Source organism: Dipteris shenzhenensis, chromosome 30 (assembly GCF_047967505.1).
Source record: "Dipteris shenzhenensis isolate YYH24624 ecotype China chromosome 30, Dip_SZ_1.0, whole genome shotgun sequence".
NCBI classification, from domain to species: Eukaryota; Viridiplantae; Streptophyta; class Polypodiopsida; order Gleicheniales; family Dipteridaceae; genus Dipteris; species Dipteris shenzhenensis.
The window spans coordinates 48,427,386-48,499,474 of NC_141625.1; the positions used below are offsets into that span (position 1 = coordinate 48,427,386).

General features: G+C 43.1%; 1 protein-coding gene across 2 annotated transcripts; it reads left to right on the plus strand.

Moving 5' to 3' along the window:
• The first annotated feature begins 7,689 nt into the window (after positions 1–7,689).
• Positions 7,690–54,988, plus strand: LOC147882246 (glycoside hydrolase family 2 protein). 2 transcript variants are annotated; one of them, XM_087402114.1, is made up of 11 exons: positions 7,690–7,949; positions 25,808–25,946; positions 26,116–26,343; positions 38,166–38,224; positions 41,724–41,772; positions 48,413–48,643; positions 51,695–51,864; positions 52,109–52,313; positions 52,402–53,070; positions 53,190–53,417; positions 53,760–54,988. In XM_087402114.1, the coding sequence occupies exons 1-11, from the start codon at positions 7,813–7,815 to the stop codon at positions 54,504–54,506; spliced, it is 2,862 nt and encodes a 953-aa protein (XP_087258240.1). In that variant the 5' UTR covers positions 7,690–7,812; the 3' UTR covers positions 54,507–54,988. The 2 variants fall into 2 exon arrangements, with proteins under 2 accessions (XP_087258240.1, XP_087258241.1); XM_087402115.1 differs by having other exon boundaries at positions 52,405–53,070.
• Positions 54,989–72,089: the final 17,101 nt, after the last annotated feature.

The following is a 72,089-nucleotide window of genomic DNA, read 5'->3' on the forward strand; positions in this document are numbered from 1 at the left end:
TGTGTTTTGCTTTGGGGTGTTTGTGCATGCAACCTCTGTATGCAAAGATTATCATATGCCAATGCTCAAGGCATGAAAGGACCAACTACGCCTGCCTGCTAGAACTATCTATCTAAAGAAAGCAGAGGCTATACATGCATTGGCCACAAACAGAAAGTCTCCCATTGTGATGAAAGGAAGAAGAAGCCCCTATTTCATGAAGGGAAGATACAATCCCCCTGATCAAAGGAAGAAGAAGCCCACTAAAGAAGGGAAGGACCCATCAGCAAAGAAGAAGCCCATTGATGAAGGGTTCTTCCCATCAGCTCATGGACCATTTTGATGGTTTCACAACACTTTTTGAGATGTACATGTTTTATTTTATATTTTTTGAATGAAACCACTTTGCTAGAGTTTTTATATTTTTAAGATCTTATTGACCAATTTGTAGCAATTTTGGGCACTATTTGAGTACTTTGGATACTTTTGAGCACTTTTCTAGCATTGTTTCACCAATATTTAGGACTCTCTTAGCACTATTTGCCCACATTAATTCTATGATTTACTAGATAAGCATAACTACAACTAGCACGGTGGTTTTAAGATTAACTTAATTTTAACTTTAAACATGTTGTCCCAACCACCAGGCTGGTCTTACTAATTAATATTAAACATGTCCCAACCACCAGGTTGGTCTTAACAATTAAATTTAGACACATTTCTCCAACCACTAGGCTGGTTTTAAACATTAATTTTAAACTATAACAAGTTTCAACCATCGAGCTAGTTCAACCATGGGCTTGTGGCACGCTAAGATCATAAATTATTAAGCTATTACAAAATGCAACTAACAACCATTGGATTTAAACTATTGATTACACTCTCATTTCATTAGAACAACATGATGTTCCAAGCACCAAGTTGGTGGTTTTAAACCTACCCATGGGACGCTAAGAACATAAGTTAAACTATTTAATAATGCAATTGTTTCAACCAATAGAGTTGGAAAAGCAACAAAGAACATCAATTAAACTATTAAAAAGCACATAGATGCAGAATGTTTATTTTTGGTAGACCGCGAATGATGTCATCAAACATATATGGTATGTTGATATGAACCTTACTCCTAAAGGGGACGATATTGACTTTGGCCCTATGCAAAACATAGCAGTGACATCACATGATGCAAAATATATGCAAAGTTCATAACAAGTTTGTATAATATTAACAAGTTTATATTGCAAAAAGGTGTACTGTCGATACAATAATGCAGTAGTAGGCACTATGGCTCAGATCAACAACTGCATGGTTGAGCCCACCAACTAAATTCATGCAAAAAAAATTTTGAAGCCCTTAATTTAAGGCCAATCCTAAAAATACATTAAGGGAATCCTGAAGCTTAACCGGAATTGTATCCATATAAATATCAAGAATTTTCAAATAAGACCAGTAAGTATTCACAACAAGTTTGTATATATTAACAATCTTATATTACAAAGGTGTTATGAATGTAGTATTCACAAGACCAAGATTCATAACAAGTTTGTATGTACTAACAAGCTTATATTATTAAAAGGTGTTAAGAATAAAAACCTAACAAGCTAGAGGTAGGACATAGGATTTGGTGGATCCTAAGGGTGGAGCAGGAGGTGCAACAGGAGGCAAGGGTGAGAGACAAGGGTGGAGTAGTGTAAAGTCGACAAGGGTTGTGGAGACAAGGGTAGAGCAGTTTCGGTGGTGGAGACAATGAGGGTGGAGCAATGTGAAGTCAACAAGGCTACATGGCACTTAAATAGCCAGTGCCTAGTGAGCCACCTCGACAAGCAATTGACTATTTTGATTAAATTGCTAGTCGATGAGCAATTGGCTACCTACCATCATTTTGAAGGGACACTACAAGAAAATGTTTCCAATGTGGTACTTTGTTTTGAAGGGGGGAAAGGACAAAACCCCAAACCCCCTTTGTACAGACTTCATGGTGGCTAATTTCCTCCATCAATATTATAAGTGTCCCCATCCTCTACTTAAGCCAAATTTCTCTCACAATGCTCAACCCAACACATCATGGTTACAACTAGCATGGTGGTTAAATACGAGCCACCCCCCAAATTTCATAAAATGTGAATGAAAATTAACCAGCATGATAGCAATAGACAACTAGCATAGTGGCTCCAACCACTAGCCCCTTTTTCTTTTATAGTTATTTCTCCCCTCCCTAACAAGCAACTCCCTCTCTCTCGCTTACAAGCCTCCCTAATAACCTACAACATCATGACAATCTTCCTTTGCAAACCCACACACCCAGCATGGTGGTTGAAACTAGCAACAAATGAATATTGGCTCTCCATCATGACCCTGAACTTCACAAAAAATTGCTACACCAAATTATGCATTGACCCCTAGTTATGAAAGCATACAATCTCACGTGGCTAACCAATGTTATGTAAAATTAAGATTCCTAACTAGCAACAAAAGTGCTTTGTTATTGTGCCTAGGTTAGGGGGTTTCTTTTCATGTGCTAGGATTGGGACTTTAGGCCACACTGGACACATAGCACATTCAAAGTATCAAACTTATATAGATCCCCAACTAGAACCAGCACAGTGGTTGCTATTTCAACCACTAGGCTTAGAAAAGAATACTCTCTCTCTTTCTCTCTCTCTAAAATTTCTTAAGATGAAAATGAAAATAAATCAACATAGCATTTTGTAAGGAAAAAATATAGTCAAATTTTAGCATTGCAAGTCTAGCCCCACTGACCTGCGCTATGTCAAGCATGTGTATGATGTGTTCCTCATGCTGCTTGTGTCCCCTTTGCAGCCTACAAACATCATTCTTGTTTGAAGAAACTCGTGTTATTGTGCCAGAACAATGTCACTGCAATGATGATTTTCTCACTTCTTCTTTGAGTAGCTAGCTCTAATCTAAGCTATGCACCCCTTTAACATTGTTGAGGCCATCCTTCAAGTTAGAGAGTATGATCTCTTGGCATAAAACTCCTAGGGAATTGGAATAGTGGACACTTGATGAATGAGCCTGCTAATCCCCCAAATGATATGATGTTGCTACCTCGAAACCACAACTTTTGTTCTTTGTTTTGATGTCATTGGTCGAATGGGTGCTAGCTTCTTAGTAAGGAGGCACTTTCCAAATTTTGATATAAGACTAGATTAGATAATTTGGGAAAATCCCAAATCCCTAAATGGCAATTTGGGGAGAAATTATAGCCTTTCTCCATTAAAATTAGAGAAATAGGTAATATATATTACATTCTCATTTAAAAATGTATGAAATATCAATTACATTCTCAATCAATGAATATAATATCAATGCATAAACTACATTATCATTCACAAAAGTATCAACCTCCAAATTCATTTGAGTGAGAATCATCTCGTCATCCTTGGTGGAGGGGTGGAGAAATGCGTAGTTGTAGAGAAGGTGACGTTAGGGGTTAGCACATTATTCTCTAGGAGTTTGTCTTTTAGAGAAGAGTGCAAGTGTTGGGGTGGTTCACTCGGTAGTACCAAATGGCCTTCGATACTACCAATGAGTACTACCAATGAGTTGGTTGACATTGTTTCAAGCTTTGGGGTAAAGTTGATTGGTCAATTGTTAGTTGCTTCGCTGTGTTGGAATAGTTGAAGTTGGCATCTACTAGAGTTAGAATATATATAGGGCTTTGCTTGAGATGGTGGATGCTTGTTTCAAGCGATCTTGAAGCTGCCATTATGTGTAGTCTATTGTGTGTTCCGTTTCTGGGGGTGGTGCTTATTAACAGAGCAGGAAAATATGAGCAGTAGAGTAGGCAAATGGAGTTGATGGGGGAGTTTATATAACCGAGATAGTGGGTCAGGAGTCGCGGGGTGCCATAAACGAGGAGAATTAGGATACGTATAATCGGGGTTAATTAGGGAGTCGAGAGCAAGGTTTGGGTGGGGGTTGAGAGTTCAGTTAGGGGAACAATGCTAAGGGGGGTTGTTTAGGAGTGCAAATAGGGAGTAAATAGGAGGAATTTAGGGAAACTTAGCAAAAAATAGTGGGAAATTTGGGAAAATAGAAAAAAAATGAAAATTAGAAGAAACATTAAAAAATTAGAAGGGATAGGGAGAACTAGAAAAAATAGGGGAAAAGATAGGAAAAACTTGGACAAATTTAAGAAATATAGGGAACAATTAGGGGAAAAAGGAAATTAGAATAAAATTAAAGAAGATTAGGGAAAAGGGGGAAAAAGGGGAGGATAGCAAGACTTAGGGAACTTTTAAAAGAAATTAGAGAAAATTGGAAGGAAATAGGGAGAAATAGGGAATTATTAGGGGTAATAGGAAATAAAGATAAAATTAAATAAAATTAGGGAAAATAGGGGGAGATGGGAGAATAACAAAACTTAGGAGAGAAATAGGGAGAGAGAGGAAAAATAGGGAGAGGAAAAGTTAGGGAGAGTATAAGTTAGGGAGCTTAGTGAACATTAAAGTGAGAGAGAGAGGAGTGATTAGTGAGAGGAGAGAAAAAAGGGAAATTAGAAAAAACTAGGGGAAATTTTAGAGAGAGAGAGATTAAGGAGAGTAAAATAGGAAAAAATAAAGAGAAATTGGAAGAACTTTGGAAAATTAGAGAGGGAGAGAGAGAGAGAGAGAGATTAGGGAGAGTAAAAATAGGAAAAAATAAAGAGAAATTGGAAGAAATATGGGAAATTAAAGAGAGAGAGAGAGAGAGAGAGAGAGAGAGAGATTAGGGAGAGTAAAAATAGGAAAAAATAAAGGGAAATTGGAAGAAATATGGGAAATGAGAGAGAGAGAGAGAGAGAGAGAGAGAGAGAAATATTAGGGAGAGCAGAAAATAGGAAAAAATAAAGAGAAATTGGAAGAAATAGGGGAAATTATAAAAGTTTGGGGAAATTAGGGACAATTTGGAAATTTTAGAAAAAAATTAAGAAATTAGAAATTAAAGAAAATGAGGAAAATTAGGGAGGGAGAATTAGGAAAAAGGGGGGTTTAAAGTAAAGACAGGGACTGCAAGAGAGGTCAGTGATAAAGTTAGTAAAAAAGCGAGGGGTTTTTTGGAGTTTTAAAGGTATAAAATTTTAATGCACTAACCCAAAAGGGTGAAAGGATAGTGTGTGCGTGCATGCGTGTGTGTGTGTGTGTGTGTGTGTGTGAGAGAGAGAGAGAGAGAGAGAGAGAGAGAGAGAGAGAGAGATATTAACATCTGTGAAAGACGTCATCAATGTATGAGACAAAGTACAAAAATCGAAAAGGGGTTTACTACATCTGGGTAACCAAAGAATTGGGGGAGCTCCTTAAGGATCTATGACACTGAAATACCCCAAATAAAATGAACTGAATGGGTGGAGCCTCTAGGGAGGAATTTGCATACAAGACAAACACAAACACAAATATAAACACTAGTACAAAATGTATGAGCCCATGGAGAGGATGGAAATTATAGTGTAGCATCACTATGGTGGTCCTACTTATGTTTTCTGAGGGACTAAGTCCACCGAATGGTTGAGGATGGAAAGAGGTCTTGGAAGAGAGAGGATATAGTGGTGAATGGGGCTATGGCAACATGACACCCATGGTAGAGCACTAATGTCCACCAGTATGTGTGGTCCACTATGGTCTCCTAGCTGTGGATCTACATGGTCTCCTAGCCAGTGTCACACTCGTCACTTGTGTCCTTGGTCTAGTGAACATGGAGGGAAGATCCCTAAGCATGATGTATGCATGTCACACTAACAGGTCTATCACTCTAGGCCTTGGCTATGCTATCTCGCTAGGGCCTATTGATTCATGCTATTTGATTGGAAAAACTTAGTGATTGCACTATGGATGGAGTCTGGCTAAGCACCTTGATCTTGTCTATGTTCCCGAAGTAGCTGGTCTCTGTGTCTATGGACTCAATGAAGGTCCCTAAATGTCACTTTATCTTTTCTTCTAGGAATGCAAATCTTTCAAGAATTCAAGTATGCTCTTCCCAAGTCTCCACAAGGAGAAAAAGATAGACTCCCTACCACGAGGAATAAGCTTTGCAAAGACCCCTCAAGAGCTCTATACTAAAGACATATCAAGATCTCTTCACTCTAATACTAAACTTTATTTGAGGGGAGGAGATGAGAATGAAAAGGTATAGAGAGAGAAACACACAACATACTAATTATATACTACAACTATTAATAAGGGAGTAAGTTTATTTATATGCAATCTTATTGGTGGTTGTTCCACCATGTAGTATTCCACATGGCAACATTACAATATCCTCTTCTATATACATCGAGTTACATGGTCATGCACATACAAGATCATACGTTGAGTTTGCATTCATCAACACAAGTTTACTGCATCAGTTCCCTAATGTAAAAATGCTTACCTACTCCATGTTTCGATTAACACTTTTTTCATGTCGTTTTGTAAAACCTAATTGTAGATGTGCATGTTTATGTGGGTGTTGTATACTTGCTCTCTTTCTTAAAAAACTATAGGTGCTTGTAAGCTAAAAGTTTGCTTAGGCTCTCATGCATGCCAACAATCCTCCTTAATCAAGGTGATTGTAATGCATGCCTCGCTTTGGGTTCCTTTAATCAAGTTTTGATTCTTAATTTGCCTATGATTTGGTGGCTTAGAAATTAATTTTATTTACATGAGAGTACCTGTAATAGAAGACGAGATGGGGGTTGGGGACTCCCTTATCTTCGCACATAGCATAATTATCCCTAACTAACTACCTTGCATATCTTTAGAATCACATCTACATCTACAATTGAACCATAATGAAATTGAAAATCAAGTGAGTGGCTAAGGATTGAACCAATATCTTATTAGTAGTGGAAAGCACTAGATTGCACAATTGGCTTAAGATCTTATAAGTAGTGCAAATTACTGGGTTAGCACAATTGGCTTAAGGAATGCATATAAAATGACTTTTGGAATTGCATACATAGGAAATTATTCGAAATTTGAAAGGAAGCTTTTCATGAGGGCACAACCACTATGTTGATCTTGGATGTCCTTGTGTATTGGGTAAAACAACTCAATCATGAAGGCACTTTGACCATTGGGCACATACATGATGCATGGACTTTTGGGTGGTGGGAGTAGTAAGGTGACTTTGATTCAACTCAAATCATCCATTGTAGTTGGGGGAAAAAAGTTCTTGTGGTATTATACATGCAAATTTGCCCATGTGAGGCATATACATTTGGTGTCTACTTGGCCATTATAGATCTTTAAAAAGGAAACAAGGTTATGTAGCAAGTGGTTTAGACATTGATGATGTTGACATGTTTTACATAGATCAGACCTTGGCTCTAGGTGAATAGCTTGGGGTGTGAAGGCTTTCTATGGGAAAAGATAGCATAGTGTGGAACTACAACCCAATGGAATGTGGGATCAAACCTTCCTTGGAAACTCATTGTTTTGGCACTTTGTGTAGGTCTAGTTTTGCGATCATTTTCCTAGGCCCAAGAGTGTCCAGGGGTCAGAAAAGTTTGATGTACTACCTAACTGAAGGGCATGCCCATGTGATACAAGTGGAGGGACTCATTATTGCACCACACTTTCTCGAGCACTGTTTTTTCTTAAGGACTCTAACTTGGTCAGTAGTGTGACTCTAACTTGGTTAAGAGTGTGATGGAAACGTTTTCCATAAGGACTCTAGTCCTAGCGATGAAGCGCTAGGATTAGATGAAATCCAATAGCATACAAAGTGACAAAGCAAGGGCCTCGTGTTCATGTAAAGGTGGGCGTGCACTCTGAGAAAGCAAGCAATGTAAACGTACTACCCACAACTACATACAAGCTTTGCTTGCTTTCGCTGCTTCCTCGCTATGCCGCAATGGGCTTCATCAAGCTCGATTCCGACTGGCTCGCCGCTCGCGTCGGCGACGTCCCATGGAATGGCGCCCAACTCAGCACCACCCATTCGCCCACTTCTTCCACTCAGCCTTGGATGGACGCTGTCGTTCCCGGAACGTACGCCTTCTCTCTTCACGTGGAATTTCTATCTTCATAACCATCAGCTAATTCCTCCTCCTCTCAATCTCTTCACTTGATCTCGATTCCCGTTGCTGACTGTGGTTGAGATCCGCTGGCATTTGGAAAAAACTCGCACCATGCGCAAGTGACTGACTGAGCTATGCATGTATTCAGCTGCCATGATCGCAAATTCTCAAATTTATCGCCAGAACAAAGCTGAGAGAGGATTCACACATACTCAATTCCCATCAAAGGGATGAAAGCATCGCGAAAACTAGTGATCGAGACATCTTGGACATTGTGCATTGAAAATTGGAAAAGTCCATTACACGGGTCAAATTTCATACGCATAACAAGACTCGTGACTCCTTCTGCGAGTTGGGCGTCTATTTGAAAAGAACAGATTAAAATCGGTTAGTGAATAGCAGTCTCACGTGCAATTCACCTTAGAAGTAAGCAATAATAAAACAGACCCGACGTCTACCTCATGCCAGCAACACTGACAGACAGCTCAAAAGGCTCAGTCAGCTGCTGTTGATAGCACTAACCCTGAGACCTTCTTTATGAGATGGCCTACATGCCATTATGAGAGGCAGTGACCTCGGAGGACATATTCTATTCAAATTTTTTACCACTGTTCTGGAACAGACTCTCCCTCACCCCCTTAATTCAAGTCTATTTCAGATGCAAGAAACACAGCCTAAGAGGAGAGTAAGAATCGGTGATGAGGACCTGATGGGTCCTTTCTGGTAGCTCCTTTAGGATCCTCCATCATGAAGATGGTTATTGATGGTGAATCCCAAAAGAAGGGTATAATTTTTTGTCATATTACTGGGTTGCTAGAGCATTCTCTACAAAGCCTGGCCGGCAATAGCACAAAAAGTACTCATGCATGTTAGAATTGATCAGGAGAGTGCTCTAGGATTCTGAATGTATGCAGGCAACATCAACGGCAAAACTGTCAACTAAAAGTGCACAAATACTGACGTAAAATGAGTATCAAGGATAGACAATATTTTCCAGAGAAAGAGAATGCATTCCTCAAGGACTTGCACTCAGCCTAGATCCCTCTACCAGAAATATGTCGATTAATTGGACAGCACTTTGGCATGTTTGGTTGTGATCCACTCCTTGTCGAGGCTTACTTCATAAGGTTCAGGCATCCCATTCGACTTTTCTTGCAACCAGACAACAATGACTAACGGCAGTTTTGTGTTGCATTTTTGTCTTCAAAATAAATCATGACTCTTACATGGTGCATCAGGGCAACATGCCATGGCATCATCAGGAGGAGCATGGTGTTGGGACATCGCGGGCGTTGTGCGACGCATGGCATCGGTTACCAAGGGGACGCTGCTAGCCGCCAGGAAACGCAGCCGATGAGCCTCCAAAGGCCTCCTTCTGATGCGAACGGATGGAGACCCCATGGGGGGGCTAGGGCTGCCGCGCGGCCTGGTATCAGTACCACTAGATGAAACAAGAGTTCGTGAAACAGCGTGACCCTTACTGAGGCAGCACGGGCTGTGAGAGACCAATGTGCCTACACGGCAGGGGGCCGGGGGGGGGAAAGGCTAGGAGCGGGGGTAGGAAGAGGGGAGCAGAAGGACGGGGAAGGAGGGGGGCGGGGGGCAAAGCAAGCAGGGATCAATTTACTCTGCCAGAAGCCTTCTGAAAATTCAGAACAACTGCTTGTGAAACTCCAAGGTCTGGTGTCTAGAAAGTGAAAGTGCTATTCAAGATACTCCTATCTTGAGCAAAGCCAGTTGGAGACCGACAGAAGATACCTTGGATAAAGTGCTTCAGGAGAGAGCAACAGAAGATACCTTGTATAAAGGGCTTCAGGAAAGACCAACAGAAGATACATTGTATGAAGGGCTTTAGTAAAGTGCTAGGGCTTTAGCCAAGATCTTGCAGCCAGTGTGGTGGGGGGGGGAGGGGTGTGTGATTGGATGAGGATGCTTGAACTGGCTAGTAAATCCTTGCCCAAGACGCAGCTAATAGCCCCTCTGAATATGCCTGAAGCAAATGAAGACCAGCAAGATCACGGAAAGTCATGAAGGACTGTTGGGTAATGGACAGCAACCTATTGATAGACCTCGCAACTGTATATGGATGGAAGGATCTCACAACTCTTTCCAATAACGCAAGTCAAAAGTGCACAAAGTAGAAACCTCAGATTTTTTAAAACAGCAGAGGATACAGAATACTTTATTAATAGAGTAGAAATAGCCCAACCAACTTTGGAAAGGCCCCACCAGCAACAGGCCTGGAACAGACTAGATCGGGTGACCAGCTCCCTGGATCCAGTGAGATCCAACCCCAGATCAGGCCACCATGAGGTCCTATATAAGGCACCTCAACCTGTCCATCTTCTTCCCATTTGGGTAGACCAAACCAGCCTTTTCAATGGGCTCCAAAACAGTCCTATGTGGACATATATGCACAGCCCTAGATGGCCATGTGCTTCCCTTGAAGGGCACGTGCTGACATGATCAAGCCTTGATGTCCTCATATGGGGACTCACAGATGGGATATTGACCTTTCTAAAAGACCCTGGGTTCAAATCCATGATGTACTACATTTTCTCTCTAGGAAGAGGCTTTGTGAGCACGCCAGAGACGTTCTCTATTGTCAGACAGTAGACCTGCTTGTCCTGAATCAGCTTCCTGATGAAGTATCATTGAACCTCCATGCGCTGCATCCAAACATGAAACACTAGGTTCTCCTATCACATTGCAACACGATCTTTAAAGTTGAATCACCTCGTGCCTCCGACAATCCATCTTAGCCAGATAGACTCATAGGCTGATGTTTATGTTGCTCTGAACTCAACTCCTATTGAAGAAATAGCGACTGTTAGTTGCTTCTTGCTAAGGTATAAGATGGCCCTTGACCCCAACAAGAAATACTATCTTGTAGTAGACCCTTCAGAATCCCAGCTCCATCGCATAATAGCCACCCAATGTGGGACCTGTCTAATGAGTGGTTACATAGCCACATTATTTTTTGAGATACCTGAATATGTCCGTGCTGCCAATCTAGTGAGATGTGTTCTCTATTGTCAGGCAGTAGACCCATCCGAACATAAAACACTAGGTTCTCCACAATCACAATGCAACACTAATTTTTCAACTTGGATCACCTCATGTCTCGACAATCCATCTTAGCCAGATAAAGTCACAGGCTGATGTTGATGTTGCTTGATGGTTAAAGAAGACTCCATTCGTTGTGCTTGGGATGAACTTCATTTTGTAGCTCAGGAGAGTTTTGAGTCCACTGACCATCATTTTTTTTCAGCCTATGGAGAGCATGCATTTTTGAAAAAGGCCTTGGAAGAGCAACCCTTATCCATTAGGATCTTTGTCTAGCTCTTACTTGTTATTTAAGTGATTTTATTTTATCATTCCTCCTAATAAAATGTTGAGATCTGGTGAAGGCATCAAGCTCATGAGGAGCAAGCTCTCAAGAACGACTCGCTACCCAAAAAACTTGCAAAGTGTGTTTTGCATCAGCCAATAAATGTCTTTGTACACTCATACAATGATGTCCGTAATCTCCCATATATACTGCAAGTGGGTCACAAAATGCTGCCATGCCATATCAGTGTCTATGATAGCATGCATTTGCCAAGGCTTAGTCATTGACCGGCCATAGAACTGAAATCATGATGTGAAAGATGGGCATTATTCACCAGCTAGAGTCTTTTGCATGGCAGTGACTGAGCACCAACAGTCATTCCAAAGAGCATATTTATACACAGTGGATAATGATATGATAGAGGGAGAGAAATCAAAGGGCATGTCACATGTAAAGGCATCAAATTGGTACTATTTGAAAAACACATCACACATGGAGCTGCTGCTCCTCCCCGTGAGCTCCCTGCTGTCCCTCGTCGTGGGCTGCTTCCCCCCCCACCCGTGGGCTCTCGTGCCCCCCACAAGGGAAAATGTCCAAGTTCAGATGGACTTACTCCCTCTTTTTCATTGTTTTTTGGGATGAGATTGGGGATCACATTCCCTTAGCCCTGCAGACATTTGGAACTCGAGTGAGATGCCTGACTCACTTACCGAGGGTCTCATTTATCTTATTCCAAAAGGGGGTTGCAAGAACTTAGTGTCTCAGTGGAGACCCATCACTCTATTGGGCACTCCGTGTAAGATTTTGGCGAAAGCAATCAGCCTACGTTTGCAGCTGCTGCTTCCAGATCTCATTCATGATTCGCAGACGGGCTTTGTACATGGCAGAAGCATCTTTGGTAGCATCTTCTCATTTTGGGAGGCTTCTGAGTGGGCCATGCACAATTGCCAAAGGATGGCCATTCTACTCCTAGACTTTGAGAAAGCCTATGACAGGGTAGATTGGGGCTTTCTGGAGGGAACCCTTCTTCGTTTTGGATTTATAGATGCTTGGATTAGAGGGGTCTCCGCTCTTTATAAATCAACCCACAGCCAGGTACTTATTGGAGGAGTCAGGGGAGACAGGTTTCAAATTTCTAGATCAGTCCGTCAGGGATTCCCTTTAGCCCCCTTTCTTTTTTTGTTTGTGGCTAAAGCTATGAGTATCTACATTAGATCTCAAGCTGATATTGTTGGAGTGAGACTTCCATGAGATAGAAAGATGAGCTATTGGACAGTGAGTTGGCAGATGATACGGCTATTTTTTTGGATGCCATGCCATAGATGCTCACTTCTTTCAGGACAGCCTTGGATTTGTTTTGCATGGCAGCAGGGGCACATATAAATTGGCACAAATCGAATGACTTTTGGATCAACGGACGACAAGGACACTCTGGATTGGGGAGCTGATATTGGTTTCACTTGGATTCAGAGGGGTGTCTTCGTCAGGTATTTGGGATGCCAAGTAGGTGTGGGCATCACTTCTACACAACAATGTTCTCTTGTGTTGGAGGGCATAAGGAGGAAACTCCTTTTTTGGTCGGCCAAACTAGACCTTGCATCTATGGTCATGGTGGTCAACCAGGTGTTACTAGCCATTGCCCGGTTTGTTTGTTCATGCTGCTGCAGTTCCAGGGATAGTATCACTCAGCTCAAGAGACCAGTTTGGAACTTTTCGTGGAGTGGGCTAGATGGCACGACAGATGTCATAGCCAGGGTGGCTTGGGAGACCCTGGTTCTCCCCAAATGGGAAGGGGGTCTCAATATCATTGAGCAAGACTTGTAGTGCAGGGCATTGCTCTGTAAGATGGTGTGAGAGGATTGATGCCTGAACAAGAGCCGTGGAAGGACTTTTTTATACGCAGCATACAGTTCTGTACACCCATCTCGGGAGGAGACTGCATGGACAACACTAGATGGATCTTCGCTTCAGCCCACCTGAAATCTCCTTCCTTCCCTCTCATGGCTGCCATTCTGAAATCTTGGGACAGCTTCAGAGGTACACTTTGGGGAGTTCCCCCCTCCTCTCGCGAAGACATTGATAGGTAGCGCGTCATATGGAATGAAAGCATAGTTGACGAGCATGGTAGACCACTAGGCATGTCGCATTATATGTACTGGTTCAGATGGGAGAGGGGCCCTGCCTCCACTATGGGGTCTTGGAAAGCTTTCAGAAATCTTCCAGAGGATTTGATAGTTTTATCAGTTAGTCATCTTAGAGGGAGTGCATGGAGGATTCAACAGATTGATGCAGCCATACCAGGTGAGTGGATGGATATAGACGATATGCCTATTACGGGTTCCGCTTGGTTGGGTGCTTTTACGAGGACGGATATTCCTCTTCAAGTTATTGTGCAGGATGCACATGAGGATGCCCTTGTATTTAATGTTTAGTCGGGAGGGAGACTACACATATCTTCAGATGATATCCTTCTAGAGGTTGCCTTCCAGCCGGTCAGATATGGAGCATGGTACAGATTTACAGTGGTACTTGGATCTCAACCCACTTCTTCTGGTCCTGGGTTCATGGAGACTTTGTCTCTATGGAGGTGTTCCCATCAGATCTTTGCAGTGGGACCTTGGGGAGTGGGAGTGGATTGATGAAGGCACCACCAGAAGAGCATCCCCTTCTTTCGTTACATGGTTAGAAATGCTAGGAGATTTCAGCTTGGTTGTAAAGGTTGGGGGCCCTCTAGATCTCCTCATTGGGACAGCTTTTAAATTTCTGCAGGGGTGCAGAAAGACTCTAGAAATCCCTCAGGAATATAAAAATCACTCTATTCTTTTGGCTTTCTATTCACGGAGGAATTGCAGTGAACTTGTGGAGATCCAAGTTTTGAGCTTACCCCACGTGTCCTTAATGCCATCCTACAATTGAGTCAGTTCAGCATTGCCTTTGGTGAGGATGATCTGGAAGGGTGTTGCCAGGATCTTATGCACGTTTCATAGATCACCCTTCTTCATGACCTGGGGTTTAGTTGCTTGGCTATCTCTTATGGGGCATCAGGTCTTCCTCGAGGGACATGGCTGAAATGGGCCTTTTTCCATTCGACGACACGTAGTAGAGTCATGTCCTCTCCAGGATGTTTCATTAGCTTCTTTTAGAGCTGCACATGCTTTAAGCAGGAAAGGTGAAGTATAAAGAGCATGTAACAAAAGGCATGGACCAATACCCACGGGCATTTATTAGTATGTTCAAAGATAAGAACATCGAGAAAAGCCCTGTGCAAGTGGAAGCATGAACCTTTAGCTTTTTAAATTGGGTCATTCTACAATTTGGTGTAAGAATTAATGCATAGAATTGCATATTGCATGGGGCCCTTTAAATAAGGTTGAAAAAAACTATATTGAAGATGATGTCCATATGCTAGCTAAGGTAGACAAACATGCTTGTACGCTAATAAAGTTGGGAATGCCTAGCTCAATGGAGCTTACAAAGTTTATCAATTGAAAGAGGGTATGTACATATTTTCAGCAAAGATCCCCTCCTCTCCACTTCTCCAAGAGATCTTCTACTCAGGAGGGAGTCTCGTTTCAACCACTAGGTCGGGTAAGGTTTGTTGGGTGGACAGCAAACTTTGGATAGGGTCCCATAGTATTGGCATGGAAATGCCAAGTCGATGATGCATGGATTGGGTGGTGAAGCAAGGGAACAATTCAGTAGGCAGCTCCTCGACGTTTCTCCCTTGGATTCTGGCGAGATCTACTCGACTATGTTTGCCGCCTGTCCATGATTGAAGTTCGTGGGCACTCCATGCGCCTTATCTACGGCACGTTGTTGTAAGCATACGCATGAAGAGTTTCCGAGATGTTCTCTCCTGTTCTATTGCAGTTGAAGTCTTCTATTGTTTTGATATCTCTCAATCCATTAGTCTTTAGTCTTCTATTATTTTATGTTTCATGCTACCAACTTCCTCTTCTCGATAAGGATTGTTAGTTGGAATATTCAGTGCCTTGGCGGTGTACCACATCGCTGCCGAAGGCAGCTAGTTTGTAATGATCTTATTACGGCGGACTCTGTGCTTCCTCACATCCAGATGGCCGAGACATCATTAGAGACGTGGGCCATTTTGAAGGATCTGTACGAGACAGATAACACATCCCAGATCTTGCTTCTTTAGCATCAACTCTACAACGTGGATATGGATGAAGGAGATTCGGTACATGACTACTTGACGAAGGTCAAGGTGGTGAGGGATCAACTAGCATCGGTTGGTTAGAAGGTGGACCCGTGCTAGTTGGCCTTGATGTTAATGAGGAGGCTACCTTGGAGTTTCAAAAGCTGCGTGACTACTGTGATAGCAAGACAAAGGACCAAGCCTCTGACTTTTGAGGAGTTGGGTGTTGGAAAGGTTTTCGAAGACGGAACGTAACTGAAGGTGGTTGTGCCAGAAGGTGCTACCAGAGATGGACCTGTGTACCAAGTCATAAAATCATCTTCCGGAGCAGCCAATCCACCAGTAGAAGGAGCAGCAGCAAGGCTATTTTTGGGCCTATGTTTAGGAGGAATAAAAGACCTTGAAGCTGCATACCTAGCTCACAGGAGGCTGCCCACCTAGGCTGTACCCAGGCAATAAGGTGGAGAAGAACATTCTGGACAGAGAGTCTCCTACGCTCGAGGTGGAGCATGCGGACTCAGGGTTCTAGAGGAGACTAGCGGATAGAGGACCTTTGGTAAGATTACAGGACCACATCATTGGTGGGACTCTGGATCTATCTCTTTTGTTGTGTCCATAGTTTTGGATGGAAATATATTGTTTTGGTGGATTCTATATCTGGCTATGTCTACTGTCTATTTCCTGATCTGCACATCTATGTGATGCACATTAAGTAAAGAAGTTTGTGATTTCACTCCCCACACACACTGTGTGAGCTCCTGGGCTATGCTATCAGTCTTTCGTTGTGCGTACCCTTTGTTGGTTGATTTCTAACATCTCCCCATGTAGACTCATGGATTATTGGAGGTGACTTCAACGTGGTGTAGTTGCCCTCAGGGGAAAGAGGAGGTGGCATTCACTCAATGGAGAGAGCGACTTGGGATGCCTTCCCATTCCAATTCAGTGGTAGAGATGTTTGGACAGATGATGCCTTTCACACTTTGCCTCTTTCGCTTCTATTCCCGTGATCGAACAAGAGCATGCCCCATCCCTACACTTATAGACAGATTTCATGTTGACGATTGGGCATTAGACAGTGGTGGCTCATTATACATTGCATCAAGAGTTTCCACCTCGGATCCCTATGCAGTGGTTATGAAATTTTTTTGCCTCCTTTGAGACACCGCTTTGCCAAGATCAGGACTCGAGATGCCTTATATGCAAAGGAGGGCCTCACAGAGGATGTTTTGCAAACTTGGGTGTCTCATTTGAGCTTATTGACTACGACGGAGTTTTACAGTCCGATCTCATGCCGTCTTACACATAGCTATAGATTTTTATGCCTCCCTTCTTTTAGCAAATCTTGACATACCTACGAAAGATGATGCTAGATATAAATTTTGGTAGGGTATTCCAACCTTGGTGAAACCAAACGTGAGAGTCTCACTTGATGCACCTTTTACCAATCTAGAATCTAGGACTGCAGTGCCCAAGCTTAGATGGGTTGACACCTCTTGTTTTATTGCTTTTGGGAACATGATTGGGGACCACACAACCCTGCAGGGTGTTTGGGACTCCGATACCATGCTTGATTCGCTTATAGAGGGTCACATTCATCCTACAGAGGTTACTATGGTACTATGCGTGATTCCGTTACAGAGGGTCTCATTCATCTTATCTCAAAGGGAGGTTGCTGAAATTTGATCTCTCAATGGAGACTTTTGGACCTTTTAGAAGATTTTGGCCAAAGCTATTTGTTTGTATTTGCAGCTCATTCTTCCAGAGCTCATCCATGATACGCAGATCGGCTTCTTGCATTGCCAAAGCATGTTTGATAATATCTTCTCATATTAGGAGACTTCATATTGGGCTATGTAGAGTGGCCAAAGGCTTGCCATTCTGCTCTTGGATTCCAAAAAAGCATATGACAAAGTAGATTGGGGATTTTTGGAGGGTACTTTTCTACGTTTTGGATTTTCAGATGCTTGAATTCGAGGGGTTTCTTCTTAAATCAGCCATCAGCCAAGTGCTTATTAGAGGGGACGGTGGAGAGAGATTTCAGAGTTCTAGTCCTGTAGGGATGCCCTTTTGTTCTTTTTTCGCATTTATTTGTGGCTGAAGCAATGAGTATCTTCTTGAGATCTCAGGCAGACTTATGACACTGCTGTTTCTATGGATGGCACTCCACAAATCTCACTTCTTTTAGGGTGAGATTCTGTGGAATAAATTCATATTAATTGGAATAACTCCAATGAATATGGATTTATTCCAATTAGTACACACATTAATTGGAATAAATCCAATGGCTTTTGGATTAGCGACGAGGACACTCCATATCAGGACCCTAATTTCGGTTTTGCTTGGATTCAGAGGGTGTTTCTGCTAGACCACCTTGGGTTGCCACGAGTGGGCATCTCTCCTTTGCAGCATCGCTCATGCATTGGAGAGTATCAAGGGGAAACCAATAGGAGGAAAAATTTTTTTTTGGAGATCTTCTAAACTCACTCTTCTTCATCTCTCCGAGTTGGGCTAAACCCCCAACCCAACCCGTATTGTACAGCCCGTATCTTCGTCCTTCATCGTTCGTACCGCAGCTCAGAGTCGTACATCCGTACCTCCCCCGTCAACACCTCTCCATACCTCCCGTCCATACCTAGTCCTAGTCCTCCCTAACCCCGAGTTGGGCTAAACCCCCAACCCAACCCGAGGGTTAGGTTAACCTAGGGGGTTCAACATACAGCCAATTATGGATTGGCCTACCCTCTCCTCCAAGTCCCCCTCAACTCCCTCAACTCCTTCAACATCCATCAGGACTCGGTACTCTACAGTTGCAGCCATGACACCCTCTCCATATGCACGGAATTACCAACAAGAAGGCTCAAAACAACCCATCCTCGGGCAAGGCAGTGAGAGAGCTACGATTGGAGCTGGCAGAAGTAAAGGCCCGACTTCACATTCTGGAAGGGCCTGGTAAGCAAGCAGTAATTGATGAGGCTGTAAAATCTCATAAGGATTCCCCCCCTACCCCGCAGCTAGTCTCTACAGTCAAAGATATTGTTCACACTAACGTACAAACTGCTAAAAAGGAAGTGATTGTGGAAGTGGACAATAAAGCAAGTCAGTCTGATATTCAAGCATAGATTAAGGAACCTGAAGCTAGATGTGATAATGCGCTGAAGATTAGAATAGGGGGACTCCCAGAAGATTGGTACAAAGAGGACACATGTAGTGAAATATTGACAAAGATCAAAGCAAGCGTGCCCAACATTGAATGGGTGAATGATGATGAGCAGGATGATGACGACTCCAGGCCAACTTCTATTTTGCACTATAGAGGTCATACAATCCTTACACTGAAGTCAAAAGACATGCGGGTCAAGCTTCTTTGACAATCTTACAAGCTGAAGGGCACCAAAGTATGGATAGCAGAGGAGCTTACACAAGCTCAACTCAAGATTAAGGCAACTAAATTAGCTAAAGTCAAGGCTGCCAGAAAGGATGGAAAATGGGCAGTTTACCGTGAAGGCGGAGTACTAATCAGAGAGTTTAAATCAAAACCAAAAGACTGTCAGTCTTAAACTGATGTATGGCTGTTTACTCTTCCAGAATATCATGGTACTTTAAAAATAATATGGGTTGCTTTTTGCACTCCTTGGGAGCTGCCATGTGCCCTCCCTAAAGCAGATGTACTAGAGGGTTTCTTGCTGTCCCATAGACCTTTTGGTCTCCAGTAGACGTTAATAGACTTTCTTTCTTTCTTGCTTGCTTCTAGGGTGATTGTGGCCAATGAGGTACTGTTGGCCACCACTGCATGGTTTGTTTGCTCTTGTTGCTGCCGTTTTAGGGATTGCATTACTCAGCTCAAAAGGCATATAAAGAATTTTCTATGGAGTGGGCTAGATGGTTCAAAAGACACTAGAGCCAAGGTGGCATGGAGACTTGATCCTCCCTATGTGAGAAGGGGTCTCAATATCATTGATCTAGACTTGTAGTGTGGGGCCTTGCTATTCAAGGTGGTGGTCAAGGGGCTTTTTCCATGAATTGTCATGATGTGACACTTGATTTCGCATTTGATTATTGATGCATTCAGCCACTGGCAGCCTACTCATTGGGATTTTCTTCTTGGCCATATTGATAGCAAGGTTAAGGGATACTCTTTTGTGACTTGCATGCTTTCTGATTAGAAGCACGTACTCTCATATGAAATGGCATGGTCAGGATGCTCTTAATGGTAACTCACGTGCAGAGACTATACATTGGTTGGAAGTTTTTGCACATCCTTTGGCAATGCAGGAGTCCAGACAAGCTTATTTTCTTTGGTCCAAAGGGATCCACTTTGTGGGAGAGATGCTTGATGCAGCAGGCGATGTGCTGTCTTCTCTTGCAGCATTTATTGGGCTTTTCTTTCAGATGATTCTGGTTGTCGTCTGTTACTACTGGCTGATATAACAATTGCTAAGTTGTACGAAGTTTTGCTGCCGCCCCCTTGGATTTCAGCTTAGCAAATCACATCTAGTCTATGACCCATAATGCTCGTGGTGGCGAAAAAGATTGCAACAACATTGAGCTTGCAAACTCCATCTATATCAATAGGTTTTGTTGTGACGGGTTATGCTTGGTGTTCTTCCATATGGCAAGATCTTGGCATGTTGATATCTTGCTCCTGCTACTTGTCATAGATGAATGGCCTCGAGAGAGTCCATGGCCCATCTCTTCTGGCATTGCCCTGTACTCGGGGCTTCTTATTTCTATTGTGGCAAGGATTTCTGGTTATTTGGGGCTCACCTGGTTAGGCTGGGCACTTTGGACTCTATGGACAAACAAAAATCATAGAGCCTTTGGTGATCCCTCTCTAGCCAAGTTTCATTTCTTCAGGGCATCCCTGCAGCAATCATCCTTCGATTGTCTGTGTGCCTATGATCTGGACTATCTCGCATATTTGTCCTATAATGCCATCTTTTGATATTGTAGTTGCAAGTTCCCTTTCTAGGGATGCTTTTTGTAATACAAATACAAATGGACTTCACCCACACAAAAAAAGTGTGCGTGTATATAATAGACATATGTATATGTATATGTACGGATGTCATGCACATGCGAGTGCACATGCATGCGTGCGCACACACGTGTGTATGTATTTGTGCGTGCTGCATTGAGATTTTTCCTTTTTTTTTTGCTAGGGGAATATTGATGTGCCTTATAAGAAGGAAATTGGATGGCAATGAGTCATCGTCAAAGTAGTGCTACAAGGTGCATCGCCAAATGGTTTCCCAATGCTGACCATGAGTTTGAGTGAAGCTGATGGAATTCGGTCACTTTTTAGTCCTCCTAACATTAGCTGAATAATGCAGGTGGCAATTGAGTGATGCATTCCCATGGATATGACTCCCCTTATGACCTCGGTACTTTGTGCTTCCCAAATGTGGCAATGTGTCAGTCTACTGAAAATCTCCCATGCTGAGTACATTTATAAGCGGACAAACTATATCTTGATACACTATGGTGGAATGCAAACTGCCCTAACTAACTCCCTCCCAGAACTAATCCACATATCTGATTCAACACGGGAAGGTTAAACACAACCTACACATATCTGATTCAACACAGGAAGGTTAAACACAACCTACACATGCCAGCTAGCTAGAAATATATGTGCTTGTACTGCAGAAGGGCAGGGAATAGTATCAGTGCCATATCTGATTCAGCACAGGAAGGTAAATAACAATATACACAATTCAACTGCCTTAAAGAATATGTTTCTACTGGTGTTCTATCTAGATCTTGGATAGAGCTTAAACATTGGTACTTGAAAATCTCTTTGCATGGAGATAGTATTGTGATAGCTTCTTGATCACGGTGTATTTTGAGCAGATCAACGCCTCTTTGTCTAGTACTTCATTTAAATCTAGTGACCTTCGTATGATCAGGTGGGGATGCGGACTTCGTTTTGCACATTTATGTGCTTAATAGGAAGGACAATTTTTTTTTAAAGCATTAAAAATTTGTAAATATTCATATAATAAAAAAGATATTACATCTGTTTCAAACAAAACCTCTCTTGAGGGCAAACCAAAAGACAGTACTGAGCTTTGCAAAATCCAGGTGACAACATGACAAGCTTCAAGATAACTCGTCAACAGTTCTGAAAGCCAAAATGCCCTCTTGACAAGCTTCAGGGCTCCTCTTCCTTGACTTGAAAGCATCCTAAGGAGCATTGACCTACAACTCTTTTTGAACAGTGTTGCAGGAGGCAAAATGTTTATCATGTTCTTTTGTTTCTTTTTCAGTTGTTCAAGAGCATCATTAAAGTTAAAAACGTCTTGGTCAAGCAGCTTCTGTGCCTGCAATGGATCAACCAGAAAACCCTACTTAGTAGACTTCAGATCACTTTTGAAGGAAAAATGAAGCAGTTCAAATATGCATCCTATGAGCTATTGATGACACCATTGAATTGCAAATTGTTTCTGGACACCCATATAGACCATAGAGCATGTGCTCTGACTTGTGACCACACTCCATGCTTGACCTTGACTGCATCACCTAGCAAAATAGCCTTCCAACATATTGGTTCTCCTGTTTGAATCTGAATTATTTTCCATACCTTCCTTGCATTAGGACAAGAAACAAAAAGATGAAAAATAATAGTAAACAGCTTTGTGTAGGATTCATACAAAGTGGGAATCTTTTCTGGTATTGCTTTATCCCATATTTGCATGCATTTTTTCTTCCATTTAAACTTGTTGTCAGAGGTTCTCCACCTTGTGTTTAGCACCCTCATTTTGTAGGAGTGGGGATGGGGTAAAGCTCAGCAGACCCTACCCAACTAAATTCTTTCCTATAGATTAGTGAGGTTACCCCTTTCCACTAGGTGCTGCCAGACCATAGGTTAATCCTGCCCACAACCAGAGCCTGCTCTTTATTAGAGAGCCTAAATTCCCACTCCCTTCTGATTTCATGCCAATTTTTCCGCCTGAAGTTTTCTCTTACCCAAAGCTGTCTCCAGCATTGGAGGCCTTTTTTAAAGTCATTGTCACTGAGGGGATTATCCTTGAAGATCACTAACACCTAGATAGAATCCATACTCATTAAAGCACCTTTGCCAGAAAAAATGATCTGACTTTCAAGGGCTTCATAAGAATTCCACAGGGACTTCAAGAGTTGGCTCCCTTCGGTAAGACAAGGTTCATGATTACATAGAGCAAAGAGTCTAGGATAGTTTTCCATTTGGTGGCCCTTACAGGTCTCACCGGAGAGTAATTTCTAGGAAGGAGCTGAGCCCAGTCCATGTTAGGGTTTAGAAATCCATGCGGCTGAAAGATTTAAAGTATTCCAACCCCCCCTTCATCCTTGGGCCTTGTGCAAAAAGTCCATTTACTTTGGATATTCTTTTTCTAGTGCTATCCCCACCTCAATATTCTTTTCTTAGTGCTATCCCCACCCCAAAGGAAGGACCTGCAGAGTTTAGTGAACTTCTCCAATTCTGCTTTGGAAGGACACCAATAAGGTAAATAGAAAGGCAACAGGGTAAGTACAGTGATTTAGAAAGGCAACAGGGTAAATACAGTGATTTAGAACCGTCCTTCTCCTTGACAAATGAGACTAGTATCCTCTCCACTTATTTATCTTTTCTTTGAATCTGTCCGGAAACCACTCCCATTTATCTTTTATAAACATCTCAAATCCCCTGAAAGTCTAAAAACAATGCCCTTGGGAATTCTATGACCCCCAGTTGTCTTAAGGCATCTTGGTCATTCTCACTAAGAGTAGAATATCCTATTTTTGACTGATTGATCACTGATCCAGAGGCTTTGAAGAATATTTATAGACATTCCAATGCTCCCTTAGCATCTTGAGTAGTGTTCCCTGGAGTGAAGTTGTTATTATGTACAAATTGCTGAGACACAAGATGTTTTCTAGACGGCAGCTCAATACACTTTATGTTACCCTACCCAATTTGATCTTGTAGTAGCCATCCTAGATTATCTACTGCAATGGCAAATAACAGAGGAGGTAAGGGGCAACCCTATGTAATGGATCTCTTAAGACTAAAAGCCTGAGTCATCTCCCCACTGACACAAACCTCCAAGGCGAGTATCACGTCCAGCTCTTGCGAAGGGAGTCACAAATAGTCCTCATTTAAATTCCTTAAGGACCCCGAGTACAGTGGCATTGCATCTCCAAAAGGCTGCTCTCTAGCTGTATTTGCCTGGGTTCCATGACGAGGTTGGGGAGGCTTGAAAGGGAGAGACGAGTAAAGCCAAGGTGACCTCAGGTCGTTTTCCTAGTCAAAGGGGGTGAAAGGAAAAAGAGGCAGAGCATCCGTCTCAGAGGAGAAAGTCACACTGAGGTGATTGGAGTTCGTGTGGCGGAACTTTGAGAAAGGACGAGCTATCCCGTCACCCTCTAAATCCGGGCCCTTACTAGAGAAACTATACGTACACTATATTTTTCTCATTCAAGGTGGGGGGGAGATGAAGAAGATGGGATCTTCCAGCTCAGTAGACCTCCATCTCCAAGAGGGGCGAGTGTACCGATAGGAAGGAACTTCAGTAGAACTTCTTCAGATCAGACTAGTCTAAGGTACATTGGAAATTATCTCTAGATCAATGCTGAGTATGATTTGAACAAATCCAATGGGAGTTGGTCCTGAACTGAAAAAAAGAGGTCTAACTACAAATATATATCTTCTTAGGCAGCTAATGTGTAGGTTGCTTTGTACCTCCCGTACAGATATATACACTATTTTCCCCTCTTGACATTTTAGATCTATTCCCTTCCCAATGTCAAATTTGCCTAGAAGGAAAATAGAAAAGGAATTGATGTGCATACTTGGGAAAGATTCAGGCCCATTCAGTTCAATGGGATCTTCCATTTTGGAGGAGAGATCACCAAACGTATAGCACTGCCTCACGCTTGGCGCCAATGGTTTTGTATGGGTCGAAAATATGCCTATGCCTCCGCCCAATTGCGGTAATAGAAAGCATGGCACTTATAAGTCTTCCATTGGCATTCACCTATCGCATCCGTCGAAGAAATTAGCTTGACCTCTACAAAGGTAATGCAGTGCCCTTCTTGAAAAAGCACGAATGTGATCTGCAAGGTTATCTGCTGAAATTGGACTGGTTTCCTATCAGCCCGAAACCCTGATGATCTTGTCCGATAGGTGTCCCATATTCTAAACTGTCTTTTCCATATCACAAAGTGAAGAAAGTGAAATGCTTTCTGTTTTTTGGGAATCCCTGGTGTAAAAGTGGAACTGTTGTGGCTAAGTTGTGGGTGAGCAGGTGCTTCAGGCTAGGCACAAATTCCTTTAAATCTTCAAATAAGTCTTTTTTAGTAACCAAAGGGAAAGATCATTGGTTTCCAGGTGGGCTGTGGATTACATCTTTTCTTCCCATCTGGATAAACCTATGTGCTTGACATTAACCCAGAAACAAATAGGGGTTTTTTCTTATGATGTCATAGTGCATATATTAACACGTAAATCACCAAATGTAGATTCAACGTTTCCCTTAACAACCTGCAGAGTTTTCTTGTCAAAGAAGTCCTGCCCCTCTCAGTCTTCAGAAACGGGATGTTTTCTTGCTCGTATAAAACAGAAATATAGCCATCAACGTCTGGTAATTAGAGCGGTATCTGGCAACTTGTAGCCTAGTGTAGTCCAGGGTATGACTCGTCCAAATCTCTGAAAGTGCCTATTTAAAATTGAAGTATTTTTCCTATTCTAAAGCAGAGCCCTAAGCCATCATGAAAGAATGTCACTGTAAACGAAGGTACTCTCATATGAATCACCTAAATAAGAAGTTTTCTTAAAGTAGATAATTTGATTAGCACAGTCCAACTCAGCAGATAAAGTTTTGCTAGTGATGGCTTATGTTATTGTTTTGACTCAAATTCAAAGCCTTATAATAGCAGAAGTAAATGTTGGCCTTTTGGAATTCAGATGTAAATTCTGCATAGGTTACTAACGTCCTTGTTTGCTGATAAGTGATAGTTCTGGGAAGCTATCCTTGTTATTAAGACAATGTTGATATGAGCATTAGCAGCCAGTTAGGTTGCTAATATAACATCAACTTCACTGATTTTTAAAGGTGATATTTGTAGTATTGCATGGTCACATTTCAGCCTCCTGTTTGCATTGTATCAATTATCACTGAATGTTGCGTTTTCTAATTATTGCTTAGATTTCCCATATCTGGTTATGTGAAGGATGTCTCAAGCATTAGTGGTTCCATTTCAGATGGCAAAGATTCCCAATATGATTTGAATAGATTCTATTTTCTCAACTTGATTACTTGGCAGGCAGATGTTGATTAGACAGTTGTGATTGGTCAAAAACTTTAAATTTTCTGTATGTGTGCAGTATTTTGGCAACTTTAGTGAAAAATAAGCAAGTTCCAGATCCATTTTTTGGCCTGGAGAATGAGAATATCATTGATATTGCCGACTCTGGACGCGAATATTACACTTTTTGGTTTTTTACAAAGTTCCACCTATCACTGGTACTTCCTTTCAACCTAGTTCATTTGTCCATTCTAGTGAGCAAATTTGAGCTTCAAATTTGACCTAAAATTTGAATGTTACTTATATTTTCCTTGAAGAAAACTCTATGTAAGATTCTATTTTTGGAAGGCTCATTCCAAATGACCATTTCAATACCTTTTGCTCTAGGGAGAACATGACCGATGCTGGCTACAATTTAGAGGGATCAACTATCAGGGAGAAGTTTTTTTGAATGGATATCAGAAGTTATTGTCAAAAGGAATGTTTCAGCGCCACATACTTGATGTCACAGAGTGGGTAAATTCAAATACCACTAATTATCTTGTTGTACGAGTACACCCGCCAGATCATCCTGGCCGAATTCCTCCTCAGGGGGGACAAGGAGGGGATCATGATGTAAGTCATTCTGACCACCTTTTGGTGTTAATAGAAGATGCAAAAGGTTTCTTTCACAGCAGCAAGGCTTACAATCTGAAGTTTTGGGAAAAGACCAATGACATTTTTTGAGGCTAGCAACGTTGGCAAAGTATAGGAGCCAATGACAAGATAGACAACATAGCTAGATCGCTACAAAGAGAAGCACATATATAGTCTTTGTCAAATGTAATCAACGATCTGATGAATTCATTAGTCTTCATTAGCCCTAAGGATCACAATTTAACAGCTTTCTCCACAAAAATGCCTAGGAGGCATAAATGGACAATGGATACAATAGGCAGGGATATTCCCGTTGTTTCTCACGTGAGATTTGGAAAATTGAGGTAAATTAGTATCTTGCGAACTTGATGTTGAGATGATGAAATGGCCTTTTCCAGATCTCTTCTCACTTATCTTATCAACTCTTGTCGTGAGGACATGAAATTTTGGGACTTTTGATTTGCGACTCCCGTGATTTGCGCATGACTGCCTTAACCCTCTGGGACGCGAGGGTCCGGCCATGGGGCAGGACCTGGGGAATTAAAATTCCTAGTGGGCCCTTGTATATAGTGAATGTGCGCTCAGTTACTAGGCAATTAATTCCTAGGGCCAAAGTGTGCAACAGGGGGGCCAAAAGAGTGGTGCAATTAAAAAACTGCTTTTAGGGGCCAAAAGAGTGGTGCAATTAAAAAACCTTGCTTTTTGGAGCCTAGGGCTTTAAAAGGGGGAGGGAGCCCTTCTTTTGGATGCAGTTGGCCAAATCAGTTTCAGAGGAGCCAGATCATCAGTTTCAAGTGTTCCAGAGCGTGCCAGGGAAATTCGTTTTTACCCAAGGGCTAGTTTCAGGTGTTCCAGAGCCTACTAGAAAAATTCGTTTTTACCTAGGGGCCAGTTTCAAGTGTTCCAGAGCTTGCCAGGGAAATTCGTTTTTACCCAGGGGCCAGTTCCAAGTGATCCAGGGCCTGCCAGAGCAAATCGCAATTGATCCAGGAGTTTGTTGTAGGTGGCGATTTCTGCCAGGGTGTCTGTTCCAATTTGCGATTTGCTTTTGGGCTCTTCCAGGCTGTTCCAGGTGCTTGCGATTGGTTCTAGGGCTGTTCCAGGATTTCTGGACCTAACCAAGCTGCTCTGGGTGAACTGCAACTTGCTTTTTTTAGGATTTTAGGCTCTGTAGGAGATTTAGACCAGATATTCTGGAGCTTTTTGGGTGTTGTGGCTGGTTTTGATATCTTTCCAGGCGTGGGTGTTCTATTCTAGGCTGCTTCTGGGCTGTGCTAGGATGGAATCAGCTTATCTCCATAGGATCTAGGGTTTTCTAGCTAGGGTGACCTTTCTTTTGTGGATTCCGGGTAGAAGAAGGCTTGTCTTTGCCTGTTTTCACCGTTCCCTGATTGGTTGCTGGCTAGTTATTGCATTTGGGTTTCTTTCCTCGCGAAGAAGGGTTGATTTATGATGTTGGGCAGTGGCCAGGGAGGCTATAGATTGAAGAAACTTGCTGGGAAGTGTTTGGTTGTTTGATTGCACCAAAGTTCAGCTGTTGAGGGCTTTGTCTTGCAGTTGTTCAGCCGTGTTTGGCTGGTTGGGCACTTGGATGTGCGATTGCAGGAGTGGTTCAGACAGTGGATGCTATTGGGGTCTCTGTTGCATACTTTGGTTGGCTAAGGATATAGGATTGTCTAGTGATTGGATGCTGTTCACCGTTTGAAGTTGGGCAAGGAATTACAGGGTGGGCTGGAATGGGAGTCTGCGGGCGTTGGTTTGCCTGTGGTGCAGCTTCCTAGAGACCTTTGTAATCAGCCGCTTGGCTTCAAGTGAATGTTAAATAAATACCGCAAGGGAGGCCAACGTTTGGGGCCAATCGGTGTCTTGTTTCTAAGTAGGAGCGCTCTAGCTCCCCTATGATTTGTTCTGCGGTGCATATTTACTTGTCTATTTACTTTGTATGCTGTATTTAAGTGGATCCTACCACCCTTTACGTTGTTCAGGCTGGTTTCAGTGGCTCCATTGCCGGGATCCACCTAACTTCTTCAAGAGGGGAGCCTACGGTTGGCTTTGTTTAAGTCTAGCAGACTAGGTGAAGAAGACAGCATACTATTCAGTAAATATGTCGCACAGGGAGAGATCCATGAGCCTTACTAAGGAGGAAGAGCAAATGTCTCAATCTCTTGGTGGTGACCAGGATGCAGGAGAGGAGACCCGGCATGTTGCAGAGCATCAGGATGATTGGACAGATGAGGAGGATGTGGAACTATTCAAGGCACAGATGCAGAGTTTCATGAGTGCTTTCACGCAGTTCACACAGGATCCTCGCTTCCAGAAGATGATGAACTCAGATGTGCAGCCGAAGAAAAGGAAGCCTGACGATGGGGATAGGGATGTTGAAGCTAACAAGCGACCACATGTCACTTTTCAGGATCAGCCCTCTCAAATCCCCTATGGTCAGCAGCAGCAGTCTAACACGATTCCGGGACCGACTCAAGGTAATAATTTTCAGTCCATGGTTTCCGGACAGCAAGGAGTTTTGGCAAACCCAGTTCAGTCAGGTTATTTTGGTGGTGGTTGAGTGTTTCAGGCTATGGTCAGCCTACAAGCCCAATTTTCAGGTATGCCTACTAGTCAAACAGTTGGGTTTCAGCCTAGTTTACAGCCCATGGGACAGAACATGATGTATGCAAACGTTGGAGCAGCCCCAGGGATGCAAACAGGTATGCCTAATGTAGCAACAGGTAGCCTTGCTTTGGGAAATATGCAAAATTTGGGTGCTAGTCTAAATAGTACAACTTTTCCTAATGCTGGTAGTGTGGGGGATAGAGTGAGTGCTGCTGTCCGGTTTGCCTAGGCACCTGTTCATGACAGTTTGGCACCTCAAGGGAAGTTGAAGGACTTTAAAGAGGCAGGTGCAGCCGTGAAATTTGAGACATTCAGTGGGGTGCAGGACAAATTTAAGGCCTTGACCCTTTTACAGCAGTTCGATGCAGCCTACATAGGAGGAAACTTCACAGAATCATCCAAAGTACGCCGGGCTGCAAGTTTTCTAAAGGGGAATGCACTTCAGTGGTAGACCACTATGCTTATGCAGAGCACCGTACCAAACACGTGGGTAGGTTTCAAGCAGGTGTTTTCAGTTGCGTGGCTTACCACGACTTTTGAAGTGGATATCATGACTGCTTGGCATGAGCTGAATTCCAATAATTGCCGTAATTTGGAGGAGTATAACAGCAAGTTTTGGGCGGCTTTGTTGCTTGTTAGCTCCTACCGGATTGTTCCTTTCACTGAGCAGGTTGAGAGTGCATGTACGTGGAATGTTTGCTTGTCTTTTGCCTAACAAACATTTAGTGTTTCCACTTGGTTTTCTTTTGAAGGCAATCGAGGACGTTTGCCTTCTTTCAAGAGGGGGGTATGTCACGAGGACATGAAATTTTGGGACTTTTGATTTGTGACTCTCGTAATTTGCGCGTGACTGCCTTGAGCCTCTGGGACGCGAGGGTCCGGCCATGGGGCAAGACTTGGGGAATTAAAATTCCTAGTGGGCCCTTGTAAATAGTGAATGTGCGCCCAGTTACTAGGCAATTAATTCCTAGGGCCAAAGTGTGCAACAGGGGGGCCAAAAGAGTGGTGCAATTAAAAAACTACTTTTAGGGGCCAAAAGAGTGGTGCAATTAAAAAACACTGCTTTTTGGAGCCTAGGGCTTTAAAAGGGGGAGGGAGCCCTTCTTTTGGATGCAGTTGGCCAAATCAGTTCCAGAGGAGCCAGATCATCAGTTTCAAGTGTTCTAGAGCCTGCCTGGGAAATCTGTTTTTACCCAGGGGCCAGTTTCAGGTGATCCAAGGCTTGCCAGGGAGATTCGTTTTTACCGAGGGGCCAGTTTCAGGTGTTCCAGAGCCTACCAGGGAAATTCATTTTTACCTAGGGGCCAGTTTCAGGTGTTCTAGAGCTTGCCAGGGAAATTCGTTTTTACCCAGGGGCTAGTTCCAGGTGATCCAGGGCCTGCTAGAGCAAATCGCAATTGATCCAGGAGTCTGTTGCAAGTGGCGATTTCTGCCAGGGTGTTTGTTCCAATTTGCGATTTGCTTTTGGGCTCTTTCAGGCTGTTCCAGGTGCTTGCGATTGGTTCTAGGGTTGTTCCAGGAGTTCTGGACCTATCCAAGCTGCTCTGGGTGAACTGCAACTTGCTTTTTTCAAGCTTTCAGGCTCTGCAAGAGATTTAGAACTGATTTTCTGGAGCTTTTTGGGTGTTGTGGCTGGTTTTGATATCTTTCTAGGCGTGGGTGTTCTATTCTAGGCTGCTTCTGGGCTGTGCCAGGGCGGATTTAGCTTATCTCCGTAGGATCTAGGGTTTTCCAACCAGGGTGACCTTTCTTCAGTGGATTTTGGGTAGAAGAAGGCTTGTCTTTGCCTGTTTTTGATGTTCCCTGATTGGTTGCTGGCTACTTATTGCGTTTGGGTTTCTTTCCTTGCGAAGAAGGGTTGATTTATGCTGTTGGGCAGTGGCTAGAGAGGCTATAGATTGAAGGAACTCGCTGGGAAGTGTTTGGTTGTTTGATTGAACCAGAGTTCAGCTGTTGAGGCTCAGGAATCCTGCTTGTGTGGCTAGGTAGTCCAGTGGCAACCCCATTCGGTCGAACATAGTCAACCAAAAGGATCATGACAAGGAACTTTTCTACATAGGATCTTACCATTTGGCGACTCAATAGGGAGTATCTAGCTGCTAGTACTCACATGTAATGGTATGGGTTGAGGTTCTCAACTTCTAGGTGGACCGGATGCCACCATTCCAAGTTAGCGTAAAGAGCCCTAGTTATGGTATGCTTTTTTAAGCAAGGGGTCAAGCATCTGATCAAGTAGGACCTTACAGCTGGAAGTCAAATAGACTTGGTCCTTCACCACTCTCGGTGAAAAGTTTGTTCTTTACATTGGTCACTATCCAGGTCGCACTTGAGGGTCTAGCACCAAGGGTATCTCAAGCATCCCACCTCTCCCATGACTTACACAGGGCCTTGCGGCAGTTCCAATTTTCCTTTTATCGGGTACACAACAAGATGAGCCAACATTACACATCTGAAAAAATCAGAAGAATTTTGAAACCAGCCTCAACAACGTAAAGGGTGGTAGGATCCACTTAAATACAGCATACACAGTAAATAGACAAGTAAATATGCACCACAGAACAAATCATAGGGGAGCTAGAGCGCTCCTACTCAGAAACAATAGTGTGAGGACCATAGAGCCCAATAATGACACCAACTGAAAAACTGAATGTAGTCGGGGGTGGTGGTATACCTCCCAAACAACCAAAACTGCCTGCTAAAAGCAATACGAGAAAAACGGGCACTAAGATAAGTCCCCAATCTGGGAAGAAAGTCATGGGCAACCGGGCAAGTCCAAAGTAGATGAAGGACTATCTCCCTTGGATGCAAACCAGATGGACAATGCGAAGAAGTAATGCACCTAGCAGCCAACTTCCAAGCAAGAACCCTCTAGTAAAGCACCAACCAAACACCACCACAAGAAAAGCCATTGTCTAAGTAGGAGCTTATTGTTCCAAATACGGCCAAGGCAAACCTTCCACCAAGCAAGCGGTTTGCCAAGATACCAAATAGAAAGACCTTGCTCATGAATCCATGGCTGTGGTAGAAGAAGATGATCAACTTTCTTGGCAGTGAGATCTACAAAGGAGAAGGAAGAATAACCTGGAATGCCTCAATCAAATCTCCAAACCAGAAGAGAAAGATCAGTAAACAAACAGGGAACTGGTTGGAAAGGAAGCAGCATGGTAGTGAGAATATGCTTGATAGGCCTGTGATGCATAGCAAAGAGCTGGCTTGTGGAAAAGAAAAAGTAAGACCCCTGTCATCTACGTCATCCACTGTGGAGGTACCCATTCAATGTAGAAAGTAGGCTAGGCCTTCCTAGGATGAAGATGAGCCAATGGCGGGTCAAAGACCTGGCTCCAATGAACACTCTGCAGACAGAGGGTATTTCCAGGATCCGAGGGAGGGCGTGACCAATGCAAGTATTCCAAAAGAATCTGCCAATCTCGAAGTAGGCGAGTAGAAGATGGACAACCAGTAGTAGTACCATGTAGATGCCCAAAGATACCATCCGATAGAGCCGGAATCCACTGCCCAAATGCATTAGAGCGAAGAGAAGGAAACATACAAGAGAGCATAAGTGTCCATGGCTGATGCTGCTCTATAAAAGTAAGCAAAAGTGTAGCCTTGCAAGCTATCACATGAGTGTGAATATTTAAAATATTTAAACCCCCATGCATCTTGGGCGAGCAGACATAGCTATACTTCGGTAGGCGAACCACCTTACGATCCATTTTGATGCGCCAAAGGCATTCCATTGCCTTGGATATGAATTTCTCAATGTCTGTAAAAGACCAAGGAATCAATGGTAAATGAAATTGCACATAGGCCATTATAATGGATTGCACTATTCAAAGGCGAACATGCAATGACCATGTGGAGAGCTTCCAATAATCTATCTTATGAAAGAGCTTCTGCAAAACCCATAGTCTTTCTTGTGCAAAGAAATATGCCTATGAATGAGATAGCCCAAATGACGGACAATGAAAAATCAATCCAGGTCATAAAATCCAGTGCCTATCACTTGCATGGAGAGGAAGGAGTTTGGATTTGGCAAAGTTCACTTTCAATCCAGCTGCAATCTCAGCAGATGAAGAGGGCAGAGGAGCAGCGAATAAATTCCGCAAAATAATGCTGAACCATCTCATCAAGCTCCTGATTATTTATTGTCCAAGAACCATCTGGACGCTGAACACGATGCAGGGAATGCATTCTGCAAGAAGTATGGAGGCTTACAAAAAAAGAATTGGATGAACAGCCTGGATCCTACATGGCTTCCTGGCGGGAGCGGAGCTGCCATTTCCTTAATTTCCTTTGATCATTTTGAGCCAAGCAATTAAGAGCGGCATGAAAATCCTTGCTAACTGAAAGGCAATCTGTGTTGCTTCATCACAGTAGTAAAGCGTTGAATCTGAAGCTTTGCATCAGCCACTTTGGCCCGTAAATCACCCAAATAACACTTGCCATACTCTTTGATCAAAATCTGGATTCCTTAAGAAAATTGGTCCCAATCCAGATCTATCATAGAGTGCAGGGTGAGTCTGGTAATGAGACCCTTAACCACGACTAAGAAGGGGTAGTGCTGTAAATAGGAATTGTTCACCAATAAAAACCTTTTGAAAGGGAATGGCACATCATTCACTGGCAAGCCAAAACCCAATGTCATGAAGATGGGAAAATGATCAGATAACCTTAAGGCATAATCCACATTCATGTGAGAGGTAAAATTATCAAACTGCCTTGCATGAAGCATATACCACCGATCTGAGCGAGCCCAATATTGGGTAAATGCATTATAATGAAATGTGTACCCATCAATATTAGGCATAAGCTGTTGCCATAGATCACAAGCATGCAAAGAATCAACCATATGGGACCATGCATCTTGTTCCCGTCTCAGCATATGAGATCGATGAGTGTAACTGCCAATAGTGGCAGGGGAGCTGTTAAAGTCTCCACAGATAAAAGCATTCCCGCACTTGGGATAATCACCCAAATGATGCCACATTTCAACACGAGCAAGAGATGTATGAGAGGCATAGACCGAAGCAAACTGAAAAGTATCTCCATTTATTGTGTATCAGAGAATGATGTAGCATCCACGTGGATCATTATATTCTAATCGAGGCTGCAATCATGATGGATGATCATGGCAACACCAGAAAAGGAAAAGTGCCTAGCATAAGATATATAAAATCCTGCAAAGAAACCCTTGCGACCAGGAAAGGAGTGCTGACTATGTTCTTGCAAACAGACAATATGTGGCTGATGATTCCTTCTTCACTCTTAAAAATACTCAGCAGGATCTTTCGCAACTCATTAGTGCATTGACCCTATATGGTTTGGCTGCTGGCCTATAGGTCAATTTCCAGGAGCCTAAGTTGTTGCCATTGCATGCTAAAGATTGGCCTCATCTTTTTTGGCCAGGGGAAATTGTTTTGCCCACTCAGATTGTGCGTCATCTTGGATATCCCTTGGGATGGTGGTCACTTGCCGCCAACAATGGATTGGGTACGAGACAAGCTTAAAAAGAAATTGGAATGTTGGAAATTATCTACTTGGCCGCTCCATGTTAGACTTCGTATTACTCAATCAATTCACATCATAGTTGCTAAGCTTTATAAGGTTTTGATGCCTTCACCTTGGATTTTAGATAGAGCAAATCAGACTTGGTGTATGCATCGTGATGCCACATGGTGGCTGAAAGATTGAGGTGACTTTGGACTTCCAAAGTTGCTCTTCGTCAACAAGTTTTCTTGTGGCGGGTGATGCTTGGATTATTCCATTTGGTCAACTACTGGCTCACAGACATATTGCTGCTCTATTTGTCACAGATGTCAGGCTCCTCAGGAATCTCTGGCTCATCTTTTTTGGCAATGCCTTGACACTCGTGACTTTCTTTATTTTGTGCAGCAGCGCCTAAGGGGTTGCTTTCCTACAGCTTCTTTTGGAAAGTTTTTCGGGCTGTTTGGAATCCACCCAAAGTAGCAAGGATTTGGGCTCATTATTGGGGACTCTAGAGTCTCTGGAAAGATCATTTCTCCAAGTTTTCCTTCTTCTGGGTGTCATTGAGGCAATCTTTCTTTGATTGCCCGCGTGCTCATCAGATAGATCATACTCTTTTCTTATCTTATAATGAGATTTTCTGATCTTGTAATTATCAGCCCCTTGTTTGGTAAGCTTCTACAATCATGGGTTTAGTTCCATGAACTAAACCATGCAAAGCATATGTATCCACAAGATGATCAATATAGCAAAGCATCAGATGTGTGGCAATGGCATACAAGAATGCACTAAGAGGATGTCCTTGGCATACTAAACGATGAAGAGTCCACTGATAAAAAATGTCCCCAGATACTATGCAAGCAACTTTACTATCACATAAAGCCAATATACAATATGTTGCATTTTTTCAGTTGGAGTTCACTTGTGTTCACTTGTGGAAGCGGGCGAGGATTGGCTGAAGGCAAAGCCATCTTCAATTGGGGTGGAAAGGCTGACTCGAACACTAATGAGCTCTGTCCGACTGAAAAACTGCTTAGGATAAAGAAGAGGATGAGGGCGAGATGGAGAGAGAGGCTAGAAGAGGAAGAAGATAGAGGGTGGGGGGGGGGGAGGCTGAAAAGGAGAGGTTTAGGGGGGGGGATGGAAAGGAGGAGAGGGGATGAAGGAGGAGGGGAGGGGAGAGGCAGAGGAGCTGAAGGGGTAGGAGAGGAGAGGAGGGAGGAGGGGGGGGGTGGGGGAGGGGGGAGGAGGTAGGGGCTGAAGAGGAGGCGGAGGTAGGGGGCGAGGGTAGGGGCTGGGGCAGTGGGGGGGAAAGGGAGGGGGTAGAGGGCGGGGGAGACGGCTAAGGGAGCCGGGGTAGAGGGTGGGGGAGACGGCTGAGAGCGGGGGAAGGAGGCGGGTGTAGAGGGCAGGGGAGGGGGGCTGAGCTGCAGGAGAAGGGGCGGGTGTAGAGGGCGGGAGAGAGGGCTGAGGGAGCGGGGGAAGGGGACTGAGGGAGGGAGGCAAGGAGAGGCTGAGGGAGGAGGGAGAGGTGAGGCAGGGAGGGGAGGAGAGGGGGCAGCTAGGGAGTCGGGGAGCAGCAGCAGCTCGATGTCCCTGCTAATTTTATTTGATCTAGGTGCAAAAGATAACTTCATCACGCATGATCTGTCCTTGTAGCTAGGGATCAAGACGGAAGAACTTGGACAATCTCTTGATGTCCGATAGATATTTCAGGGAGAATTAGTGCCAATAACTCCACTCATTGGCAAGCTCAGAATCCATGTGTGGGGTTATGTGGATTAAGAAGATTTCTTTGTTTCACCTTTGGACCAATTCGATGTAGTTTTGGGAATGCCTTGGTTCCACAGAAAAGGGGTTGATCTTGTGATGCCAGAGAGAATGCTTGTTATCAAGCATAGAGACAAAGAACATTGGATTTTTGCCAAAGGGAGAGGATAGACCATTCCAGTTGTATCAAGTGTATTTGTTGGAAAAGCAATTAAAAGTTCTATTGTTGCCAAAGGGAGGGGAGAGACCATTCCAGTTGTATCAAGGGTATCCATTGGAAAAGCGATTAAAAGTTCTATTTCTGATTACATGATTTTTGTTAGAGAAAAAGAAGATAAACTAGAAGCTGAATTAGATTCTCAGGATAGGGAGATTTTAGTTTCTAGATTTTCAAAGATTGTTTTTCAGATTCTTTGCCAGGGGAGCTACCGTAGAGTGGCCCGAAGATCACAGGAAGTAAGCATCCAAATCATCCACCCTGTTGGGTGAATGCAGCCCAGAGCAAGGAGATCATGGCACAAGTACATGATTTGCTATCCAAAGGACTCATCTGACCCACTTCTTCTCCTTTTTGTTCCCCAGTGTTGTTAGTCCAAAAAAAGGATGGGTAGACTATAGAGCTCTCAACAAGATGACCATTAAGAACAGGTTCCCGATTCCTCCCATAGATGACATTTTGGATAGGTTGGAAGGGGCCACGATCTTCAGAAATAAGGATCCATCCTAAGGACATCCATAAGACAGCCTTTCGAACAATGTTTGGCTTATATGAGTTTCTAGTCGTGCCTTTTGGGTTGACAAACAGACTAGCAACTTTCAATGAATGATGGATGAGATTTTCAGGCCCTAAGGCATTTGATGATATTCTAGTATTTTCCACCTCTGAAGAAGAACATAAGAGGCATCTTGCCATATTGTTCCAAGCACTTCGGAATAACAGACTCTACATTAACAGCAAAAAGAGTGAATTCTTTCCAAATGAGATCCACTACCTTGGTCATATCATCTCCAAGGAGGGGATTCAGATGGACCTAGCCAAGATTAAAGATATTCAAGAATGGCCAGAACTGAGTCCAGTACATGAAGTTTACTTCTCTTATAGGCGGTTCATTAGACACTTTGCTGATATAGCAGCACCATTGCATGATTTGACCAAGAAATTCGCAGTCTTCAGGTGGGGAGGTGGCAAAGCACAGCTTTCAACTCTTTTAAAAACCAACTAAGTTGATCCTTCTTGTTCCAGACCTACAACAAACCTTTAGATGTGGATTACAGTGCATGTGGAGAGTGTGTGGGAGCTGCTCTTCACCAAGATGGTCGTGTTGTGGCCTACGAGAGTCGGAGACCGCGTGATGCAAAGAGCTATATGAGTATTTTGTGAAAATTGGCATCCCATTACATAATTTATAGGATGCAAATTTCGTTTTTGAACTTTGCTAATGGTTCAAGCTCCTGCAATGGTTGGAATGAACCATCAGGCATACATCTCGTAGACTCCATGATATCTCTGTCCTTCATGCTTGCAAAATGGACAAATGATGACTTGAATCGTTGACTATACCAGTGCCAAGTATATGTTTTGGTAGAGGTGTTGGAGAATGGCTGACAATGCTATTGCCAAGTATTTATTAGGAGAAAATGACCTTGGCCCTATGACATTCATGTTGCCTAAATCTTTTCTTACCTTTAATTCATTTGACACAAACTTGCATGCCATCAGACATACTTTGATGAAATGGACTTTTTCGTGATGGTTATTCCTACTTGATTAGTTGTTTGAGATTTTATAAAAATATGTCCAAGTTGTAGCTCTGTTAATGAACACATAGAGGACCAATTCTCTTCACATTTTTTTTGTTAAGTTATCATTTTTTGCCCTGTTGTTATCTTATAAATGTGTGACTGATGTATGGAGGAATTGTTGTTTGACTAAGATTGCTAAGGATGTCACAACACAATATGTGCAAGGATGGGACTGGATGGCTCCTATACGGTATCTTTCTCTCCTCATTGCTCTTTCATTCAATGGATTTTATAGTTTATAAATGAACTTTAAAGGCTTTCAATGATACAATGTGCCAATTCTGTTATAAAATGATCTCTTTGAAAATACATAATGCTGCAGACTAAAAGAAGCAATATTGATTAATCAAAGACACTTCGCTACACCATTCTGGTAGCATTTGGAATCCAAAGAACTTTTTAGGGTAATGCTCATAAAATATCATCATCACCTCCGATCATACCACAATGCTCATAAAATATCATGATTATTTTGAGTGCTGATTTCAAGTTCATGCTTTAAATTAAAAAGCTGTAATGATCCCGAAAAGCATTGAGCTTATGTGAATCAATCCCCAAGTGACTAACAAATCAGGATTTGTTAAATTTTGATAATGTGCACTATGCAACTAACTTGACTTGTTTGGGCAATGCTACGAAAGTAAGATAAAAGAAAATTGTATTCATTAAAGAAATTCCGAAGGGTCTCTTATACAAAAAAAATGATGGAGGCGAAATATTAATGGAACACTTTTGTCTGTATTGGTATTAAATATACTCCATATTTTTCTTATACTTCAACTAATCACGTGCTACCGAAGGTATTTATAATCTGGTACTTTCTCAAGCATAGAAGACAAACGTTTCATAGCCAGGTTCTCAATGATTACCACTAGAAAGGAGGCTTGTGAACCAATCTAGCCCTTGGTATTTGAAAACAAACAATTATGAAGCTCCAAATGGGAAATGGTTAACATCTCCAATGCGTGTATGGAGGTAAATCACAGAAAGATGGTGATGTATTGGTGCTTTGGTGAGTCTAGACATTGCGGTGTAGGTAAAAAGAAGGTCATATGAAATGTAGGGAGTTGTGGTTCCCTCGAGGCAATTTACCTCACGAGAGAGCGTGCAAGATACCTATCGCACAACTTTCAAGGCCACTATGAAGCTGCCCTGTTCCAGTTGGCACTTGATGTTGAGGAAATCGTACCTATGGATTTCTCATGTCCAGCTTACGGGTAGCAGTCCAACACATGAATGACAAGAAGAAGCATTGTAGAAAGGGTTGGAGAAATTGTCAGAGATTGATGAGTTGTAGCTAAGGGTAACCTAATCGCGAAGCATAATCCAAAGGAGGGGGCATGACCCCCACATCAAGAAACACAAATTTATAAAAGACAATGCTCATTTTGCTTTTTAGCACTAAATTGGCAAAGAAGCAGAGTCTTTGTCGATTGTGGGTCGTTGTGTACCGAAAGCAATTCCATGATAGATGGGATAGACAGTCTTGAAGACTTGGAAGGGGACAAATTACCAAATCTTGTCAATGGAATGAAGATCAAGGAATTTTGGCTGAAGGAAAATTTTGTTGCATTGAGGGGCCCACAGTAATCAATGAATGGGCATAGTTGGTAGATGGCCGTTTAACATCAAATTAGGATTAACCTTTCCAATCACCTCACCACCAAGGGTCTCCAACCTTACCTCTGATGGGCGGAAAATTGGGTCCTCTACCACCAAGCAAATGTTTGGCACCCCTTGAACATTGACACTAAGAAAAGAACTTTTTTTGCATGGATGACTGCATTACTAAGTGGCGTTTTTGTTCCTCTTTTTCTTAAAACTGATGTGTTGAGGGAAAATGGCGAACCCTCTTGACATCCTTCTTTTCTCCCTTTCTAGAAGGCTGGCTTCTTTTGGATTACTAACAGCTAGACTCGCTCTCTGGCTTCTTTCAGCTTGGATTGTTTTCTTTCCCTTAACTAGCGTGAAGGGTGTCTCTTCCTTTTCCACTATGCATGCCCATCTTTGAAGCTCAAAATCTTGTGTATTAGCTACGAATTCTTCCTCCTCCTCCAAAGTGTCATCCATTTTGTCATCATTGACAATGACCACTTGATCTTTCTTCGAGGGGGTTAGAGGGGCTTTCCCCTGTTCTGCCGGCAAGATTGATGGGCTTCTCTCTCTGTGGTTCAGCTTTTTCCTCTTTTGATTCAGCCTCCTGGGGGGGACCTTCGCTCTCTTTTTCCTTTCTCCTACTGACTTTGGCAGGACAATCTTTGATGAAGTGTCCTCCTAGACTGCACAAGTAGCAAGAATTTGGAATGTTTTTGTAAACAACTCTCTGAAAAAATTCACTTTCATCTCTTGGTAGGTGGCAAGGTCCATTAGGATGCAAGCCTGGGGATTTCCTCTTGGGCTAATGAATCTTTATGTTTCAAGGCCAAGAAACTGGCCAAGCAGCGCACACAGAGCGTCAATATGCGGAAATAGGGAGAGCGGCAAGTTTGGGAATTCAACCCAAATTGGCGCTTTGGACGGGGGAGGCGAGTCAAGGCTAAAGGGCGGTTTCCAAATTTGCACAGATAACAGCTGGTTTCTGATGGTCCATGTGCCATTTTGCATGACCTCTATAGCCATTTCAGGCTTTTCAAAAAGGAAAACCATGTACCCCTTGCGAAGAAAGCGTATGCTAGTGACGTTGAGACCCTTTCTCATCCCAAAGTTGCACACCCATCCCTCCAAAAAAATAGCAGGCAGTCATGGCTCGTGAATATACCCGATGGCAGCACAAGCACACAACCACTTTGTCATTTCGTTAAGAATACCATTGTGAACTTTTACCGTTGGGATCTTACCTTTTCCAGGCTTTCCATTTGATCAAGAACTTGTCTCATCTTTTTCGTGTGTTCTTGCTCCGTTGGTGGTCTCTGTGTCTTCTTGTTCTAGTCTTCTGAAGATCTTCTTAGCTCTGGGGTGAGCATCTCCCAGGCTGTATGTTTAGGTACCCGGGGGCCCTCAAAAAGGCTGCGGCTTCCTCCCTGAAGAGCTCCAGCATAGGTCCCTTATGCCGGCACCTCAGGCATGGATTTTCCCCTCTGCACATTCTGGAGCATGTCAGAAGGCTTGGGGGCTCCATTGGGCTGTCGACTCTAGCTCACGGAAGAAAAAGACTGCACTTTTGCAGCGTTTTGTATCATGCTTCCTTTTTGTCCAAAGCTAGGAAAACTTTTTGGAGTGTTTTTTAATTCTGCAAACAATCTCCTGAGTACGTCAGCTTTGCTAGTGCTTTTCTCCAGTTCACGGATGTCCAAGTGTAGCGTAAATCCAGGAAAAGGGGAGGCGAGATTCGGCCTATCTAGTTGTCTTTCTTCAGTCACTTGCATGTCTGCATCGATGTGACTACCTGTGTCCACATTGTGATTGAGCACGGGTCCCTGAGTATCTTGTGGCTAGTTCTGCCACTAGTGGCGGCTAAGCTAGCTGAAACCCTATCATCACCGCTATCGTTGGTGGACGCCATGTCCCTCGCTGTAAAGAATTCTAACGGTTTGTGATAGCGTAAGTGTACCATTATGCATGCAATTGTTACTTGTAACTTATTTGTTTTAGATAAAAGAGTTTGTATAAGAGAAAAAAGGATTGTTTTTTCATGGATTTATTTAATTTAATTTATTTGAATTATTAATAAGTTAAGAAAACTGTTTCAGGGATAGAAACACTGGGATTTGGGACGAGGTCTCTTTATCAACCACTGGAGTGAGTTTCATCATTCTACACTTACTCTTGAATGCAATTAAGGCCATTGTAGGAGGAAAAAATTAAAAGTTTTAACTTAAGAGTGTGATAATGATTTTATATTGAGAAATAGTGAAGTCTGTTGTGCATTCAATTTGTTTCCTTGTATATGTCAAGGTAAGTGTTGATATAAAGGGAAGACAACGTGTTGAAGGCTCGTTAAGATGATTTTTATTGTATCCGATTTGAGGTTGTACTTTTTTGGTCCAGCGTGTAAGATTGTAAGCTCATGTATGTGGCTCATATGTGTGAAAAGATCTACATCCACTTTAACTTCAACCATCCACAATCTCCTAGCTGCCCAAGAATAGACACAAGCTTGGTTTTATGTGAAATTGGCATACAATTCATTCTTTGAGGATTTGTGGTCACCATCCCGACGGTTGTAGAAGATAAGTGGCCTACATTTTTGCTTGTTTGGGATTACTATGAGTTGGTTGGGAGGGTTCTTTGGGATGTATAAAAGCAAGCGCATTGGTTATTTGGGATTAGTATACTATTTTGGATTTGCATTTTTCCTAGATTTACATTTTCCCTCATTTGGGATTTACTGTTTGAGATTTACATTTTTTCTTGGATTTACATTTTCCCTCATTTGGGACAACCATGCTTGTGATTTAGCCTGTAGGCCTTCAAATTGTCTACTCTCCCATATATCTATATAGGCCACAATCAAAGTTGCAATCCTCCTCTCCAAACAAACCTTCTCCTCTGACTATTTGGTGAGATTGATGGCGTTAGTACATAATGCATCCTCCATTTGTGTCGTTGCAATAATGCTCCTGTGAGCAAGTACCTTGGGCAAGATCTTGTCCCAAATTATGTTCTGTAAGTATTGTTGGTCTGCTCCACTCAATTTATTTAGGTCAAGGGAAGTGATTGAGAAGGTTCAAGATCTCTATGGGATATCTAGGCTATATGGAGGATAGGAACTCATATATCGTTGAGGGTTGGCTTGACAAATGCGATGAGGCATTTTCCATTTTTTTTTGATGTGGTCAATCATGTGATGAAAATCTTCAAGGCCACACACATGTTTACAGAGGCTATGGATAGATGGTGGACAAAATAACAAAAGGATGGTAGAGCTTGTGTTACTTTCGAGGATTTAAAAATAAAAATTCCTTACCACCTGATGATGCTTCAAGAACTTGGAATGAGTACAGGTACCCTAGGTAGGAGAATTTGTCGGTGACAAAGTACACCGAAAAGGTTCATGAAATTAAAGGACTCATGATCCTTTGCCATAGTCTGTGCAGCTTAAATATTTTGTCTTTTGCTTGAATGATTAGATAAAGATGAAAGCCAAAGACAAATATTCTTTTATATTTCCCCAGAGAAAATAAAACGTCTATTAATGCTTGAAAAACTACCCCGTGCTTCTAGCCTCCATAAACGGACTGAAGACGGTACATACAATGCAAGGCTATTTAGAAAACAAAACCTGTTCCTAGGGCACCGGCTCATTGCCTAGGTTGCCTCAGGAACAGGGGCTTACAGCCACAGAGGTGGTCTATACATCCAACGGATATCACCCATGAATAAAGTGTAAACAATCCCTATAGGCCAAGCCTTGTTGCAGAAGCGATCCTACCTTTTGGCGGCCCCTCTCGATCCTGGAGTGCTGCGTTCCCAGGTACCGCACAACGTGAAGATGATGTCTTGCAAAATGGCCACTAGGGTGGCCGTCGGACTCGTCGTCTGTCCCCCCATCACTTGATTGCACCGAGCAACCCAAATGTTCCAGGCGGTAATGTTGTTCACCGTCTCCCAAACATTGTCCTGTAGTGAGAAAGAGGGACGGGAGCAGGAAGGCGGTACCGCATCATAGGCGTGTATCCAGGAGACCTGCTAGCCATGGATCCTATAAGCTGGCGACACTAGGTCGATGGAAAAAGCGTGCCCACCCTTTGTGAGCCATGCTACCATCCCCCAAGTGAAGTCCCTCTGCATCTGCTAAGTACTGGTCACTATCCGAAAGGCCACAAGCCAAATCATGTGCACTGCTGTACAAACCCACAAGCAATGGGGGATCGTCTCCAACACGCCTTCTACACAACACAGGCACCTGCCGTCAAATCGCATCTGCTCTAGCCAGGGGCCGATGGGCAATCCTCCATGAGCCATCAACTAGGAAAAATAGGAGATCTCCCGTGGTCTCAAGCTGGTCCAGAGATGAGGCTAGAATCGCAAGATGACCTCCCTAGGAACATCCTGCTCTACATAGTGTCTTTCCCTTGATAGGGTCCAAGCTACGGCCTCTAGCTGAATCCGCTGACCGCTGCGCATCGTGTAAGAGAAGAATAGCACCTCCTCCACTCTGTCCGACTCTCCTACCCGCACCGGCCAGAACCACTCCCCTGGGTCCCATTGCAAATCACGTAGAGGCCGGCCCTCCTAGAGCCAAAGGTGCCACACTTCTCCCTCCGGACCCGAGAGCATTGTGTCCGAGTCAATGTGCCAGGCATTGCTTAGATGGCCTACTTCTTTGATCCGCTACCACTTCAGCCCCCACTAGTCACCCACACTCTCTCCGACTCCGCCTGTAGTTCGTTGCGTGGTCCCACCTTGTAAAAGCAATAGAAGAAAGAGAGGAGAGTGTCCCTCTAGAAGCGGACACTAAGGGATAACCTTGTCCTTGAGAACTATCCATCTTAGCAATGTGGAGTCTAGGGTGATAGCAGGCCCTCCCACCAAGAGGCCGCTATCACTGCCTTGATCTTTGTCATTCTGGTGCCTACCCCTCTCAAATGAGCAAGCGTCTGTGTCTTGGCCGTCTCCAAGCTCCGAACATCCTTGTCACTGAGCCCAACCGATGTGCGTCCTTTGACCTAACATACGTCCCTCCGCATCCCAGACCTCTGGATGCCAGATAAATGGCTAATGCTCAAACTGCTCCAGGTTGGCCCAAATTAGTCCCATTGATAGCCGCTGCTAGAATTTAAAGAGGCTCCTCATCAAGGGTGAGCCCTTCCCTGTGAGGGAGGCCTCTGAAAAGATCCATCCGTGTGACTGCTGCCATTGTACACTGGTGCGAGGAGTGTTCCCAAGAAGCGCGCGCTGAAGGAGGAGCTTCCAAGGCTTTGCGCTTGGGGTGTGACCTCGAACCACTAACTTGCCCAAGAGGGCTTTGCTCTACATGTCTAAAAAAATGATGCCCAGTCCTCCGTGTGACTGAGGCTGAATCAAAGTTTGCCATGCGACTTCAGGTCTAGTGTTTAGTGTGCCATCCGATCCCGCCCTAAGGAAATCCCGCACCAATCGTCTCAACTGCCCCATGCATCCCCGATGGAAGCATCGACAAGATGGGAGGACCTTGTTGATTACCAGCGCTCTGTCTGCAAGAGAGAGTTTGGCTGAGATCTAGTACAAGTCTCTAGCACCAGGGCAACTTGTTGCTCTGCTGAAATGTCAATCCCAACCTGGCAGCCAAGGTATCTCGTAGTCTGCCCACGCGGGATCCACCAAAAGCCAAAAGCCGAGCCCCAATCCCGAACCTCCTGGACCTCCTCTGAACCTGTGAAGAAACCAATTAATTTGATCTAGTTGATTCGGGCCACGGAAGCCTCACAATAGATGGCTAGAGCCCCCCTAACCACCTCTAGGCTCGTTGTGGTGCCCTCAACATACAAGGATGTGTTGTCGGCGAAATCCGAGTGAAGCAGCTCCTAATGTCTGATGGGAAGCCACATCCCCGTGAGCCCAGCTGTCAGGGCGCGAAGAAAGTGGTCCAAAGCCTCCGCTACAAAGAGGAAGAGCGGGGTGGCAAGGGGACAGCCTGGGCGAACCGAGTGTGAAAGAGAGAAGGTCTCCCTCGTGTATCTGCCAATGATCACCTGACTGGGGCTTCCCACGTAAAGAGCCGACACCCCTCTAATCCATCTGTCCGTGAAGCCTAGCCTCTGCATCGTGCCCTTCAGAAAGGACCACTCCACCCTGTCATAGGCCTTCTCGAAATCCAAGAGAAGAATCGCGAGAGGCTGTGGATCCAACGCCTCCCAAAATGTGAAAATGTTGTCTAGGATACTCCTCTCCTAAAGAAAATATGTTTGTGACGTGGATGATGTCCGGAAGGTGGGGCCACAACCGCAAGCTCAAGACCTTGCCTAGGATCTTGTATGTGGTATCCAAGAGCGTAATCGGTCTCCACTGCCAAATGTCCGATCTATCTCCCCCTTTTGAGATCAGGCATATCTAGCCTCAACTCAAGTACTGCGGGAGTGACGGGAGTGAACCAGAGTCAAAGATCTCCTAACAGGCAAGACAAAAGGGCCTACTAATGAGCTCCTAGAAGCTCAGGCCGTGCTCTTGTGTGGGCTCATTTTTTATTGTTGTATTGTCGTCTTTGTCAATTAATAGATTGTCGTTTGCATTGGATCAGATACTAGGCCTTATGGACCCTCTGGCTTCAGCGAAATCATGCATTTCTGAATTCATCTCTTCAGCATCCTTACGAGTTTTTCCGGACCTCATTGCGACAGTCCTTGAGATTCGACGGAAGCACGGTGCTTTGCCTTCTTCATCCTCTTTCAAATCGGCAAAGCTTGTTCTCGCAGATGGCCCTTCTTCTTCCCTGCAGCTGGATCTTCTGAGTCAGTTATGCTCAGCCTCTGTCACAGATGTTCCTTCATCAGGTTCCCCGTTTGTTTGCTCTTTGGATTTTGCCCTTCTGGTTTCAAGACTTCGACAGGCTCAGCAGTTTGGAGTCTGTCTCTACTTTATGGGGAGGATTCTTTCTGCCGCTCAACTTTGTCGTTGGGCTGAAGTTGCAATGGGTCCGGATTGTATTTCCTCCTTTGTCTTTCTGGGCAAAGGATTTTATTATGCCCACGTTTCTTCAACTGATGTGGTGGAGCGGCTAGTCAGTCATGCTGGTGTTCCTGGGGCTGGTTTCTTCGCTTATGTGATGCCCTGGGATCCACTTTTCGATCCTTCTGCTACCCTTCTGACTCACTGTCTAGTTTGGATTACTCTCAAAGCGCTCCCTGTGCCTCTTCTTCAGCATCTTCCAACTCTTGCAGCTTTTTTGGGAAGGCCTCTTCATGTTCCGAGATAGGAGTTCTTGCAAGCTTTTCGTGATGTTCGCCTTTGCGTTTTGTGGGATATGACGCAGCCCATGCCATCTACTTTGGATCTTGATTTGGGATTTGTCCATCCGATGCGCATCAGGCTGCATTTGGCATCTTTTCCCACTGCATGTTATCGGTGCCGACAGGTTGGTCATTTTGCACGTGATTGCCCTTCTATATCCAGGCCCATTCCTCCTGCTCCTTCTTCAGCTGTCAAGGTTACTCTCCCTTCTCCTCCAGTTTCTGCTATGGCTTCTTTGGAGAAGCCTTCTACTGCTCCGAAGCACTACTGGAGGAAGGTAGATAAATCACAGGCAAATCTTCCTCTTGCTGAAGAAGCTCAAGTTTGCACCCCTGTTGAGCACCATCAGTCTCCTTCTACTCAGGATATGGATGTACCCCTTGTAGAGGGGATTTTACAAGATAATATGCATGCTCTCTCTCAGGATGCTGCCCCTGCTCTTACTCAGGTTGATCCTCAGAATGAAGCTCAAATGCTAAGTCCTGCTTTATCAGATGCAGCTTTTTCGTCGGAAGATACATATGTTGATTTAGCCTCTTTGCCTTTGATGCTTGTGCCAGAGTTTTCTTCTGTTCGGGATGCAGAAGTACCTTTTTTACTGGAATCTTTTCATCCCATGTTACAACAGGTTTTTGACCCTGTGATTCAAAAATTTCGGGTACCTGCCTATATCAAGAAGAATCAGAAGGGCCAAAAACAGCTTGTTTTTATTGATGGTGTGGTTTCATCACTGCATCAGTTTTTACCGAGCAACAATTTGAAGTTGGAGCATGCTGTGTTTGATCCTCCTCCAGCTTGATATGTAACTATTTACTCGGCTGCCTCATGACTTTTGCTCTGAGGCTTTACTTGTAAATTTTTCCCACACAGAAATATAAGATTTCACCCAAAAAAAAAAAAAGTGTGTGTGAGTGAGTGAGAGAGAGAGAGAGAGAGAGAGAGAGAGAGAGATCTATTAATGTCTTCCAGAGGCCTCATGTGGCTGTTCTTTACTAGAACAGCTTTTATTGCTTTTAGTTGTCAGTTTTTTCGTATGAGTAGTAGTTGTTCCACACTGGAATAGCTATGAATGTAAATGCTTTTTAATGGAAGATTTCTTTTACAAGAAAAATGTGTGTGTGTGTGTGTGTGTGTGTGTGTGTGTGTGTGTGAGAGAGAGTGAGTGAGAGAGAGAGAGAGAGAGAGAGAGAGAGATCTATTAACATCTTCTGGAGGCCTTGTGGGCTTGAGAGACAAGGTACAATCAAAAAGGTAACTCAAACAAGCTACTATGGGCTGAAGCAAAGGGCTCATTAATATGATATTATTAATGTCCATGAAATATCCAACATGATCTGTAGGACAAAAAGATGGAATATCATGAGATTATGAGTTACAACTCTATGCATAGCTGTCAACTATCTACTCTTGCTGTCTGTAGATTGCTCAAGTTTCTTTTGAGATTTTCTTTTTATAATTCTTTAATCTGGTTATTCACTTGCTAAGTATGTTGGAATGTGTAAATGCACAGCCGCTGAAGATTTCAGATCCACACCTGGTTAGCTCTTTCTTTGACAACTTCAAAAGAGTTTATTTACACTCATCCACGGGGATCACAAACACAAGCTCTGAGTCTATTACGTGCGTCATTAAATTGCAAGTGGGACTTGATTCTAAGAAAAATACATACTCCATTGAGCATTTCAGTGAGCATAAGCTGGTGATTCCAGGAGAAACAACAGTGCTGTTCACCTTTCCCCCGGTGAGTCCTAAGCTTAATGTTTCACGTAGTTTTAGACATATTTGAATCTACAGCATGTAGTAAAACTATGCCCAACCTAAATCTGCAATGCGAAAGTTGTGTTACTCCTTTAAGTTTACTTCTTGTAAGAAGCATTGCATGTCTTCCATTTTTAACTGGTGTTTCTTAGTAATGTAAGCACATTGACCTGGAAATTACAGAAACAAATCAATAATATAAATTCTATACAAAGAAAGCAAGCACTTCATTGGGCCCTTTATTTTTTTCTACTGGTTTACATGCCTTTCCCCCCTTTGCAGCTTGACACATCCATGCGAGAGTCCCCTTTCCGTCTTAAGTCCTATATGGGACAACCTTGCATCCCACATTTTCTGATGTATCTCTCCAATTCTGCTTTCTTGTCTTCATTGCTACCTATTTGTCATATAAAATGTGTTCCTCCTCGGTCACTCTTAGAGGTGCCTTTTACACCTCTAGGTGGAGTCTAGTTAAGCACCCTAATCTCATCTATATGCCCTGAGCAATCGGTCTCTATATCATGAACAAAGGTCGCAAACATCTCTAATCCAACCGAGCCAAGAGACTGGAGAGAGAGAAAGAAAGAAAGAAAGAAACATATATTAACGTCCGATCAGAGACCGATTGCTCAGCGCACATAGACGAAATTGGGGTGCTTAGCTAGACACCACCCCGGAGCGCCACATGGCTGGGTCTGTTCCAGCCCCCCAGTCTGTCCTAATTATGGGCTGATAGTCAGCCCTCAGTGCTGCCCTGGGTGGCCCAGTGGGCTGCCCCAAATAAACCTAAGGACTCTGATTTGCATCCTATCATGAGAGTAGTTCCTTCTATAGCCTCAATCAAGTTGTTCAGTGTAACCAAGATGTAGTAGCTGGGCCTACATTGACATTTGCAGTCAACAGCACTACTCGGGCATCTGTATGGCACACAAGTAGAGGGGAGAGAAGAAGGCCTATGTCTGTGATATGTGCTAGCTTGCATGTCTCTATGAGAAAGCCTATCTAACTAGTTCCATCTCTAGACACTGATCCTTATGTCACCCCTTTTTGCACTGTGAAAAATTCTATCTAGATCCATTTCTTGATTAGTTCTTGATTAGTGTGGTGCAATTGGCACAATGCTTTCCCTTAATCAAAGAAATATTCCAGTTTCAAGATTTGAAAATGGGTTTGTACCTTGACTCCCCACTCCTCTTACAATCTCTTCAATGTTCCTTTTTGTCTGAGGCTAGACTTGACCCCCATACTTGGGAGAAATAGAGGATGTCTGGTCGTACCAAAGTGCTGCCTATGGTATTTCATGCTTCAGCTGGCAAAGTTCCTTTTTCTGCATTTATTTTGCAGTTCGAAGAACCTTAAAGACCTTCTGGCAAGGATTCTGCGAGCAGGTTTCCTCATGTTCTAAGCACATATATCTATAAGAATAGACTACTTTGAGGACTTCACCTTTCAAATCATAATAAATCTTGTGACTATCTTACCTTGACTTCAATGCATTGTTTTAACAATTCAGCAACTGTACCTTGATAGAAATGTATATGAGGCCAATTATCATATATCTGTAAGAATAGACCATTTTGAGGACTTTACCTTCCAAATACGCAGTCAACTTTAAGGCCAATTGATCATAAATCTTGTGTCTATCTTACATTGACTTCAATGACGGTTTTAAAAATTCAGCAACGGAACCTTGATAGAAATGTATATATGAATCAGAGCTGAGAACAGTCGTGTTATTGAGGCTAGAAAAGTCCTTCACAGAGTATTTTTAAATAACTTTGTCCAAAACAAAGCTCTTTCGTGTTTGAATGTGGATATCTTTGGAGATCTACATGCACAGAGGCTTTGGATGGTTCCTAGGTCCACCCTGCACACACCATGGCCAGTATTTGGATAGATATGGTACCCATCGTGGTGGCCATTTGGGGGAGCACATAGGGGTCTTCACGGGCAGACCAGGAGGACTGTTTGCCTTAGGAAGTGGAGTGGCTCTTCATTCTTCTCGGAGTCCTTGAGGTGGTACTTTCAGCCTCAACCTTGGATTTTCTCTAGCTCTCTCACGGGAGTTTGATTTTTCCCTATTAGGGTATTTGTTTTTTCATGTCTCGTATGATGTACTTTTCCCTTGAGCTGTGCTCTCGGAGTTTCTTCCATTACATTGTTAGCTCTAGTGTTTTAATCATTCGTTGAAGGGATCAAGATTACACACTGCACTTCCATGAGATTCACCTTCAGGTGAGTTTACTGTCCACACGACTGATAAAGGTGCCTCATGCAAGTCTCTTCATGTTACATAGGATGCCTGAACAATGGACAGTGGGGAACTGCTGCTTGCACTTGCATTTACAGAAGTGACAATGTCGCTGACAAGGTGGTTAGCACAGATCTGGCAACCTGGCAGTCTGCCAGGTGGTTGGCCAGATCTGGGGCCAATCTGCCCCAGACCCAACCAGCATCGAGACACCCCATGGGAGCCTATATAAAGGACACTGTGATTGTGGTCTGCACAGCTCTCCCTTACATTGATAAAAATATAAGTTGGCTGTTTGCAAGGCCAGATATTGTTTATGCTTAGAGTTGCTAGGACGGTATAACACTGCCCTATGGTCATGCATTGGGCTGTAGTCTAAAAATTTATACTATTCCTAGGCCCCTGCAGGAAGTATGAGACCCTAGAGACTGAAGATGAAAATAACCACAACACATTTTAAAACACAATGGTTGAAATCTTTCTATACTTTATCATGTGGATGCGAGCATTTTTTGGCAAGCATGTTTATAAATAAATTAATTTCTTATCACCATCATTTAAAAGTGTCACAAGGAGTTTCTCTCTTCATTATATTCCACTACATGATCTGGCCTTCAGATTTTGTTTGCCTTTGAGCTACAGCTGAGCCAGAATTTGGAATTCTATGTGGCATTTAACGTTCCACTTACTCCAAATCACATTATGTATATGCTATATCTGGAAATGCTGTTTGAACTTGTTTTTTGGATGAACCAGAATTCTAATCACATTAGCATTTTACAGGCGTTTTTTTACAAACCTGAACTGTGGTGGCCCAATGGGATGGGTAAGCAAACGCTACATAAAGTAGATATTATCCTTGAAGCTCAGGAATATGGTGAGTCAGATACATGGAGTCACCTCTTTGGATTTCGGAAAATTGAGAGTGACATCGATCCGTACACAGGTGGAAGGTATGGTTTTCTCAACGTAATAACTTTCAAATTTTTTGATAGTGTGATCTTCCTTAAGGTTCATAAAGAAATGAACAAAATGTTTTTTTACCATCATCATTTATATGCTTGAGAACTTATGGATTAAGATTTACAATATCTGTTTTTTTCCATTTGACCGTGTATAATTTCTTACATCACACATGCTCTTATCATCAAGAAAGGCTGATGTTATTGTGTATGCATGCCACATTCATTTATGCAGGTTGTTCAAGGTAAATGGAGAACCCATGTTTGTCCGTGGTGGAAACTGGATTGTTTCGGATGGTTTACTCCGTCTCTCAGAGAAAAGATACAAATCAGACATTGACTTTCATGCTGACATGAATTTCAACATGATTCGTTGTTGGGGTGGTGGGATCGCTGAGAGGCCAGACTTCTATAAGCATTGTGATCGTCGAGGCTTACTTGTACGCTCTTATCCTAGACTTCATGCCTGCTATGATTTCACTATCCCCTTTGTTTTGAGCCATGGGTGATTTTCTGTGTCACCACCAGCAGGTATGGCAAGAATTTTGGATAACTGGAGATGACAATGGGCGTGGCGTAGATCCTCCTTCAGACCCTAACTGGCCTCTTGATCACCAGCTCTTCCTTGCTTGTGCTAAGGACACAATCAAGCTGCTCCGAAACTACACGAGTTTAGCTTTGTGGGTAGGGGGGAATGAACAGCACCCTGCAGATGATATTAATGTTGAGCTGATGAAAATGCTGCAACTCCACCCAATGTTTCAGCTCCCAGTGACATCAACAGAATCGGAGTCTTATTCAGCTTCTACAGATCCTAGCCGATACCTAGATGGAACTCGCCTGTACATTCAAGGGTCTCTCTGGGATGGCTTTGCGAAAGGAAATGGTGATTTCTCAGATGGACCATATGAGATCCAGAACCCTGAGGACTTCTTCAAAGATAGTTTCTACGCCTATGGGTTTAATCCAGAAGTAGGTTCTGTTGGCATGCCAGTTGCTGCCACAATGAAGGCCACCATGCCTCCTGAAGCATGGCAGATCCCACAATTTCTGAAGCAAGCAGATGGTTACATTTTAGAGCAGCCAAACCCCACCTGGGACTATCACAAATACATAGCTTATTCTAAACCTGGAAAGGTCCAAGATCAGATTGAACTCTATGGAGAGCCAAAAGACCTCGATGATTTTTGTGAAAAGGTACCGAAGGATGATGTTTGCCTCTTCGTCTCAACGTTTATGATTTAAGGGATTAAATATAAGACCCCTCGTGACTACTTGTTAACAGGATCAGCCTTATTAATCTTAACTTTTTACAGGCTCAGCTAGTTAACTACGTACAATATCGTGCCCTCATGGAGGGATGGACTTCACGTATGTGGACCAAGTACACGGGAGTTCTTATCTGGAAGAACCAGAACCCTTGGACAGGATTACGTGGGCAGTTTTATGATCACCTGCATGATCAAACAGGTGGTTTCTTTGGAGTGCGTTCTGCATGCGAACCCATTCATGTACAACTGAATCTTGCCACATATTACATTGAGGCAAGTGCCTCTGCATTTTATTTCCCCTTTAGAAATTAGAGAATTGATCTCTACTAGGACACTTATGCATGCAGTCGACTTGAATTGCAATAAATTGTGCTAAAAGTGATGCACGGTGTGTTTGGAGATGAATAGAAGCATTCAAGGAACAACAAGCAGACACGCGCAATTTTGCACTGCACAGTTTGAATGGAAAGAAAAGGAACAAAGTGGAGGAAAGATGGGCATGGGAAATGAGAATCTTTGATTTGCATTTAGGCTTTTTTCTCAAAATCAAACTTTCACTTGGGTGCATGGCATGGAGATCTTCAAGTATATCAATCTCGAGGGTTTTCCTTCCAGGTGGTCAATACGACAGCAAGCCAATTAACCAATTTTAGTGTCGAAGCAAATGTATGGGGTCTTGACGGATCCAAACTCTATGACGAAGTTTCCCAGCACATCAATGTCCCAGCAAAGAAGACTCTGGTTTCATTTGAGATGCAATACCCGAAGTCAAAGAATGCACAACCAGTGTATTTTCTTGTCCTCAAGCTCCTTGATGCTCATCAAAACCTCATTTCAAGGAATTTATATTGGCTCTACCTGCCGGGTGGAAATTATAAGGCTTTGGAAGGTCTCAAGTCCAAGCAGATACCAGTTCGGATGGAGATTAGAAGCAGGTTGACAGGGAGAAGCTGTCAAGTACATGTGGAACTTGAGAATCCATCTGGAGGGAAAACTGTTAAGAATGAGAATGAGATTATGGCAAAACAAGCTTCCAAATCATCGTTCCTATGGTCGAGACTGTGTCCTTGTCTGACTTCTAGATTATCCAAGCTTTTCCCAAGCCAAGAATCGCCTCGCCTGGAGGCCATGGGAGGCCATAAGGGGGTCGCATTCTGGCTCCGTTTATCAGTGGTAAGTGGGGAAGGTGAAGGCACACGCATTCTCCCAGTGAACTACTCCCAGAACTACTTTTCGCTAATGCCAGGAGAGAAGATGGATGTGAAGGTATCATTTGAGGTGCCGGATGGCAAAACACCCAATCTGGTGCTGTCCGGCTGGAACATTCAACAGATTCAGCTCTCTGTGCCCCTGCAGCAGTGACCAGATAGCTCAGCCAAATGTGTGTGACTATGCTCAGTTTCAGCTCAATCTCTATTGTAGGTTGGATCAGGGATCAGATTATAGCTTTGTGCAAGGCTGCTACAGCTTTTTTATGAGGTTTTACAGTCATCATTGCTGTTATCAATGGAACGACAAAGCCTCTGTCATTTCCTTCGAAGTATCAGTAGATCTGGCTATTTTTCAATTCAGTATCACCGCAACCTTGGTATATAATATATTTCTACCGGTCTATCATGAGTTTAGAAATTAATTCCTAATGCAGCCTAGTACAGTGCAAGCTGGAAGAGAGATCAGAATTTGTTCTGTGCTGTTTTTCTATCAAACTGGACTTCCCATTGGCAGTAGCACTGCCATCATCCCTTTCAGCAGAAGCGTTCTCAATAACCTTAAAAGCATTCTAAATCAGTGCTAACCATGTATATTGGACCTTGGTCTATAGTGCAATCCATATTTTGCTTGCACCTTGTGATTTCTTTATGTTCTCACAAGAGCCAACCAAGAGATGACATTCAAGCAAAGCAAAGGTGGAGCATACACAATATCCCTAAACATATAGAAGATGTTAATCTCAAATTTCTGTATGGAGTGTGTGTGTATGTGAGTGTGTGTGTTTGGTTGTTTGGTTGTCTATGATGCCTATGCCAGAGTCTCTTTCTGTTCGGGATGCAAATGTGCCATTTTCACTGGATTCTTTTCATCCCATGTTACAACAGGTTTTTGACCGTGTGAATCAAAAATTTCGGGTGCCGGCTTATATTAAGAAGAATCACAAGGGCAACAGCTTGTGGTGTGGTTTCTACACTGCATCAGTTTTTACAAAGCAATAATCTTAAGCTGAAGGATTTTGTGTTTGATTCTCCTCCACCTTGATATGTAACTTTTTACTCGGTGGCCTCATGAGTTTTCCTCTGAGGCTTTACTTGTAAATTTTTTCTTTGTACTTATTGGTGGGTTTTTACCTCTTTTCGAGGTTTCCCACATAGAAATAAAAGATTTCACTAAAAAAAAAGTGTGTTTGGTTGTTTGGCTTTCATCCTCAGAGGCAGGGATATGATTTGTTCTTTTATTGGGTTTACTACTGGGCACTCTGGACCCTTAGGATTCCAATCATCGGGTCTGTGGTGATCCCCCCATTATTATATATCACTACTTCCACCCTTCTCTCCGACAATCATATAATGATTGTCTTTAGGCGCGAGAACTTGACTATCCTGCCTTCTCGTCATATAATGAGGTCTTTTAATGTTTGTAACTAGCTGTCCCTTTTTTCTTTGGGACTGCTTTTCACCCCAAATAAAAAAAGAGTGTAAAAGAGAGAGTGTCCATCAGGCAGTCCTTTTATGACTGCTTGCATGCGGGCCAGTTAGATTACTCTCAGTACCTGGCATATATGCAAGTTTTTTGAAGATGTAATTGCTCTCCTTCTTGGAGACAATTTTGGCTAATATAATTATATGGATTTCACAAAAAAAAAGAAATGTGTGTGTGTGAGAGAGAGAGTGCTCATCAGGTAGGTTCCTCTATCTACTTGTCATATATTGAAATTTTATAAATGTGTGTGTGTGTGTGTGTTCCCCCTTCCAGCCTCCATACCTCTCCCACAGCTGTCCGTACCACTCTTGCTGCTATTCATACCACTCCCGTTACCCTCCGTCTAACTTCCGTTGCTGTCCGTATCTGATTCGTAGTACTCTACGCCTGTTTCGTTGCAGTCCGCTAGAGATGCCTCTCCTTCTCCACTTCCTGCTACTCCGACGACTTCTGTCTCTACCCTGTCTCCATATGTTTCCATCCCGGTTGTCTTTGTTTATACTAAAGAAGTGTGTGGGATAGAATAGGTGCATCATGATACAAAGAGAGAGAGCTTAAGTGAGGCAAAATCCAAGTGTATTAGAATGAAGGAAGATCCTCCATTATATAGAGTGAGAGGAAGATGTAGGCACCTCCCCTATATCAGTGGCAATTAGCCCCTACATCAGTGGGATTGGCTAAATCAAAGGAACCTCCCATGTGGGAGCCTTGTGCTTACATCATCACTTAGGTCACAGACTAGACAGCTCATAGCATTAGGTGTGCTTCTACTACACACACACGTGACTCCCCTAGATGCACACATGTACCTTAGAGCAAGCCCTTGATCACACTTATCCCAACATACCTCCCCTCAAGGATTTGCCTCTTGCTATGTTAAAGATTCATCTAGTCACATAGTTTCTCATGCCATCTCATGGTGGTCGCACATGCCATCTCATGGTGGTCAAGGATAAATCTATGGCTAGGATCTCATGCTAGTAAAGGTCCCCAAGGGTCAAGGTTTACAAAAATGGGATAGACCAAACACACATATTACATGGCCTACATCATATGGTGACCAGAGGTGATTTACAAAAGACAAAACACATAGCATTCTTTTTGGAGTACTACTCCAGGCAAAGAACCTCAAATTTTGACCAAGTGATGATAAACAAGAATTTCAAAGACAAAGTGCTCAAAAGGAAAAGTCCTTGTCTTCTACCACAAAGTTTGATGCTTCATTTGTTGATGGTGTTCTCTCTTCAACCAGATTTGTCATATTCTTCTTTTTCTCATTGCAAAACTTCTCTGAGTGATTGTTCTTGCCACAATAAGAGCAAGGGTTGATTTTATAACAATCATTCTCAAGATGATTGTTTTTCCCACAATGCTTGCATGCCTTTTACGTGCTCTTTGAAAACTTTATTGCAAGTGCTTCTATGTACTTTACTCATTCTTGAAGTGTTCTTTCTTTCCTCCTCTTGTAAAGCACTGATGATGCCCTCCAATGTGGGTTGGGGAAGATTCTTCAAAGTAGTAACAACATAGTCAAAGTCTTGAGGCATACTCTTTAAGAGCACAGCCATAGCATCATCTTCAGTAACTAGAGAGTTAATTGAGACTAATTGTGTCATAAGACTCCTCAAAGTATTAACATGAGCTGAAACATTGTCTCCCTCCATTTTAAGTTCAAAGAACTTAATTTTCAAATTTAATTTGAAAGTATGAGAGCTAGCACCAAATAATATATCTAACTTATGCCATGCTTCAAAAGGGGATTCCAAATCTGAAATGTGATGTATACAATCATCTCCCAAACCTAATTCAATTATTGCATGAGCTTTCTCTATCCTTTTTACATCAGCAGGTGTAGAAGTAGAGTCGGTTGCCTTTCCTTTACCTTTGGTTGTGGATGATTCACCTTCTTGAGAGGATTGAGTTCTTGCCTTGACTAAGTCCCACAAATTTTCTTTCATAAGCACAAACTTTATCTTTATTTTTCGAGTGTTGGCTATTGAACTTATCAATTTTATAGGTATCCATGAGAGGGTCTTACCTTTATCAGGCAGTGTCTACTCTCTTACAAAATGACTAATCTTGTTGAACAAAGAAATCTCCCTCACCATACAAATGCAGATTGCTAGAGATAAATTTAGAAAAGCCTAGTTGTTTAGCATATGCATATCTGGTTGGCTTCTCCCAAAGTTTCTTGGTTGGGGTCTTTTCTACCTTGAACTTTGTTCTTCTTGTAGTCTTCTCCAAGTGCTTAGCATTGCAAGAACATTGAGCGCTTGGCATCTTGACAAGATATTAGTCTCAACTGAACTTCAATCTGAAATTGCATTCTCTGATTTGTACCTTAGTATCACTTCATTCCTCAAACATAATCTTAGCATTTACTCTAGCATCAAGTTTTCAAAGACTGCCAAAAATACTTTGCAGAGTACTAGCTCAACTTGGAGGGCAGAATTCACACAGCTGGAGAAGAGTTTAAAAGGGCTTTCTGTGCAAAAGTAAAGCTTGAGTACCAAGGTAAGTTCAGCACAGAGCTTATGCGAAATCATATGCCATTTTGTCTGGGAGAACTGCGCCTTCTTCGACTGTTCTTTGCTTGAATTCTCCTCGCTCCAACACGCATTGGCCCTCAGATTTCACCAGCAACAAGCTCTAGGCATTGCCTAACTTGTGCTTGAAAGAATTTGGAAATAAGTGACCACATAGGTGGGCGCCTTTTGTTTGGATTAGCACGGGTGACACAGACTACATCTGGAGGAATGCTCTGAGCTAGAGGTACACCCCAAGGGGTAGAATCTTTAGCTAAGAGGGTGTGGCAAAAAGCGCAAGGAATGGAGAGAACAGAGCTTAGCCATTTCTGAAGAGGAAAGCTTCAAAATGGAGGTGATGGAGAAGATGATGAGGTGGCACCACCAAAGTGAATTCTCTAAGGCCTACCAGCTCTGATACCAAATGAAGAAGTGTGTGGGAAAGAATAGGTGCATCATGACACAAAGAGAGAGAGCTCAAGTGAGGCAAAATCCAAGTGTATTAGAATGAAGTAAGATCCTCCATTATATAGAGTGAGAGGAAGGTGTAGGCACCTCCCCTATATCAGTGGCAATCGGCCCCTACATCGATGGGACTGGCTAAATCCAAGGAACCTCCCATGTGGGGGGCTTTGTGCTTACATCATCACTTAGGTCACAGACTAGACACCTCATAGCACTAGGTGTACTTCTACTACACACACACACACACATGTGACTCCCCTAGATGCATACATGCACCTTAGAGCAAGCCCTTGATCACACTTATCCCAATGCATGCTTCGTCTGCCCCCTAGCCACAGATCCTCCTACTCCTCTCCTCTTTTCTTCCCCTGTCTCTTCTTTCCCTGAGAGATTTGCTTTTCCTGCTCTTCACTATGTACGTAAAAAGAAAAGGGGCTCTCTTTCTTCATCCATTTCGGAAGGGGTGAAGGCAACCAATTTTGATTCTTCTGGCTTCCCCTCTACCTTACTTCAGAAAGATTTGCTTTGTCAATTGTGTGATGATTCAATGCTTTTGCCTTCCACTGCTGGACTTTCTTTACGCCGATCTTTCTCCCCTGAACCTTTGCTTCAAAGTATTCGCTAGGAACAATAGCTTGGTGTTTGTTTATATTTTATAGGGAGAGTCATGATAGTGTCTAATTTATAAGCTGGTCTTCAGTTGCAGTGGGTGCTGGCAAGATTACATTTTATGTTTTTTTGGAAAAAAGATTTTATTTTGCACGTTGTGCTTCTATGGACACTGTTTTTCACTTTGGGTGGAGTACATGGGGTTGGCCATTTTGTAGTTGCTATGCCTTGGGATCCTTTATTTGATCCAGCCCGATCGCTTCTCAGCTTTTGTCCTGTTTGGATTACTCTGAAAGATTTGCCGGTTCCTCTTATCCAACATGTGCCTTCTCTGGCAACTCTGCTAGGCCATGTTCATTTCATTCCCAAGCAAGATTTTCAGATTACCAGCATATACGGGTTTGTGTTCTTTGGGATATGGAGCAGCTCATTCCTTCATGCTTGGAAGTGGATTTTGGACTGCCTCACCCTCTCCGGATTCCACTTAGTTTTTTCTCCTTTCCAAATGCTTGTTATAAATGTTGACAACTGGGCCATTTTGCTAGAGTATGCCCTTCTCCATGCTCTTCAGCTAATGCTCAAAAGCCTTCTGCTCGTCCCGTTCCGGTTCATCATGTTCCTCTCTCTTCTTCCAGCATACAGGAAGTCAGGCATTTTGTTAAACCCTCTAAGATTTGGAGAAGAGTTCAAGAAGACAAGGTGGTTAAAGATTCCAATCCTTTTACGGTTTTGGCAAGTCCAAATCCTATTACTACGGTGCCAGATTCTCATGCTCCTTGTGATCCTGCTTCTGTTTCTATTTCAAAGGGTGAAGTTGCAATGTTGGATGCTTCCTCACTGCTAGACAATTCTGTTGTTATGCAAGATGTCATGGATTCTTCTTCTATTCAGCAATTTCTTACAATAGAGGTACTTGGTGTGCATGAATTGGGATTGAGATTGAGGGGGAGTGTTGAGATATCGAGCTCCACTCGTGATATGCCAGGGTGACCGTTGTGCATTTATGTCACCGACTTGTTAGGCTGTAGATGCGGTTGGTACACCGCCCATGAATAATAGCTGGATGACAGCTATCTTTATGTACTCTAGTTAGTGGCTCAGTTAGTATGCCACCTAGGTTAGCTGAGTTTGGTTTGAGACCCATATATAGGGTTCATCTATTCCTTTGTACTAAGAGAGAGTTCTTTTGGCTTTCACAACTAAGAAGAGGAAAACTGTTTTTAGCCTCCACCTTTATGTGTATTCCCCCATTATGTATGTGAGAAAGCTGCAAGTGAGATGACTTTGCATCCGATTTCCTGTTGTATGTGGGCATATGCTATGCAACCAAATATGCAAAGATGCCCAATGTGTGGCTTGTGTCCAGTGAATGATTCATAAGGTGTCATACCTTGAATTGGCTCGGTAGGAAGCCAATTAAGCAAGTAGTTTGCAGTGGCTATTGCTTCTACCCAATACTGATTCGAAAGATGCTTCTCACTAAGCATTGCACTATCTGCTAAAGTACCATTCTTCCTTTCAGCTCTTGCATTCTACTGAGGAGTATCTGCACAAGTGAATGCCGTGACTCCACGTCCAAAAGCATGTCCTAACCTTGCAACTCCTCCTCCCCTCTCCTCCAACCTTGTAACCCATCCTCTCCTCCTCCTCCTCCTCCTCCTTCCTTCTCCTCCTCCTCCTCCTCCCTCCTCCTCCCTTCTTCTCTCTCTCTTCTTTCCCCCCATGCTCTTACATCCTCTTCCTCTCCCACTCCTATGCTCCCCGTAAACCCTTAGTTCCTCAACCCTAAACCTCCATGATCTATGAGGAAGATGAGTTCTCCACCATGTACTCTACCCTAAACCTTGAATCCTCCTTCTAACCCTTCAACCTCTTCTAAACCCTAGAACCTCTCTCTGAACCTTGGAATCCCCAACCCTGATGATGCACGTTCCTTTCACACATGCTTGCACTATGTTTGCTTACCCCACTTAAGCCTATGTCTCTCACCAGAATACGACTCGAGGTCCTAAGCTACACTTATACTACAAACAACAACACCAATATATCTGTAGGTAATAAAAAGCCTCGGAACCCTACATACTGAGAATACTGTGCTCTTCTTGTGGAAGCCATGGGAAAGAGCCAACATTTATCTCTATGCAAACATGGAATTAGGTAGCATAAAATGTGTGTGCAGAGTAGCGGCGGCAAAGCTCCGCGTGTACTTGCATAAGACTAGGAATAATTCCTCTTAGGAATCCAACTTGCATGTTCTACATGTAAGTTCTACATATGATTTCTACATGCAACATGCAACTCCTACATGCATGTTCTACATGCAACTTCTATATGCAAGTTCTACATGTAGAGAGAGAATGTCTTACAATTCCTACATGAAGAAAGAGAAGCTCTCCAAGTTGTATAAATACCCCATAATGGAATGAAGCCCACACTCTTTGGGGCATTGTGTTGAGTTCTACTTTGGTATTCCAAGCAATTGTCTCAAGTGTCCATGCTTCCTTGCACTCCACCTCCAAAAGCATGTCCTAACCATGCAACTCCTCCTCCCCTCTCTTCCAACCTTGCAACCCATCCGCTCCCTCTCCTCCTCCTCCTCCTCCCTCCTCCTCCCTTCTCCTCCTCCCTTCTCCTCCTCCCTCCTCCTCCTCCCTCTTCCTCCCTTTTTCTCTCTCTCCTTTCCCCCCATGCTCTTACATCTTCTTCCTCTCCCACTCCTATGATCCCCCTAAACCCTTAGTTCCTCAACCCTTAACCTCCATGATCTATGAGGGAGGCGCGTTCTCCACCATGTACCCTACCCTGAACCTTGGATCCTCCTTCTAACCCTTGAACTTCTTCTAAACTCTAGAACCTCTCTCTGAACCTTGGAACCTCCTTCTAAACCTTTAACCTCCCTCTAACCCTTAACCTTCAACCCCCAATGAATGTGAAAGCCTTCATTACCCCAACCATGAAGATGCACGTTCCTTTCACATATGCTTACACTATGTTTGCTTATCCCACTTAAGCCTACATCTCTCATCAAAATACAACTCGAGGTTCTAAGCTACACTTATACTACAAATGACAACACCGATATATCTGTAGGTGACAAAAAGCCTCGGAACCCTGCATACTGAGAATACTCTGCTCTTCCTATAGAAGCCGTGGGAAAGAGGCAACATTTAGCATCGCTACCAAGGAGACTAGCACCTCAAGTAACGAGTAAACTACACAAGTATGTGTAAAACACGAACTACTACAAATTTTCACAAACATAACACTCAAGGGCAAGGAGAGTAAAATTTTTTCCAACTCTAGCCGGGTCTCCCACCAATGCAAAAGGCTAATTTCAACATACGTTTTGCTAATGATTGACATGCTAAACCCTTGGGAATAGTGAATGGAGTGTCAACAACAAAGGTCGCAGAAGTCCTCATTTCCCTTCAACTCACAATCTTGGATCTCAAAAAAAATCCTATCAAATCTTACTGGGACATCCTTGGTTACGGGAAGCATTATTCCTCCATGACTAGGGAACTAATAGATTGGCAATCCAAAATTGTGACACCGCAGTCACGGTGAATGTGGGGATAGGAGCTATAAAACCAATTGTGCCTAGAGCGTTGGATGACACATCTTCAATGACGAGATCTCAAGCAAATCAGCTCCCTGCAACAGCATGCCATAGTGGGTGATACACAAAGCAATGTCAATAACTGGATACAAAATTTGGCAACCATCGACAACTACCATTCATTAGACCCTATCTTCTCATAGATAGATACTAAGGTGCTATAGGTAGATTCTCCACTCACACATGAAGAACCAATCAATCTAGAGGTGCCATTCTTTATGGCTGACCTGAGTGGGATAATGAACCTGAAGAAGATACCCATACTAATGATGACTCATGTTTTCCTTGGGACCTTGAAACTAAGGCTAAGAATGCTAAAATTGAAGATCAAGTCTTTAACAATGACTTAGACATTCTACATGCCCTAATGGTAGTCGATCTCCCAAAAGTTGAACCTCCAAAGTTGAATAACAGCAAAAGATCTCGCAAGAAAGCTGAAGGAGGAAATCGCAGAAAAGCCAAGGCCGAACACTTCAATGAATTCAAATGAGTCCAAACAAGGATCGTTGAATTGTATCTTGCAAATCTAGCTCCCTCAAAATCTGAACCACTGCCTCTTGAATGGTCCCTTGAGGGACTGGAAGAAGTATGCACAGCAAATGAACCCTTACTTTTGGAAACACCTTACCAGTGAAAAAGTTACCCCACAGTTCCCAACGTAAGAAGTTTCAGAAGTATAAGCCACATGTGCAAATGAATCTTGATCAAGAGACTTTAGAAAAAGAAAGTCACCAAGAGCCTAACAAATTGGTTAATGATACTATGCCACCCAGTACCCATAGCCCATGTCAAGCTAGTTCAACAATCAAAGGCTGATCTTCGAGAAGTGACGAAATACTTCAAGAATTACACAAGTGGTAGTGTCCCCATAGCAATGCCAAGACCACTAAGAGAATTTGAAGTTCAAGAAACTGATAGCATTGGAGAAACTCCAATCTATGAGGGACCGGGAAAAACTTACACAATAAACCTCGCCCTTGAAGGGGAGGAAGAAAATTTGGTTTTCATTGGGAAACAGCTTCGACGAGAAGATGAAACCAAACTCAAAGCACTCCTAATGGAATACCATGACAACCTAGCATGGTCATACAACAAGATGAAAGGAATTTCCCTAGACATGGCAGTACACATGATATCTATAAGAGAAGGTGCCCACCCTAAGGTATGTGGACCTTATCGAACAAATCCTAAGTATGGCACCATGGTTTATGATGAGCTGAAAAAACTCTTAGATGGCGGATTCATCTACGAGATATGAGATAGAGCACACTGATTGGGTTTCACCCATCGTCATCAAGCCTAAATGCAACAAGAAGCTCATAATATACATAAACTTAAAGAATGTGAATGCTGCCACAATTAGGGATCATTATCCCCTAGCCTTAACAGAAATAGTGTTGTAAAAGGTGGCAGGTTCTGAGATATATAGCTTCTTGGATGGCTTCAGTGGATATAACCAAGTGCAAATTTCTCCTAAAGACCAATCAAAAATAGCATTTGCTACAGAATGGGGTATTTTTGCCTATAGAGTCATGCCATTCATCCTTTTAATGTCTCGGCCACATTCCAGGAGTCGTGTTCACAGCTTTCAAGTCATTTCTGAATAAGTTTTTACAGGTGCTCTTGGATGATTTGTGCACCCACTCGAACAAAAAAGACCACTTCAAATGTCTTGAAGCAGCACTAATCAAATGCAAGGAGTATGGCATCTCCCTAAATCCAACAAAATGCCAATTCATTGTCACCCGCGGAGTTGTTTTGGGACACATCATTTCTCAACACGGGATTACAAAACTGACATGGAAAAAATTAAAATCATCATGGAATTGCCTCCTCCTACAAATTCCAAAGGTGTACAGGTCTTTATGGGACATGCCGACTATTATAGAAGATTTATCTTGCAGCGGTATGCCATGATAATTGATCTACAAGCTCAATGCTATGGGTGCAATCACATTCAACATGTATGCAAGATAGCAAGAAATGCCAGCCTCAGCAATGAGACCCCCGCCAAATCTGTTCGCAAGAAGATTCGATGACAGAGTCTGTATCCTCAACAACACAACGAGATCCCCTCCAAATTCACAGTCGTCTAACTCCCTCAAGTGGAGATAAGCATCCTGACTACATGCCAAAAATTGTATGGTGCAAAAACATTACAGCAAGAGCAACTAGCATGCCACAAGCTCAATAGCCACACTAGGCTACACGCATGGTAGCATCCCAACTCTAAAATCAAAATAAGCCATAACCCGAGGATAGGTAATAAAATGGATCTGGGAGTATGTTGTCTATTTGCCAACATGGACTTAGGTAGCATAAAATTTATGTGTAGAGTAGCGATTGATAAAGCTTTGCTTGTACTTCCATAAGGCTAGGAATAATCCCTCTTAGGAATCCAACTTGCATGTTCTACATGCAAGTTCTACATACGATTTCTACATGCAACATGCAACTCCTACATGCAACATCTGAGTTCTACATGCAACTCCTACATGCAACTGTGGGGGTTAAAGGTCACTGTGCCTTAACCCCAGTTATGTACAATACTCAAACACATATATAAATGAATGAAAAAGAAGATTAGGGTGGTTCTACACCCACCAAAACTTGTGTGGCTCTCTGTCTCTCTCTCTCTCCTTCTTCCGTTCTTGCTTCCGTTGAGAGCACTCTCAACTGGTATCAGAGCCCGAGTGATCTAGCTGAGCGTGCGTGAATGCTTTGAAGCTCAGCAGCTCTGTGGGAGGAAGGAGAAGCTCTGTGGGAAGCTTTGTGGGTGACTTTACTTGCATCCGAGTGTGCAGAGACCTTGGAGGAACCTTTGGAAAAGTCACTTTGGCTTTACGAAGTGGTTTTGAGAGCCTGTTAAGAGCTTTCAAAGAAAAAGTCGTTTTTTGAGCTTTTCCCTGTTCCGTTCGATGACAGAGACTCCGTATTGACTTGTGGAGGCAACTATTGCTTGCTTTTGGTGTCCACATTACTTCAGGAGCTTGGAAACACCTTCATTCTTGAATCTGAGATCATTTCAGTGGATTTCTGACTCACTGTGTCAATTCCTGCGTTTTTTACACGGGTGTTGGAACTCAAGTTTGGAGCAACCATTTGCAGATCTGTCAGTTCCGGTGGACTCAGGAGGTCCTAAAACTTCTATGTTGCTCATCATTCGCACTCTAGTGGAGTTTACAGATAGCTCTATTTCAAAAAACGTTTTTCAGTCCGTGTGTTGGACCCAGTGATTGAGACCACGGTTTCCAAAACCGTCTGTCCCATTGCGTTCCGGATGCCCAAAAACCCCTACCTATCAGTTCTTGCGTGATTCGGTGGAGGATTTTCAGAGTTATAAATCTCTGTGTATTCGATTTCGTCTCTCTGTTATGCATTTTTCATACTAAGGTTTTGAAACCTTAGATTTATGCCACATGGCAGTGGATAAGTGTTGACTCCCATTTCTCACTCATCGGTTGGGATTTTGGAGTTCTGGCAGAAGAGAGATATTTGCAGATTTTCTTGCTGAGTCCGATTATGCAATGGCGCCCATGTTTTGAGGCATCTCAGGTTCTATTTTCAGTAGCGCTCATTACCGTGGGACTATGATTTCTTGAGCATACCTTATGCAGATCACTCTGGTTGCAGTTTGAGCAGTGTGCGCTCATTCGTGGTATGCATTGGGTTGCAGTGGATGATTTATAGGCCATTTGGATGCATTGCGGTCCTTGTTGGATGCGCTGATAGGCCCAAATTGCCTTGTGGGATGCTATTTTTTATGGACGCTTTGCACATGGATGCTATTTTAAGCTGAGGGACAGCTTTGACACATTGCAGGTGATGCACTGATAGTGCTATGCTCTCTTGGATGAGACATTATTGATGCATATGCCAGTGGACAGTGTTTATGCTTGAGTCATTTGGCACTTATTGGCATTTTCTTTTGGGCCAGATTTGCTCATATGGATGCATAGTATATGCACATGAGTCAGATGCATCTTTTGATGCTTTGAGCTTTGAATTTTGGTGATATTTCACTCTATTGTGGCATACACATTTGGGTGCACCTGGTATTTGGTGTGATTCTCTCTTGCAGGCACTAGCATTTGGGATTTTGCTTTATTTGCATCATGGCATCCTCTTCCATGCCTGAAAAGGAGTTTTTCAGCATTAAAAAGTTTGATGGGACAAACTTTTCTTTGTGGAAAGAACAGATAAGGGATGTGCTTATTCAAAAGAAGCAGATTAAACCCTTGGCAGGGATTGAAGCTAAGCCTGCAAATATGTCTGAGGATGATGGGAATGAGTTGGATGCATTAGCAAAGTCTACTATTAGACTTCATCTTGCAGAGTCAGTTTATTTCACAGTAGTAAATGAGCAGACTACGGAAGATTTGTGGAAGAAACTGTGTGCCACTTATGAGAAGGAAACTACCTCTAATAAAGTTTACCTCATGAAGAGGTTGTTTGAGCTGCAAATGAAGGAAGGGGTCTCCATTGCTTCTCACTTGAATGAATTTAATATTATTTTTAGCCAGCTTCAGGCTCAGAAAATGAATTTTGATGCGGAGACTAAGGCAATATTTCTCTTATGTTCATTGCCATCCTCATGGGATACCTTCCGTACAGCTGTCAGTAACTCCGCACCTGGTGGAGTACTGAAATTTGATGATGTTGTGGGTAGCTTGTTGGCCGAGGAGATTAGACGGAAATCTATGGATGGCAACAAGTAGGATGCAGCCTTAAATGTGCAAAGGGGCAGATCACAGTTCAGGGGGAAGTCCCAAGAAAGAGGGAAGTCTCGTAGCAAATCCAGGGCACGGAACATTGAGTGTTACCATTGTGGCAAGAAGGGCCATATGAAAAAGGATTGCTACAAGCTGAAAAGAGAGCAAAAGGATAAGAAAAAGAATGCAAATTGGGGTGCAAATCAAAAGGAAGAGAGTCCAAGGGAGGACAAAGGAAAAGTGAAGATCGAGGAGATCAATGCAGTCACACATGATAGTGACAATGACGTTCTCTTCATGTCTAGTTTATCTGCAGAGTTGCTTGCCACTTCAGATGATGCATATTCCCAGGATTGGATTTTGGATTCTGGTGCTTCATTCCATGTTACTCCCCATAGGGAATGGTTCTCCACTTATGATAGTGGAAAGACAGGTTGTGTGCATCTTGGAAATGACTATGCATGTGACATAGTGGGAGCAGGTGACATAAAGTTTTCTTTTGCAAATGGGTCTGCATTTGTTTTGAAACATGTGAGACATGTGCCTAAGCTGACCAAGAGTCTTATTTCAGTGGGTCAGCTAGATGATGCTGGTTTTCACACCACTTTTGGCTTTCAAAGTTGGAAAATTCAAAAGGGCTCTATGCTTTTGGCCAGGGGTGCCAAGTGTGGGACTTTGTATCCCTTACATGTATCAGGGGTATTTGATCATGTTGTTGCAATAACCGAGCAGCCAAGCACTTCTTTGTGGCATTGCAGGTTGGGGCACATGAGCCAGAATGGAATGAAACTCTTATGCCGTTTGGGTTATGTACCGCATTTGAGTTTCTCTGATTTTGAATTTTGTGAGCATTGTCTCTATGGGAAGCAGACTAAATCAGCCCATAAAAGAAGGGGAAAGAAAGAGTTTGAAATGCTTGATTTGGTGCATTCAGACGTATGTGGTCCCATGCCTACACGGTTAGGCGGGGCTGAATACTATGTGACATTCATTGATGATGCAACTAGGAAAGTGTGGGCTTATGCTATAGCTCGGAAGAGTGATGTGTTCCAGGTATTTCAGAAATGGCTGGCCTTGGTTGAGAATCAGTCAGGTAGAACGCTTAAATGCCTACGGACTGACAATGGTGGAGAGTATTTCTCTCATGACTTTCAGCATTTCTGTGATACTCGTGGGATTAAGAGGGAGCTTACATCCCCTCGTACTCCAGAGCAAAATCCAGTTGCAGAAAAGATGAACCGTACCATTCAAGAAAGGTTGCAATGCATGCTTTCCAATGCAAGTCTTTCTGGTGGTTTTTGGGCTGAGGCAATGAAGACTGCAGTGCATGTGATCAATAGATCACCTAGTAAGAGTTTGGATGGTGGTATTCCTGAAGAGGCATGGAGTGGCAAGAAGCTAGATCCTAAGTCTAGGAAATGCATCTTTCTAGGTTATGGTGAAAGTGGAGAGATGGGCTATCGTCTCTGGGATCCAGAAGCAAAGAAGATCATACGCAGCCATGATGTGGTCTTCAATGAGAAGAAGATGCAGAAGGCACCCATGAGGGATGTGGAAATGAGGAAAAAAACACTTTCTAGGATGTGAATCCACCTACATATGTTGATAGACAGCAAGCTGTCCATGCACCAAATGTGCAAGAAATGGTACAACCAAGTACTCCCACAGGTATACAATCAAGGGTAGATGATGGATCATCTATTGGTGGAAATGATGAGCCAAATGTGGCTGATATGCAAGTGGGACAGCAAGTTGAAATGCCCTTGAGAAGATCATCTAGAGTGTCTAGACCGCCTGATAGGTTTGTTCCAGGGGTAGACTATGTGATGCTTACTGATTGCGGGGAGCCTTCTTGCTACAAAGAGGCTATGATGCGTGAGGATCAACGCAAGTGGGAGTATGCTATGCAATCAGAGATGAGTTCACTTATGAAGAATAAGACTTGGGACTTGGTTTCTTTGCCACATGGAAAGAAAGCATTGCCATGTAAATGGGTCTACAAAATGAAGGTCACAGGTGATGATGTGCCTAGGTACAAGGCCCATTTGGTTGCTAAAGGGTTCAAGCAAGAGAAGGGTGTGGACTTTGATGAGATATTCTCTCCACTTGTGAAGATGACCACAATTAGATACATGCTTGGACTAGTGGCATCAGAGGATATGGAGCTTATGCAGATGGATGTCAAGACAGCTTTCTTGCATGGGGATTTGCATGAGGAAATTTACATGGTGCAGCCAGAAGGCTTTGAAGAAAAGGGCAAAGAGCATTTAGTTTGCAAGCTAAAGAAGAGTCTCTATGGTCTTAAGCAAGCGCCTAGAGAATGGTATCAGAAGTTTGATGCTTTCATTCGGTCCCAGGGTTTTAGAAGGAGTGAAATTGATCACTGCCTCTACACTAAAAGGGCTAAGGATAATAGCCTGATAATCTTGACACTATATGTGGATGATATGCTATTGGCTAGCAAGAATACTTATGAGCTAGATGCATTAAAGGCCAAGTTGCATGAGGCCTTTGATATGAAGGATTTGGGACTTGCAGGTCATATTCTTGGTATGCGCATCACGCGTGATCGGAGTAGGAAACTCCTTTGGCTTTCACAAAAAGAGTATGTTACAAAAGTATTGCAGCGTTTCAATATGGAGGGGGGGAAGGCAGTGAGTACTCCATTGCCTCCATATGTGAAACTGAGTCATACAGATAGTCCCAAATCAGATGAGGAGAGGGCCATGATGGCCAACGTTCCTTATGCATCAGCAGTTGGGAGTCTTATGTATGCTATGATAGCTACTAGACCAGACATTGCATTTGCAGTGGGAGTTGTTAGCCGGTATATGGCTAATCCAGGAAAGAGGCATTGGGAGGCAGTTAAGTGCATCATGAGGTACATGAAGGGTACCAAGGAGATGTGCATTTGCTTTGGTAAAGGAGACATGCGTGTACTTGGGTACACAGATTCAAACTATGCAGGGCATGTGGATAGTAGGAGATCCACTTCTGGTTATGTGTTCACCTTTGCAGGTGGTGCAGTGTCGTGGATGTCTCGCGCACAGAAGTGCGTTGCTTTGTCTACCACAGAGGTTGAGTATGTTGCAGCCACAGAGGGTTGCAAGGAGGCTATATGGCTTGATCGGCTAGTGGGAGATTTGGGGATTCATACAGGTGTACCGACATTGCATAGTGATTCCATGAGTACTATTCAGATAGCACGGAATCCGGTCTTTCATGCAAAGACCAAACACATTGAGGTCAGGTACCATTTCATCAGGAAGGTACTTGAGGACAAGCGCATAGAGCTTGTCAAGGTTCATACAGATGATAACCCTGCAGATATGCTGACGAAGAGTCTACCTAGTCAGTGGTTTGAGTATTGTCGTGTATTGATGGGCATTGGATAGTATGCTCACTGGTTGTTCTCCCTTAAAGGCACATTGTCCTTTAAGTGGGAGGTTGTGGGGGTTAAAGGTCACTGTTCCTTAACCCCAGTTATGTACAATACTCAAACACATATATAAATGAATGAAAAAGAAGATTAGGGTGGTTTTGCACCCACCAAAACTTGTGTGGCTCTCTGTCTCTCTCTCTCTCCTTCTTCCATTCTTGCTTCCGTTGAGAGCACTCTCAGCAACTTCTATATGCAAGTTCTACATGTAGAGAGAGAATGTCTTACAATTCCTATATGCAGAGAGAGAAGCTCTCCAACTTGTATAAATACCCCATAATGGAATGAAGCCCACACTCTTTGGGGCATTGTGTTGAGTTCTACTTTGGTATTCCAAGCAATTGTCTCAAGTGTCCATGTTGCCTTGCACTCCACGTCCAAAAGCATGTCCTAACCTTGCAACTCCTCCTCCCCTCTCCTCCAACCTTGCAACCCATCCTCTCCTCCCCCTCCTCCTCCTCCTCCTCCTCCTCCTCCCTCCTCTCCTCCTCCTCCCTTCTTGTCCTCCCTCCTCCTCCCTTCTCCTCCTCCTCCCTCCTCCTCCTCCTCCCTCCTCCTCCCTTCTTCTCTCTCTCCTTTCCCCCCATGCTCTTACATCTTCTTCCTCTCCCACTCCTATGCTCTCCCTAAACCCTTAGTACCTCAGCCCTTAACCTCCATGATCTATGAGGGAGATGCGTTCTCCACCATGTACTCTACCCTAAACCTTGGACCCTCCTTCTAACTCTTGAACCTCTTCTAAACCCTAGAACCTCTCTCTGAACCTTGGAATCTCCTTCTAAACCCTGAACCTCCCTCTAACCATTAAACTCCTCCTAAACCCTTCAACCCCTAATGAAGGCGAAAGCCTTCATTACCCCAACCATAATGATGCACGTTCCT

Excerpts from the sequence above, each read along its gene's own strand:
- LOC147882246 (XM_087402114.1), top strand. The coding sequence starts at position 7,813 with ATGGGCTTCATCAAGCTCGATTCCGACTGGCTCGCCGCTCGCGTCGGC. Across the intron at positions 7,950-25,807 it reads GACGCTGTCGTTCCCGGAAC|TATTTTGGCAACTTTAGTGA; the intron begins GTACGCCTTCTC and ends GTATGTGTGCAG. Across the intron at positions 52,314-52,401 it reads GTGATCGTCGAGGCTTACTT|CAGGTATGGCAAGAATTTTG; the intron begins GTACGCTCTTAT and ends TGTCACCACCAG.